Source organism: Triticum urartu, chromosome 4 (assembly GCF_003073215.2).
Source record: "Triticum urartu cultivar G1812 chromosome 4, Tu2.1, whole genome shotgun sequence".
NCBI classification, from domain to species: Eukaryota; Viridiplantae; Streptophyta; class Magnoliopsida; order Poales; family Poaceae; genus Triticum; species Triticum urartu.
In genome coordinates this window covers 117057973-117130061 of record NC_053025.1, presented here as the reverse complement: position 1 = coordinate 117130061, position 72089 = coordinate 117057973, and the positions used below count along the sequence as shown (strand labels likewise).

Sequence of the window (72089 nt, the reverse complement as noted above, 5' to 3'; positions counted from 1 at the left end):
CCGTAACTTTGCATCCGTAGCTCCGATTCATACATATAGCATATCAAAATGTTCATCTCAGAGAGTACATCATTTCATTACATTGCATCATTTTCATTTGAGCTCATCTTGATGCCCGAAATACTGTTAGAAGAGGGCTACTTGAGTTAATTGTCAGATCTGCTACTCCGTTTAGCACTTTTGTCATTTTTGCCATGATTATTGTGTGCATGATATGCCCGTGAGTTCTACATATGTTTTGTTAAGGGTTTTGTCATCTTTCCAGAGGTGCAACCCATGTAGTTTTAGGATGTGTGTGGTGTCTAGTGCAAGCTTGCAAAGTGGTGCACTTGCTAATTCTGTTTTCAGGGACTTAGCAATTTCACTAAGTCCTGGAGCTGTTTATCTCATCATGCCATATGTTCTTGTTGTTTCCTAGTGATCCGTGCCTCTTTTGAGGATGATCAGTAAGGGAGTTTAGTTAATCTTGTAGTGCTATATCCATACATGTCTTTGTTTGCAATTATGGAGAAACCTAGCTTGAGTCAATCGAGCTCTACTTTTGCTACTTTGTGAATCTGGGCAGATTGTCAACTTGTTTGCAATTTTGCCGGTGATGTTGTAGTTGATCCGTGCATGCTATGCTATTGTTCTTGCCATGTATAGCTTGAATTTTATGCCTTCTTGTTGGATGTATGCTTTTCTTGCCATGACTTGCACCGTAGTGAGTGCATCGAGCTCGTAAACATGCCTACTTGAGTTATATTTCAGCATGTGTCAGTTTTCACTAAGTCTGAAAACTGATTATGTTTTTGCTATGTTCACATGCTTGCAATTGTATTTTCTGATCCCTTTTGGCTCAAGGTCACTAAGGGACTTTTGTTAACCTCTTTGAGTAGCTCCATTCCATTCTTTACTTTGCATTTTTCAGGTCCTGTAGCATGTAGTTTTGTTGCTCCGAAGAGGGCTACCTGATCTGAAATTCCAGACAAGTGTTGATTTCACTAAGTCTGAGATATGTTTGTCATATGCATTTTTGCCATGCTTGTTTGAACCTGTTAATGGATGAATTGGCCGTATCTCAGTGCTAGACTTTTGTTAAGCATCTTGTGTGCATCCCTGCCATGTATTTTGTTGTCATGTTTGAGTGCTGTAGCATGTTCATTTCTTTGCATTTAGATGCCTACTTGTTGTAAATCGCAGACCGGTGTCATTTTTGAATCGCTTGACATTTCCAAACCGTAACTCCGATTCATGCGTTCTTTATATCGTTTTCAAGCAATTTCATCTCATCTTTCCAGTGGCACACTTGGATTTCCAAGTTGAGGCCAGGTTCATACATTTCCTGTCATATCTTGCATTTTGCATCCCGCATCGCATCCCGCATAGCATATCATCTTTGCATTGTGTTGTTTGAGTTTGCACGTGGTTGATTGTGTCCTTGTTGCTTGTTTTTCTTGTTTGGGTAGAGATGGAAGACGAGTTCGCTAACGAGGATCCCATTGAGTTTGCTTTCGAGGATCCAGTCAACTCTGACAACTGTGCAGGCAAGATGATCACACCCTCGAAATTACTACTATCTTTGCTATGCTAGTTTGCTCACTCTTTTGCTATGCCATTGCTACGATGCCTACCACTTGCTTTCGAGCCTCCCAAATTTCCATGTCAAACCTCTAACCCACCATGTCCTAGCAAACCGTTGATTGGCGATGTTACCGCTTTGCTCAGCCCCTCTTATAGCGTTGCTAGTTGCAGGTGAAGATTGGAGGCCGTTCCTTGTTGGAACATTTATTTACTTGTTTGGGATATCATTATATTGCTATGTTATATTAATGCTTCTATATACTTGGTAAAGGGTGGAAGGCTCGGCCTCTCGCCTAGTGTTTTGTTCCACTCTTGCCGCCTTAGTTTCCGTCATATCGGTGTTATGTTCCCGGATTTTGCGTTCCTTACACGGTTGGGTTATAATGGGAACCCCTTGATAGTTCTCCTTGATTAAAGCTTTTCCAGCAATGCCCAACATTGGTCTTACCATTCGCCACCTAGCCTTTTCTTTTCCTTGGGTTCTGCAGACTCAAGGGTCATCTTATTTTAACCCCCCCGGGCCAGTGCTCCTCTGAGTGTTGGTCCCACCGAGCGATGTCCGGGGCTACCAGGGGCAACTCTGGGCTGGCCTACCCGACGTCTGGCTCATCTGAGTGTGCCCTGAGAAAGAGATATGTGCAGCTCCTATCGGGATTTGTCGGCACATTCGGGCGGTGTTGCTGGTCTTGTTTTAACCTATCGAAGTGTCTTGAAGTACTGAGATACCGAGTCTGATCGGAACGTCTTGGGAGGAGGTCTATTCCTTCGTTGACCGTGAGAGCTTGTCATGGGCTAAGTTGGGACTCCCCTGCAGGGATTGAACTTTCGAAAGCCGTGCCCGCGGTTATGGGCAGATGGGAATTTGTTAATGTCCGGTTGTAGATAACTTGAACCTTAACTTAATTAAAATGAATCAACTGAGTGTGTTACCGTGATGGCCTCTTCTGGGCGGAGTCCGGGAAGTGGACACGGTGTTGGAGTAATGTTTGCGCAGGTTGCTCTCTAGTTTCTCGCTCGCGCTTTGCCTCCTCTTCTCGTTCTCTTTTGCGGATAAGTTAGCCACCATACTTGCTAGTCGCTTGCTGCAGCTCCACCTATATTTTACCTTGCCTTACCTACAAGCTTAAATAGTCTTGATCGCGAGGGTGCGAGATTGCTGAGTCCCTGTGGCTCACAGATTACTATTACACCAGATGCAGGGCCTGATGATTCCACTCCAGGAGACACGTATGAGCTCAAGTGGGAGTTCGACGAAGACTCTCAACGTTACCATGTTTCCTTTCCCGATGATCAGTAGTGGTGCCGAGTTGGGGGTGAACGGGACCGTTGTCGCATGTTGGGTTCTCTTTTATTTTGGCGCCGTAGTCGGGCCATGAGTCTTTGGATGATGTAATGTTGTTTATGTACTTGATTGACGTGGCGAGTGTAAGCCAACTATGTTATCTCCCCTTTATTATTTATATTACATGGGATGTTGTGAAGATTGTCTAACTTGCGACATATGCCTTCAATGCGATTATGTCTCTAAGTCGTGCCTCGACACGTGGGAGCTATAGTCGCATCGAGGGTGTTACAAGTTGGTAATCAGAGCCTTCCCCGATCTTAGGAGCCCCATTGCTTGATCGTTTTTAGCGGCCGAGTTGTGTCTAGAAAAATGTTTTGAGTCTTTTAGGAATTATATATCGGAGAGATTAGGAATTCTTTTTACTTCCCAGTCTCCTCATCGCTCTGGTAAGGCATCCTGACATAGAGTTTTGACTTTTCTCTTCTCAAATTTCACTAAAAAAAATTTAGGATCACGCGGGTATCTTAGAATCGTTCCGATGGTTTTATGATGAGAACATTGTCTTGGTGCCTCCTGTCAGGGGTTTAGTGGAAGTGTCCCGGGGAGTTGAGCTCTGAGGTGTTGTCATCATAATTTTATCGTTGCAGTTCTGGAATACCTGAGTCTAGTACGCTGACATCGAAAATCTCTTTTATGCAGTTCGTTGGTGAGATAACCTCGACGCCACCCAGTACTGGGGCGGGAGTTCGGGAGTATCGCCATAAGTTTTATAACGGATGCTTTTCGAAGGTTGAGGTAGATGGTTTCCGAAGGTTTCTTGGTTATGTGTTGAAGGATGGATACAACTGGATGTAGGATTTGCTAGTTTGGGTGAGATATTATGCTTCCCCTGTATCCCCAACACCTGATTGCATAACCGGAAAGGTTCGAGAGTTTCATAGGTGGGAATTCTGTAGCTCTAGTTTTTCTTCCACGGATATTGGTTTGAGATTGGGATTTCTTACCGATTATTCGTTCTTGATCCGTACCTTGTTGATTTATTTCTCTACCTTAATTCTACGTGGCTTCTCAATTTATGGATATGTGACCATTTCAAGAGGAATGCATTCGTTCATTTTGTTCGGATGTGAAGACTTTATGTTGCAATTTTCATTCCGTTGGATTCAGCTTCAATATTTGTTTATCAATGTGCTAATGGTGGTCAACCTCTTCAGGATGGCTCCTCCAACGCGCACGACTCCGAATCCTGATCCGCCATCACCTCCACCTCCTCCGGAGGCATGGCAAGCTGTGATGGCCGCAACCAATGCAAACACACAGTTGATCATGCAAATTCTCCAAGAGCGCAATCAAGGCAACCAAGGGAATCAAGGCAGCAATCAAAGTCACTTTGCTACACTCAACCAGTTCCTTGCTAACGGCCAAAGACTTTCAGCAATTGTGTTGAGGCAACCGATGCTGACGATTGGCTTGTGGATCTGTGCAAGCATTTCGAGTGTAGTAACGTCAGGCCTGAGGACTTTGTTAAGTTCGCTTCCTTCCAACTCAAAGATCAAGCTGCAGAATGGTTCCAGCAGTACAAGGACTCCAGAGGTGGACGTGTTATCACTTGGGATGATTTCCGTCGAGATTTCCGAGCTCATCATATTCCTCAGAGCGTGGTTGAAATCAAGCGTGAGGAATTCCGCAATCTGAAGCAAGGCTCTTTGTCTGTCTATGACTACAACAAGTTGTTCTAGAAGCTCGCTCGCTTTGCTAAGCAGGACGTCCCTGATGAGAAGAGCATGATATATCAGTTCAGGGGTGGTCTCAGAGAAGAAATTCAGCTAACTCTTGTCCTCTTTGAGCCCTTGAGATACGATGAGTTCTACAACATGGCACTGAAGCAAGAGGCTGCTCAGTTGAGGTGTGATGCTTCCAAGAAGCGAGTCAGAGATGTTACTCCTTCTTCCTCTACTCAAGTGGCCAAGCAGCAGAAGTATTGGCTTCCTCCTCCTCCATTCCATCAGCCGTATCAGCAGAAGAGCAAAGGTGGCAGTGGTTCTTCCCACCCACACAACCCTGGCTTTCAGAACAAGACTTCGTCTCAAGCTCCAAGATTGAGTGCTCCGTATCACCGTCCACTTTCAGAGATCACGTGCAACAAGTGCCAACAGAAGGGTCACTATGCCAACAAGTGTTTCAACCAGAGGCGTCTTCCTCCTCCTCCTCCTGTCAGATCGGCAAGTACAGCTGTGGTCAAGCATAACCCTAAGTCCACCAAGGTCAACTTGCTGAATGCAGCTCAGGCAGAGGAATCACCAGATGTGATCATGGGTAACCTTCCTGTTAATGATATTCCTGCAAAAGTTCTTTTTGACACGGGTGCATCGCATTGTTTCATCTCGAGGCCATTTGTTTCTAAGCATGAGTTGCCTTTACAATATTTGCCTAGACAGTTATCTATTGTTTCTCCGGGTAAATTCATGAATGCAAGCGCTATTGCCCCAGATGTTTCTATCACTTTGGGCGATTACAAGTTTCTCTCTTCTCCGGTGGTTCTTGGTAACTCGGATATTGATCTCATTCTCGGAATGGATTGGCTTTCTAAGCACAAGGCACATCTTGATTGTGCTGCCAGGCAGATTCAATTGACTCATTCGTCTGAGGATGTAATTGTCTTTGCTGCTCGTGACGATACCATCCGTCTGTTTTCTCTCAATGAGAAGGGTGAATTGGATGTTATCTCGCAAATTCCAGTCGTTTGCGAATATCAAGACGTCTTTCCAGAAGAGCTTCTAGGAATGCCTCCGCACCGGCCAGTCAAATTCGTTATTGATCTTGAGCCTGGCACGGAACCTGTGTGCAAACGTCCTTACAAGATCGGACTTGAAGAGTTGAAGGAGCTGAAGAAGCAACTCGATATTCAAGAGAAAATGGGTCTCATCCGGCCTAGTTCTTCTCCGTGGGGTTGTGGTGTTCTTTTTGTGAAGAAGAAGGATGGAACGGACCGACTTTGTGTTGATTACCGTCCAGTGAACAAGAAGACCATCAAGAACAAATATCCACTTCCCAACATCAATGAGCTCTTCGAACAACTCAAAGGTGCCCAAGTATTCTCCAAGCTTGATCTCCGCATGGGTTATCACCAGATTCACATTCGTGAGCAAGATATTCCCAAGATGGCTTTCAGGACAAGCTTTGGTTCATATGAATACACTGTCATGTCTTTTGGTCTCGCCAACGCTCCTCCGACGTTCTCTCGCATGATGAACTTCATCTTCAATGCCTACACCAATGACTTCGTTTTGGTCTATCTCGACGACATTCTGGTTTTCTCGAAGAACAAGGAAGATCATGCCAAGCACTTGCGTTTGGTTCTTGATAAGCTCAGGGAACATCAGTTCTACGCCAAGTTCTCCAAGTGTGAGTTTTGGCTCGATGAGGTTCTTTATCTTGGTCATATCATCTTTGCCAAGGGCATTGTCGTGAATCCTAAGAAGGTGTCTGCAATTGTGAATTGGGAACCTCCTCAGAACGTGAAGCAACTCCGTAGCTTCCTCGGTCTCGCAAGCTATTGCCGAAGATTCGTTGAAAACTTTTCTAAGATCACGAAGCCTCTCTCAAATCTTCTTCAGAAGCACGTCAAGTACGTTTGGTCTCCGGAGTGTGACATTGCTTTCAACACTTCGAAAGAGAAATTGATCACTGCTCCAGTTCTGACTCCACCTGATGAATCCAAGCCGTACGAGGTCTTTTGTGATGCCTCTCTCCAAGGTCTTGGCGCGGTATTGATGCAAGAGAAGAAAGTTGTTGCTTATACATCTCGCCAGTTGAAGCCTAATGAGAAGAACTACCCCACTCATGATCTCGAGTTGGCGGCAGTTGTGCATGCTCTTTTGACTTGGAGACATCTTCTATTGGGAAGAAAAGTGGACATTTTCACTGATCACAAGAGTCTCAAGTACATCTTCACTCAGCCTAATCTCAACCTCAGGCAAACTCAATGGGTCGAAATGATTCAAGAGTATAATCCGAGTATTGAGTATACTCCAGGCAAGGCCAATGTGATTGCTGACGCTTTGAGCAGGAAAGCTTACTGCAACAGTCTGATTCTCAAGCCTTATCAACCCGAGCTTTGTGAAGCTTTCCGGAAACTTAACCTGCAAGTTGTTCCTCAAGGTTTCCTCGCCAACCTTCAAGTCTCTCCTACCTTGGAAGACCAGATTCGCCAAGCCCAGCTTCTTGATGCTATGGTGAAAAAGGTGAAGATTGGGATTGCCAAGAGCCACTCCAAGTACAAGTGCTACCGCCTTGATGACAAGGACACTCTCTTCTTCGAGGATCGTATTGTTGTGCCCAAAGGTGACCTCCGTAAAGTGATCATGAACAAGGCTCACAATTCTCTCCTCTCCATCCACCCTGGGAGCACGAAGATGTATCAGGACCTCAAGCAAGCTTATTGGTGGACTCGAATGAAGCGCGAGATTGCTCAATTCGTGAATGAATGTGATGTCTGCAGAAGAGTGAAGGCAGAACACCAAAGGCCAGCTGGTCTCCTCCAACCTCTTGCCATTCCAGAATGGAAGTTTGACCACATTGAAATGGACTTCGTGACTGGGTTTCCAAAGTCCAAGAGTGGCAATGATGCTATATTCGTTGTCATAGACAAACTCACCAAAGTGGCTCACTTTCTGCCTATCAAAGAGTCGATCACTGCAGCTCAATTAGCGGAACTCTATACCTCTCGTATTGTCTCTCTGCACGGTATTCCATAAGTGATCTCTTCAGACCATGGCAGCATCTTTACCTCGAAGTTTTGGGATTCTTTTCAGAAGGCCATGGGCACGAACATCCGCTTCAGCACAGCTTTCCATCCTCAAACTAGCGGTCAAGTCGAGCGTGTCAACCAGATTCTTGAAGATATGCTCAGGGCTTGTGTGATCTCCTTTGGCATGAAGTGGGAGGATTGTCTTCCTTATGCTGAATTCTCCTACAACAACAGTTTTCAAGCAAGTTCGGGCAAGGCCCCATTTGAAATTCTGTATGGCAGGAAGTGTCGTACCCCTCTCAACTGGTCTGAAACCGGTGAACGTCAGCTTTTGGGTAATGACTTAATCACAGAAGCAGAAGAAATGTGCAAAGTCATTCGTGATAACCTCAAAGCAGCCCAATCCCGCCAGAAAAGCTACTATGATAGTAAGCACCGCGATTTGGCTTTCGAGATCAGAGATCATGTTTACCTCCGTGTCTCTTCTATGAAAGGTACTCGTCGCTTCGGTATCAAAGGGAAGCTTGCCCCTAGATACGTGGGACCTTTCAAGATTGTCAGCAAGAGAGGCGACCTCGCCTATCAACTCGAGCTTCCTTCAAATTTTGCAAATGTTCATGACGTGTTCCATGTCTCTCAGCTTCGAAAGTGCTTCAAGACTCCTGACCGCACCGTCAACTTCGAGAACATTGAGCTCCAAGAAGATATCTCTTATCGTGAGCACCCAGTTGCTATTCTTGAAGAGATTGAACGCAAGACTCGCAACAAGTCGATCAAATTTCTCAAAGTCAAGTGGTCACACCATTCCGACCGTGAAGCTACCTGGGAACGCGAGGATCACCTCTGTTCTGAGTACCCGGCGTTCTTTCAGTCCTAGATCTCGGGACAAGATCCTTTCGTAGTGGTGGAGTGTTGTAACACCCCGGATGTAACTTTCCCTATTTGTACTCCAACTCTTGCCGTTTCCGGCGTTAAGTTATATTTATTTCCTTGGGTTCGGGTTTTTGTCTCCGTGTGTTGTTGTCGTTGTCATGCATCTCATATCATGTCATCATGTGCATTGCATTTGCATACGTGTTCATCTCATGCATTCGAGCTTTTCCCCATTGTCCGTTTTGCATTCCGGCACTTCGTTCTCCTCCGGTGGCCATTTCTAGCTTTCTTTCGTTTGTGGGGATTAAACATTTCCGGATTGGACCGAGACTTGCCAAGCGGCCTTGGTTTACTACCGGTAGACCGCCTGTCAAGTTTCGTATCATTTGGACTTCGTTTGATACTCCAACGGTTAACCGAGGGACCGAAAAGGCCTCGTGTGTGTTGCAGCCCAACACCCCTCCAATTTGGCCCAAAACCCACCTAACTCTGCTCCATCATCTAGAGCGTTCGATCATGATCGCGTGGCCGAAAACCGCACCTCATTTGGACTCCCCTAGCTCCCTCTATGCCTATAAATAGGTCCCCCTCGAAATATCCCGGATCCCCTCTCCCCGAAACCCTAAATCCACACATCGCGCGCGTCGGACGTTGTCCGCCAGCGCCGGACACGCCGCGCCGTCGCCCGCAGCCACTGGAAGGGCGACACGTGGCGCCGCCAGCGCCCCAGCCGCCGCCGCCGCCCGGCCCGCGGGAGGCCCTCCCGGGCCCGCGCCGCCTCCCCGCTCCCTCGCCCCGCCTCCGCGCGCCCGCGGCCACCCGCCGCCGCCCAGCCGAAGCTCGCCGCCGCCTCCACGCCGCTCGCCGCCCGCCCGGCCGCTCCCCGCCGCCGCCCGCGGTCGCCGGCCGCCGCGCCGCCCCGGTCGCGCCTCGGCCTCGCCTCCTCTCCGCCGTCTGATGAGGACATCTCTTCTATTGTTACACCCGCCACAACTCCTACATCAGTTATTCCACTTGGTCCTATTACTAGAGCGCGGGCGAGACAAATTAATGGCCAGGTACTATCGCTTCTTCGTACATATGATTTAACTAATAAGAATATAATATTACACTCATGTTTGGATTTTCTTGTACTTGAGAATAAAGGAAAGATTAAAGATGAAGACAATATGGGTTCAGATCAAATGGAGCAACGCTCTTGCATGCATGTCACACGTCCTATCCACCAGGCATGTCACGTACGCATGCATGAAGTGCACCAGGACAAGAGACTTGGATTAATGGCCCAACATTACCACGTGGGTGGGCCCTAGAGCTTTCGGCCAGGCCGCCAGGTGCTTGCCGCAAAGTCTACGAAGACCAGCCACGTACGGCCTCGAGCAGTCCGATTTGTGGACAACAGATACCGCCTTCGACCGGAAGCAGCAGTTAATAAATAGCTATTATAGTTTAGGGTTTAGACTCGGGTTTTATTGTATTGTTTAGCCATCGCTACAATTTCGCATCTACGAGACGTGTAGGACTACCGCCTTGTCAGATCCATAGTGGAACCCCAACTTTTCATCTAGTTCGTGTGCTCAGTTTATTATCCGCAATTTCAGTTGCAATTCACCTTTGTTCTTGCCGGTTCTTCGGTTGCTTGCAGGAACTTGAACCTCGTTGTTCAGGTTGATCGTGCCTACGGCAAGGTCAATAACCATCGGAGATTGGTTTAGCGATTGTCGAGGCGTATCGTCGGGTATGGTATAGCCGGATCGTCAAGGTCAAAATCCACCAAATCGATAATTATCCCCACTCTCATCGAAAGATCGGGCCGCCGTCACATCAAGTGGTATCAGTTTTCAGGTTCATCGGTGAGAGATTTACAGTTTTATTAGATTAGTTATTTTCTCTCCCATAGACCCACAAAAAAGCCAAAAAAAATTAGATTAGTTCATCCATCACACCTACCTTTTTAGCCTTTAGCAGTATTTGCATCGTTGAATTTTTGGTTACATTCATCCTAGAATTAGTGCTGGTTAGATTGGTTAGGGTGTAAAATTATCTACTAGATCAATCTGTTTTTGTCCACCCACATAATCCCTTCCGCTCGTTCACGATCAAAAATAAATAAATATTGCGATCGATTGTTTCTGATTCTTATTACCTCCGGACGCCTGTGTTTTTCTTTGCTATATTTTTATCAGTCAATGATTTGATCGCACAAAATCACCGTCGCACAGCAGCAGCTTACGGCCAGACAGACAATCATCCGTGTCTGACACCGTACGTCCGCCCATCCATCCATGCGCTTGCTTTGCTAGAGCCCGCCAGCGCCGCTTCACCACACGCACCACGCCAGACATCCAAATCTCCTTTTCTGCATCCACACGCGCCACAACCAACACTTTCCACCAGCAGCCTACTGTTTCTGTGCATTGGTACTACTAGTTTTAGGTAATCTCAACACCAGTGCACGTATAGCTAGCTCTCGTAGCACCTTTGTCCAGTAGCCTTGCTTTGTGTCCCTGACGTCTGCTAGCAACCGGCCTCAAAAAAAGGAGAAAAAAAAAGAAAAAAAAGAAAAAAAGAGTGAAAAAAATCAAAAGAAAAGTTAAAAGAAAAAGTTGCAAAAAAAAAATTCAGGCCGGCTAGCATCTGTTTTGGGCTGATATTTTCTTTTCTGGACATTATTTTACTGCTACAGTGTTCATCGCCGCGTCATTTATCATCTGCTTTCGAGCTTTATTATACACGGCATTTATACCTCACTTATATCTAGCTACTTAGAGCTATCATATTTTTCATCGGTTTCCACTCACTTGTTTCAGTATCTAGGCTTAGATTGTTTTATCTCTTACTAGTCGACTGCCAGCACTAGTTAGGAGTTTGAGCAATTATTCAGCTTGCATTACTTTTTGCTTAATTGTGCCACATATTGTGAGTTGAGGAAATCTTCACCAAGCTCCACTTCCTATATCGTATCTTGTTCAGTCCCTTGGTAATCGCTATATCAATCTTTTGATCACTTTTGACATCGCTAATGGCCGACAACCACTGCAGCACGGTAAGAACTGGTAAGAGCTTGGTAATTGCTCGAGAGTTGAGAGACATTTTCCACCGCCTCACTATAGTTACTGTAGGAGCAATATACTTGTGATTTTGTTCTTGTTCCGTCCTAACCATGGCAGGTGACGAAGACAACATGAAAGCCACGGTGGCACGCCTTGAGGAGGATGTGCATGCATACATCGAGCGGTTCACATCGTTCGAGGGCGCACTTGATAAGCGTCTCAAGTCGATCGAGGATAGCAATGAGACGTTCACCCAAAACTTGCATCTATTATGAAACGTCTTGATGCCCAGGATGCCCGTCTAGGTGCCGCCTCCACTTCCGCTCCGCATCTTCCAGCCACCAACACAGGTCTGCAACAAGCTCGTCGGGTCCTCCCAGGAGACCCGGGGCACCCTCTTTCATACACCGATGCCGTCGACCAGCCCCGTCCTCGCAATGCCAACTCGATAGCCGACGACATCCAAGATGACAACTATGATGGTGATTCTGAGGATCCTGATGCGGTTAATGATAACAATGATCGTGATCATCATCGACTACGCAATAATCAACAAGGTATGGGACGACACCAGCGTCCTCAGGTACGTGGCCATGACGATTCTTTGGGTAGAATTAAATTTGTCATGCCTCCTTTTGATGGGAAATATGATCCAGATGTTTATCTTGACTGGGAATTACTAGTTGATCAAAAATTTGCTTGCCATGATTTTCCTGATGATAAAAGAGTTAGGGCTGCAACTAGTGAGTTTAGTGATTTTGCTTCTGTTTGGTGGAGAGCACATTGTCGTAAACATCCTAATAATATTCCTGCCACTTGGGAAGCTTTGAAATTAGTAATGCGTCACCGTTTTGTTCCTGGATATTATGAACGTGACTTGCTAAATAAACTACAACGCTTGAACCAAGGATCTAAATCTGTGGAAGACTATTATCAAGAATTGCAAATGGGCATGTTACGTTGTGGTTTAGTTGAGACTGAGGAAGCCGCTATGGCTAGGTTCTTGGGTGGATTGAATAGAGAAATTTATGACATACTTGCTTATAAAGATTATCATTCAATGACCTGTTTATTCCATCTTGCTATACATGCTGAACATGAAGTGCAGGGTCGTTCCAGACTGCGTCCTAATTTTTCTGCAGGACGTACTTCCACATGGGCGTCGCGCACTCTTGCTGCCCCGTCCACTCGCACCTCTACAACAGCACCTGCAACCTCTCGACTAGGGCCTTCTTCATCAACTTCAGCATCACACACTTCGGCACCACTGAAAAGTACTACACAAATTCCAACAAAAAGTTCATCGTCATCGTCCGCTTCCTCCAAAAGAACAAAGGATATCCAATGCCACACTTGCAAGGGATTTTGCCATGTCATGAAGGAGTGTCCTAATAAGCGTGTATTGATCATTCGTGAAGACGGCGAGTACGACTCTGCTAGTGATTTTGATGAAGACACATATGCCTTGCTTGCTACACATGAAGACGATGACACAAGACCGGAGCAAGAGGAAGAACATGTGACCGCTGACGACGCCGATAAGTACATGAGTCTTATATCACATCGTGTACTTAGTGCTCAGATTGTCAAAGCAAAGAAGGATCAACGTCACAACCTCTTCCACATCAAAGGAGTCGTCAAGGAGCGTTCCGTTCGCATAATCATTGATGGAGGGAGTTGTAACAATTTAGCAAGCATTGACATGGTGGAGAAGCTCTCCCTACCTTCGCGACAACATCCACAACCATACTACATTCAATGGTTTAATGATGGTGGAAAGGTAAAGGTAACACGCATGGTGAGAGTTCCTTTTTCTTTATGTTCATACCATGACACTATTGATTGCGATATTGTGCCTATGCAAGCTTGTTCTATGTTACTAGGAAGGCCATGGAAATATGATAAACAATGTTTACATGATGGTAGAACTAATCAGTACACTCTCACACATAAAGGAAAGAAAATCATTCTACACCCTATGTCTCCTGAGAAAATTTTAAAAGATGATCTTGCTAGGGCTAGTAGAAACACAAATATTAAGCGTACTCAGTCTGAAAATCAGAAAGTTGTTGATGAGTTAGAACAATTTAATAAGCTGCACAAATCTGATCCTAGCACATCTAAAGAAATTAAATTGAAAGGTGTATCTTTCTTAGCTACACGTGCTGAAATTTTTGAGTTAGATGCTCATACTGATGAATGTTATGCTCTTATTTGCAAAGAAGTTTTGTTTTCATTTGAGGATATGCCTTCTTCTTTGCCTCCTGTTGTCGCTAACCTTTTGCAGGAGTATCATGATGTTTTTCCAAAGGAAGTACCACCGGGGCTGCCACCTATGAGAGGAATTGAACATCAAATTGACTTGATCCCTGGCGCCTCATTACCTAACCGTGCGCCGTACCGGACTAATCCAGAGGAGACTAAGGAGATTCAGCGACAAGTTCACGAACTACTTGAAAAAGGTTACATTCGTGAATCCCTTAGTCCATGTGCTGTACCAATTTTACTTGTTCCTAAAAAAGACGGTACTTCGCGTATGTGTGTTGATTGTAGAGCCATCAATAATATTACAATTCGATATCGTCATCCTATTCCTAGATTAGATGACATGCTTGATGAACTCAGTGGCTCAGTTGTGTTTTCTAAAGTGGACTTGCGTAGTGGCTACCATCAAATTCGTATGAAACTAGGTGATGAATGGAAAACCGCTTTCAAAACTAAATTTGGTTTATATGAGTGGTTAGTTATGCCTTTTGGATTGACTAATGCACCTAGTACTTTCATGAGACTAATGAATGAAGTTTTGCGAGCTTTTATTGGACGATTTATGGTAGTATATTTCGATGATATTTTGATTTATAGCAAGTCACTAGAGGAACACTTAGACCATTTGCGTGCTGTTTTTTCTGCTCTGCGTGCTGCACGTTTATTTGGTAATATCGAGAAGTGCACTTTTTGCATGGATCGAGTCGCTTTTCTTGGCTATGTTGTGACAGCGCAGGGAATTGAAGTTGATAAAGCCAAGGTTGAAGCGATCCAGAGTTGGCCGACCCCTAACTCGGTCACATAGGTACGAAGCTTTCTCGGACTTGCTGGGTTCTACCGGCGGTTCGTGAAGGATTTTAGCACCATCGCAGCACCGCTCAATGAACTCACAAAGAAAAATGTGCCATTTGTTTGGAGCGACGCACAAGAGGAAGCCTTCACTATTCTTAAAGATAAGCTTACACACACCCCTTTGCTGCAATTACCTGATTTCAATAAGATGTTTGAATTAGAATGTGATGCTAGCGGCATTGGTTTAGGTGGTGTTCTATTGCAAGAAGGAAAACCAGTAGCATACTTTAGTGAAAAACTCAGTGGGCCTAGTCTGAATTATTCAACATATGATAAAGAACTTTATGCACTAGTTCGGACTTTGGAGACATGGCAACATTATTTATGGCCTAAGGAGTTTGTTATACATTCTGATCATGAATCACTCAAGCATATTAGAAGTCAAAGCAAACTGAACCGTAGACATGCAAAATGGGTTGAATTTATTGAATCTTTTCCTTATGTTATTAAGCACAAGAAAGGGAAGGAGAATGTTATTGCCGATGCATTGTCTAGACGCTATACCATGTTATCACAACTTGACTTCAAAATTTTTGGACTTGAAACTATAAAAGAGCAATACGCTAATGATGTCGATTTTAAAGATATATTGCTCAATTGCAGGGAGGGTAGAACTTGGAACAAGTTCGTCATTAATGACGGATTTGTTTTTCGCGCTAACAAGCTATGCATCCCAGATAGCTCTATTCGTCTTTTGTTGTTACAGGAGGCGCATGGAGGAGGACTTATGGGACTTTTTGGCGTTAAGAAGACAGAAGACATCCTTGCTAGTCATTTCTTCTGGCTAAAAATGAGAAGGGATGTGGAGAGATATGTTGCACGCTGCACGACATGCCAAAAAGCTAAGTCACGATTGAACCCACATGGTTTATATATGCCTCTTCCTGTTCCTAGCACTCCTTGGGAAGATATATCTATGGACTTTGTATTAGGACTGCCTAGAACACGACGGGGGAGAGATAGTATATTTGTTGTTGTCGATAGATTCTCTAAGATGGCACATTTTATACCTTGTCATAAAAGTGACGATGCTACTCACATTGCTGATTTGTTCTTTCGCGAAGTAGTTCGTTTACATGGTGTGCCAAATACAATTGTTTCTGATCGTGACACAAAATTCCTTAGCCACTTTTGGAGGGTGTTGTGGACAAAATTGGGGACTAAGCTTTTATTTAGTACTACATGTCATCCTCAAACTGATGGTCAAACTGAAGTGGTTAATCGTACATTGTCTACTATGCTTAGGGCTGTTTTGAAGAAGAACTTAAAAATGTGGGAAGAATGTCTACCACATGTAGAGTTTGCTTATAATCGTTCCGTTCATTCCACCACAAAATTATGCCCTTTTGAGATTGTTTATGGATTTATACCTCGTGCACCAATTGATTTATTACCTATTCCATCTTCGGAGAAGGTAAACCTTGATGCTAAAGAACGTGCTGAATTAGTATTAAAAATGCATGAGATGACTAAGAAAAATATTGAACGCATGAATGCCAAATATAAACTTGCTGGTAGTCAGGGAAGGAAAAGTGTTGTTTTTGAACCAGGTGATTTAGTATGGTTGCATTTGCGAAAAGACCGTTTCCCTGATTTACGAAAGTCAAAATTAATGCCTCGTGCGGATGGAACTTTTAAAGTGCTTGAAAAAATTAACGAGAATGCATATAAGCTTGATTTACCTGCAGAATTTCGGGTTAGTCCCACATTTAATGTTGCAGATTTAAAGCCTTATTTGGGTGATGACGACGAGGTACCGTCGAGGACGACTTCGATTCAAGAAGGGGGGGATGATGAGGACATCTCTTCTATTGTTACACCCGCCGCAACTCCTACATCAGTTATTCCACTTGGTCCTATTACTAGAGCGCGGGCGAGACAAATTAATGGCCAGGTACTATCGCTTCTTCGTACATATGATTTAACTAATAAGAATATAATATTACACTCATGTTTGGATTTGCTTGTACTTGAGAATAAAGGAAAGATTAAAGATGAAGACAATATGGGTTCAGATCAAATGGAGCAACGCTCTTGCATGCATGTCACACGTCCTATCCACCAAGCATGTCACGTACGCATGCATGAAGTGCACCAGGACAAGAGACTTGGATTAATGGCCCAACATTACCACGTGGGTGGGCCCTAGAGCTTTCGGCCAGGCCGCCGGGTGCTTGCCGCAAAGTCTACAAAGACCAGCCACGTACGGCCTCGAGCAGTCCGATTTGTGGACAACAGATACCGCCTTCGACCGGAAGCAGCAGTTAATAAATAGCTATTATAGTTTAGGGTTTAGACTCGGGTTTTATTGTATTGTTTAGCCATCGCTACAATTTCGCATCTACGAGACGTGTAGGACTACCGCCTTGTCAGATCCACAGTGGAACCCCAACTTTTCATCTAGTTCGTGTGCTCAGTTTATTATCCGCAATTTCAGTTGCAATTCACCTTTGTTCTTGCCGGTTCTTCGGTTGCTTGCAGGAACTTGAACCTCGTTGTTCAGGTTGATCGTGCCTACGGCAAGGTCAATAACCATCGGAGATTGGTTTAGCGATTGTCGAGGCGTATCGTCGGGTACGGTATAGCCGGATCATCAAGGTCAAAATCCACCAAATCAATAATTATCCCCACTCTCATCGAAAGATCGGGCCGCCGTCACATCACCGTCCCGGCCTCCTCCTCCCGCTCCGGTCACCTCCGGCGACGAACTCCGGCGGAGATCCGTCCGCCTCGGGTTGCGTGCCGTGAAACCCTAGATCCAGATCTAGGAGGTTTTTTTTCCTAAGTCCTTGAAATTTCAGTCCATGTGCACATGTTCGCGGCTCCGTAACTTTGCATCCGTAGCTCCGATTCATGCATATAGCATATCAAAATGTTCAACTCAGAGAGTACATCATTTCATTCCATTGCATCATTTTCATTTGAGCTCATCTTGATGCCCGAAATGCTGTTAGAAGAGGGCTACTTGAGTTAATTGTCAGATCTGCTACTCCGTTTAGCACTTTTGTCATTTTTGCCATGATTATTGTGTGCATGATATGCCCGTGAGTTCTACATACATTTTGTTAAGGGTTTTGTCATCTTTCCAGAGGTGCAACCCATGTAGTTTTAGGATGTGTGTGGTGTCTAGTGCAAGCTTGCAAAGTGGTGCACTTGCTAATTCTGTTTTCAGGGACTTAGCAATTTCACTAAGTCCTGGAGTTGTTTATCTCATCATGCCATATGTTCTTGTTGTTTCCTAGTGATCCGTGCCTCTTTTGAGGATGATCAGTAAGGGAGTTTTGTTAATCTTGTAGTGCTGTATCCATCCATGTCTTTGTTTGCAATTATGGAGCACCCTAGCTTGAGTCAATCGAGCTCTACTTTTGCTACTTTGTGAATCTGGGCAGATTGTCAACTTGTTTGCAATTTTGCTGGTGATGTTGTAGTTGATCCATGCATGCTATGCTTTTGTTATTGCCATGTCTAGCTTGCATTTTGTGCCTTCTTGATGGATGTATGCTTGTCTTGCCATGACTTGCACCGTAGTGAGTGCATCGAGATCGTAAACATGCCTACTTGAGTTATATTTCAGCATGTGTCAGTTTTCACCAAGTCTGAAAACTGATTATGTTTTTGCTATGTTCACATGCTCGCAATTGTATTTTCTGATCCATTTTGGCTCAAGGTCACTAAGGGACTTTTGTTAAGATCTTTGAGTAGCTCCATGCCATTCTTTGCTTTGCCATGTTCAGGTCCTGTAGCATGTAGTTTTGTTGCTCCGAAGAGGGCTACCTGATCTGAAATTCCAGACAAGTGTTGATTTCACTAAGTCTGAGATATGTTTGTCATATGCATTTTTGCCATGCTTATTTGAACCTGTTAATGGATGAATTGGCCGTAGATCAGTGCTAGACTTTTGTTAAGCATCTTGTGTGCATCCCTGCCATGTATTTTGTTGTCATGTTTGAGTGCTGTAGCATGTTCATTTCTTTGCATTTAGATGCCTACTTGCTGTAAATCGCAGACCGGTGTCATTTTTGAATCGCTTGCCATTTCCAAATCGTAACTCCGATTCCGGCGTTCTTTATATCGTTTTCAAGCGATTTCATCTCATCTTTCCAGTGGAACACTTGGATTTCCAAGTTGATTCCAGGTCCATGCATTTCCTGTCATATCTTGCATTTTGCATCCCGCATCGCATCCCGCATAGCATATCATCTTTGCATTGTGTTGTTTGAGTTTGCACGTGGTTGATTGTGTCCTTGTTGCTTGTTTGTCTTGTTTGGGTAGAGCCGGGAGACGAGCTCGCTAACGAGGAGCCCGTTGAGTTTGCTTTCGAGGATCCAGTCAACTCTGACAACTGTGCAGGCAAGATGATCATACCCTCGAAATCACTACTATCTTTGCTATGCTAGTTTGCTCGCTCTTTTGCTATGCCATTGCTACGATGCCTACCACTTGCTTTGAAGCCTCCCAAATTTCCATGTCAAACCTCTAACCCACCATGTCCTAGCAAACCGTTGATTGGCTATGTTACCGCTTTGCTCAGCCCCTCTTATAGCGTTGCTAGTTGCAGGTGAAGATTGGAGGCCGTTCCTTGTTGGAACATTTATTTACTTGTTTGGGATATCATTATATTGCTATGTTATCTTAATGCTTCTATATACTTGGTAAAGGGTGGAAGGCTCGGCCTCTCACCTAGTGTTTTGTTCCACTCTTGCCGCCCTAGTTTCCGTCATATCGGTGTTATGTTCCCGGATTTTGCGTTCCTTATGCGGTTGGGTTATAATGGGAACCCCTTGATAGTTCGCCTTGATTAAAGCTTTTCCAGCAATGCCCAACATTGGTCTTACCATTCACCACCTAGCCTTTTCTTTTCCTTGGGTTCTGCAGACTCAAGGGTCATCTTATTTTAACCCCCCCGGGCCAGTGCTCCTCTGAGTGTTGGTCCCACCGAGCGATGTCCGGGGCTACCAGGGGCAACTCTGGGCTGGCCTACCCGACGTCTGGCTCATCTGAGTGTGCCCTGAGAAAGAGATATGTGCAGCTCCTATCGGGATTTGTCGGCACATTCGGGCGGTGTTGCTGGTCTTGTTTTAACCTGTTGAAGTGTCTTGAATTACCGAGATACCGAGTCTGATCGGAACGTCTTGGGAGGAGGTCTATTCCTTCGTTGACCGTGAGAGCTTGTCATGGGCTATGTTGGGACTCCCCTGCAGGGATTGAACTTTCGAAAGCCGTGCCCGCGGTTATGGGCAGATGGGAATTTGTTAATGTCCGGTTGTAGATAACTTGAACCTTAACTTAATTAAAATGAATCAACTGAGTGTGTTACCGTGATGGCCTCTTCTGGGCGGAGTCCGGGAAGTGGACACGGTGTTGGAGTAATGTTTGCGCAGGTTGCTCTCTAGTTTCTCGCTCGCGCTTTGCCTCCTCTTCTCGCTCTCTTTTGCGGATAAGTTAGCCACCATACTTGCTAGTCGCTTGCTGCAGCTCCACCTATATTTTACCTTGCCTTACCTACAAGCTTAAATAGTCTTGATCGCGAGGGTGCGAGATTGCTGAGTCCCTATGGCTCACAGATTACTATTACACCAGATGCAGGGCCTGATGATTCCACTCCAGGAGACGCGTATGAGCTCAAGTGGGAGTTCGACGAAGACTATCAACGTTACTATGTTTCCTTTCCCGATGATCAGTAGTGGTGCCTAGTTGGGGGTGAACGGGACCGTTGTCGCATGTTGGGTTCTCTTTTATTTTGGCGCCGTAGTCAGCCCATGAGTGTTTGGATGATGTAATGTTATTTATGTACTTGATTGACGTGGCGAGTGTAAGCCAACTATGTTATCTCCCCTTTATTATTTATATTACATTGGATGTTGTGAAGATTGCCTAACTTGCGACATATGCCTTCAATGCGATTATGTCTCTAAGTCGTGCCTCGACACGTGGGAGCTATAGTCGCATCGAGGGTGTTACAGCCAGCCCTCATGAGAGAGCGGCATACAGAGAGGTCGAGGACGATAATTGTATGCCTCCCTTCGAAGACGAGGAAAGCTAGAGGATCCCGTCGAGCAAGAGCGTTTTCAACGCAGGCTTATGGCCATGGCAAGAAGCCTCAAGAAAAAACAGCAACAGCTTAGAGCTGATCAAGATTTGCTAGTCGACAGATGGACTGAAGTCCTTGCGGCTGAAGAGCATAAACTCGAACGCCCCTCCAAGAGCTACCCAAAGCGCAGGGTGCTACCCCGATTAGAGGAGGAAGCACTTAAACCTACATCACCAGCACTTGATACGGCTGACCGGCCACCTCGTGGCCGTGACAGAGAGGCCTCTCGGCCCTCCACTCAAGCCACACCCCGTACCAAGGCACGGGAAAATGCGCCAGACCTGCGAGATATGTTGGAGGACAAGGCAAGGCAAACAAGATCGATCTATGGATCGCATGGGCGCCCCACGACTCGAGACAGTAACCGTCATGCCGGACACAAATCCGGTAGGGCCGAACACAGTAGACAAAGCTCATTGGAGCTACGTTGTGATATAGCCCAGTACAGAGGCGCCGCACACCCACTATGCTTCACAGACGAAGTAATGGATCATCAAATCCCCGAGGGTTTCAAACCCGTAAACATCGAATCATATGATGGCACAACAGATCCTACGGTATGGATCGAGGATTATCTCCTGCATATCCACATGGCCCGCGGCAATGATCTCCATGCCATCAAATACCTCCCACTCAAGCTTAAAGGACCAGCTCGGCATTGGCTTAACAGCTTGCCAGCAGGATCAATCGGTTGTTGGGAGGACCTGGAAGCCGCATTCCTCGACAATTTCCAGGGCACCTATGTGCGACCACCAGACGCCGATGACCTAAGCCACGTAATTCAGCAGCCAGAGGAATCGGCCAGGCAATTCTAGACACGGTTCCTAACAAAGAAAAATCAAATAGTCGACTGTCCGGACGCAGAGGCCCTAGCAGCCTTCAAGCACAATATCCATGACGAGTGGCTTGCCCGTCACCTTGGACAGGAAAAGCCGAAATCTATGGCAGCACTCACGACACTCATGACCCGCTTTTGCGCGGGAGAAGACAGCTGGCTTGCTCGTAGCAACAATATGACCAAGAACCCTGGTAATTCGGATACCAGGGACAGTAGTGGCAGGTCGCGTCGCAACAAGCAGAAGCGCCGCATTAACGGCTACAATGCTGAGGATACGGCAGTTAATGCCAGATTCAGAGGCTATAAATCCAATCAGCGGAAAAAGCCATTCAAAAGAAATCCTAGGGGCCCGTCCAGTTTGGACCGAATACTCGACCGCTTGTGCCAGATACATGGCACCCCCGAAAAGCCGGCCAATCACACCAACAGGGATTGTTGGGTGTTCAAGCAGGCAGGCAAGTTAAATGCCGAAAATAAAGACACGGGGCTGCATAGCGATGACGACGAAGAGCCCCGGCCGCCGAACAACAGTGGACAGAAGGGTTTTCCCCCACAAGTGTGGACGGTGAACATGATATACGCAACCCACATCCCCAAGAGGGAGCGGAAGCGCGCGTTAAGGGACGTATACACGGTAGAGCCAGTCGCCCCAAAGTTCAACCCATGGTCCTCCTGCCCAATCACCTTTGATCAAAGGGACCATCCCACTAGCACCCGTCATGGTGGATTCGCCGCATTGGTTCTAGAGCCAATCATTGACGGATTTCATCTCACTAGAGTCTTTATGGACGGCAGCAGCAACCTGAACCTGCTTTACCAGGATACAGTGCGGAAAATGGGCATAGATCCCTCGAGGATTAAGCCCACCAAAACGACCTTTAAAGGCGTAATACTAGGTGTAGAGGCCAACTGTACATGCTCAGTCACACTTGAAGTGGTCTTCGGATCTCCGGATAATTTCCGAAGCGAGGAGTTAATCTTCGACATAGTCCCATTCCGCAGTGGCTATCACGCACTGCTCGGGCGAACCGCATTCACCAAGTTCAATGCGGTACTGCACTACGCATACCTTAAGCTCAAGATGCCAGGCCCTCGAGGAGTAATTACGGTCAATGAAAACACCAAACGCTCTCTCCGAACGGAGGAGCACACGGCGGCCCTTGCTGCGGAAGTACAAAGCAGCCTCTCCAGGCAGTTCTCCAGTTCGGCCATTAAACGTCCGGACACCGTCAAGCGCGCCCGGAGTAACCTACAACAAGACCGCCTGACACGTTCCGAGCAGGCGTAGTAATGCGGCCCCAACCCCAGCCCTCGCAAAAATGTGACACCAGTACTTCGCGTACATAACTACGCTCTAGAAATACCATGGGTACAGGGGGAGGGGCACCATCACGGCACGCCCGAAACACGGCTTAAACTGCACCAGGGGCTGCCGATTTTTTAATTTTCTCTCACTTTCAGGACTCCACTCTTCGGAAGGCCTGTTCGGCAGTTCAATTGCCGCACAAACGATGCAAGAACCAGGGAAGCAGACAAGCCATGCCGCACTACGGAACTCCCAGGTGGTCTCTATCACGAGCAGTATACCTGTTTCGCATGCCATTCCGCAGCCTGCCCCTGGAACGGACATGTTAAATAGTCCAACCTTTTGCTTATCGCATTATTTGTATCATTCTGCTTTGATCGCAGCCCTTTTTAATAAACAATGCATAGCTTTTGTCTCTCTTTGCATTACCTTTTTTTACAAATATATGTTCCTTAACGACATGTTGCACCCGTACACTTTGGTACGGCCAAAATACGCCAGGGGCTTTAGTACCCCTCAATATGGTGTGAGAAGTCTGAACACTTTAACAAGTGCGGCACCCCGAACTTATAGCATTATATGCATCGGCTCCGAATCATGTCTTGGGTCAATAGTTGGGTTTGCCCGGCTCCTACGTTTTGGTGCCTTACGTTTCGCTATATCGGCTAAGGTAGCAGTAGGAGAACTACTGCGATTGTGCCCCAGTTGAGCTGGGTCGAGCACCTCAGTAGAGAAAGCTAAAACTGACTGTCATGATGAAGCGAGAGCCGGTCACTGTTCGAGAGGTTTTTCAAGTCCCTAAAGACTTATGCCGCTTAGAGCGATGAGTCGGCTCTGTCCGGCCAAGGCGTGGATAGCGCCCCGAACTCGGTCTTCCGAATACCAGGGGCTTCGCCGAAATTTAAAATTATAGAATTCTATGGCTAAGTGAGAGTGTTCACGCATTATAGTCTGATTGCCTTGTTCGTTGTGCTGAGCGCCTCCCTCGAAGGACCCAAACATGGGAAAAAGAGCGCTCAGGTTTATCCCCGAACACCCCAGCACTAGCGGCACGGGGGCAGAAGCCGACGACTCGCCATCTCTCAGAATTGATAAACAGCCACACAGAAGGTAATATTTTAAATTCCAACAGCATTTCTTAGCGCATATGAACAAGTTTTCAGCGCACAGGACAAAACGAGCGAGTTTTACTCAAAAATTACATCCCTGGAACATTCATCCGCCACAAGGCGGGCACCCTTCAGAACATCCGTATAATAATTCTCGGGCTTGTGATGCTCTTTCCCCGGCGGTGGCCTGTCCTTCACAAGCTTCTCAGCATCCAGCTTGCCCCAGTGCACCTTAGCACGAGCAAGGGCCCTATGGGCACCTTCAATGCAGACGGAGCACTTGATAACTTCGAGCCTTGGACAGGCCCCCACCAGCCGCCGCACCAGCCTGAAATAGCTCCCAGGCAGAGCCTCTCCAGGCCACAGCCAAACTATGAGGCCCTTCATGGCCTGTTCGGCCGCCTTGTGGAGCTCGACCAGTTGCTTCAGCTGGCCGCTCAGGGGCACGGGGTCTCCGGCCTCAGCATACTGAGACCAGAACACCTTCTCTGTCGAGATGCCCTCCTCGGCTCGATAGAATGCGGCGGCATCGGACACGCTACGGGGAAGATCTGCGAATGCTCCTGGAGAGCTCCGGATTTGGGTAAGTAACAAGTAACTCACGCTTATGTGTTTGCTTTGCATAAAGAATGCCTTACCCGCCGCTATCTTTTTCACCGCATCCAACTCCTGGAGGGTCTTCTGGGATTTGGCCTTGGCAGACTTGGCATTTTCAATAGCCATCGTGAGCTCGGACGCTCGCGTCTTTGAGTCAAGCTCCAAACTCTCATGTTTTTTCATGAGAGCTTGGAGATCTTGATGCACCTTGCCAACCTAGGCCTCATACTTCTCCCGCTCGGTGCGCTCCGTGGCCGCCCTCTTCTCGGCCTCGACCAGCGCTTGCTTAAGGGTCGCCACCTCCGACGTGGCCCCTACAATAGCCACGATAATCCTGTCATTTTTTGCAATTGCACCTTTATATATATATATATATATATTTAAACAAGGTATTTCTTACCTTCCTTGTCCTCAAGCTGCTTCTTGGCACGCCCGAGCTCTTGCTCGGACTGCTCGAGGTTCTGCTTTAGCGTGTCCACTTCCGCAGTCAGTGCGGCGGACACCAGCAGAGAAACCTGCATACGCATATTGACTCCTTTTTGTTAGACTCCTGCGAATTTTATTTGATCCTCTCTTCGGCTTTTCTTCCCGAACGCCAAACAGAGCATCATGGGCTACTGTCTATGCGGTAATATTATTTACACATTCTTTACTTACCTCAAAGCCTGTTAAAAGGCTAGTACAAGCTTCAGTCAGTCCGCTCTTGGCGGACTGAACCTTCTGGACCACCGCACTCATAATGGTGCGGTGCTCCTCGTCGATGGTGGCGCCTTTGAGCACCTCCAACAGATTGTCCGGCGCCTCCGGTTGGACGGGGGTCACCGGCACGGTGGGCTTGCTCCTCTTGGAAGGAGGTCACCCGCCGGACTCTGGAACCTTTGAAGGTTCCAGAACGGTGTCCGGCCTAGAGCCGGACTTGGAGCCCTGGGGGGTTTTATCCCCTTTACTCCTGGAGTCCGGGAGGTCGCCTTGCGGCGCCTCCAGGACCACCTCCTCCTGGCTTGGAACCTGTTGGGACAACACTTCGGCGTCGTCCGTAGGGCGGGGGGAGGAAGCCGTCGGAAGCGAATTCACATCCGACGAGTCCAATGAACCGCTCGACGACGTGTCGAGCCGATCTTTGGGTGGGCTGCATAAACATATTCGACATAAGGAAAAGCTATGCAATAAAGGAATACTATGAATTACTCTGGTATCCGGATACTTACGATTTCGCCAGGGGCTTGGCCCTGAGCGGCCACTCCTCTCCGCCTTCGTCGGCGTCGGTGGAGTAGTCCGGAGGAAGGGTTTTCCCCTTCTTGGACCCTTCGGCCTCCCCAGTGAGGGTGGCCTTCCTCTTTTTCTCTCCCCCCGCTGCAGGGGGAGAGGTCTCTTCTTCCTCCTCCTCATCTTCACGGGAGGAATGCGCCTTGGAGCCGTCGGATGATGAACCCGACACCTCCCGGTGCCGGGCACTTTTTTGAGTCCCCGTGGCCTTCTTCGTGGCCTTCTTCTCCGGCACCACATAGGGTGCCGGAACTAGCAACTTCGCCAAGCGGGCATCGGCTGGGTCTTCGGGCAAAGGAGCCGGACAGTCGATCTCTCCGGACTTCGCCTGCCAAACCTGTCAAAGGTAAGGGAGCTTAGATCCCGGATAGAGTTAAACTATGAAAAACTAATACCCTGTAAAAGGCACAAACAACTTACCGCGCTGGCGTGACGCTGCGCGCTGAATCCGTGATCCTCGGTAGCGGATGCGGGAGCCTCGGCGCCCTTGAAAAGCACCTTCCAGACATCTTCGTACGTCATGTCGAAGAGCCTGCTCAGAGTTCGGTGCTGCGCCGGGTTGAACTCCCACATATTGAAGGCCCGTTGTTGACACGGGAGGATCCGGCGGATGAGCATGACCTGGACTACGTTGACAAGCTTGAGCTGCTTATCCAGCAGGGTTTGGATGCATGTTTGCAGTCCAGTCACCTCTCCTTTGCTGCCCCACGACAGGCCCGTCTCTTTCCAGGACGTGAGTCGCGTTGGGGGTCCGGACCGGAACTCGGGGGCTGCGACCCACTCAGGGTCGCGCGGCTCGGTGATGTAAAACCACCCCGATTGCCACCCCTTCAGGGTCTCCACAAAGGAGCCCTCGAGCCATAAGACGTTGGGAATCTTGCCCACCATGGCGCCTCCGCACTCCGCCTGGTTGCCGCGCACCACCTTCGGCTTGACATTGAAAGTCTTGAGCCATAGGCCGAAATGGGGGCGGATGCAGAGGAAAGCCTCGCACACGACGATAAACGCCGAGATGTTGAGGATGAAATTCGGGGCCAGATCATGGAAATCCAGGCCGTAGTAGAACATGAGTCCCCGGACGAATGGGTGGATAGGAAAGCCCAGTCCGTGGAGGAAGTGGGGAAGGAACACTACCCTCTCATGGGGCATTGGGGTGAGGAGGAGCTGCCCCTCTTCGGGAAGCCGGTACGCGATGTCGTTAGACAAGTATCCGGCCTTCCTCAGTTTTTTTATGTGTCCCTCTGTGACGGAGGAGACCATCCACTTGCCTCCCGCTCTGGACATGGCTGGAGAAGGTTGAGGTGGGGAGTGCGGACTTGGGCGCTGGAGCTCGAGTGCACGAAAATGGATAGGCAAAGGAGGAAGAAGGCGTAGGTGAAAAGGTGGGTCCTTATCCCCTTATATGGGTGGACGCAACTACGTGTCCCACCAGCCTGGTAAAACTCGCTTATCTCCAAGCTCCGTAATCAATGGCGCGGTTGGGTTACCCATGCCCGTATTGATGAGAATCCCGGAATAAGGGGACACGATCTCTACTTTAACAAGACGTGCCAAGGAAACCGCCACGCATGACGCGCTGAGGTGGGATAATAAAGCGATTCGAATAAAGGCTTGGCCGTGGTGCGTCACACTACGGAATACGTCAGCAGATTAGATTTGTGTAAATATTATTCTCTCTATGGCAATATGTGGAAACTTATTTTGCAGAGCCGGACACTGTCTTTGTGTTCAAAATCTTCTATGAAGTACTTGGAGGAGGAACCCGTCTTGCAATGCCGAAAACAATCTGCGCGCCAGACTCGTCGTCATTGAAGCCTAGTTCAGGGGCTACTGAGGGAGTCCTGGATTAGGGGGTGTCCGGATGGCCGGACTATGCCTTCAGCTGGACTCCTGGACTATGAAGATACAAGATTGAAGACTTCGTCCCGTGTCCGGAAGCGACTTTCCTTGGCGTGGAAGGCAAGCTTGGCGATACGGATATGTAGATCTCCTACCATTGTAACCGACTTTGTGTAACCCTAACCCTCTCCGGTGTCTATATAAACCGGATGGTTTTAGTCCGTAGGACAACATACAGAACAACAATCATACCATAGGCTAGCTTCTAGGGTTTAGCCTCTCTGATTTCGTGGTAGATCTACTCTTGTACTACCCATATCATCAATATTAATCAAGCAGGACGTAGGGTTTTACCTCCATCAAGAGGGCCCGAACCTGGGTAAAACTTTGTGTCCCTTGCCTCCTGTTACCATCCGGCCTAGACGCACAATTCGGGACCCCCTACCCAAGATCCGCCGGTTTTGACACCGACACCCACCCAATCATTCCACCTCTATGACATCCCCCAAGAAATGACACTTGATAGATTTTGCCACGTATGCAAAATTCCTAATGAGGGCGACCCTCTAGAGCCACGTCCTATGGATGTTGTGGATTTTATATCTATAGAGACGAGAGGAGTTTCTGATGCTAGAATAGCTAGTTTATATTTCCCCGTTTTGTGTTACTACTCATTATTTGCGGGGAGGTGTTTAACTGGTAGGTGGGAGAGTGAAACACTTAGTTCACCTGATCATGCTATATTACGCCATGTCCTTTATCGTGATAGAACTTTCAGTTTGAGGGCTATTGTTACTCTATGGTTACACACTAACCGTTCGAAGGGCGTTATTTTATGGTGATATTTATGCTCCCGCCTCTCTAGACATTTTCAGATTCCTACTAGACATGACGAGGAGGAGGAGAAGCTTTTACTTATTAAATATCTTGATTATAGTAGCATGGTTGAGCATAATTTATTAACTCTGGTGTGAGACGATTTCAGTATAACTCTATTATCACAAAAAAAAACGACATATAGAATAGGCACAAAGTGAATCTCATCAATCCCATACATCTCCCATGCCTACGAGGAATTGCTCACATATGAGAGGGAGATAACCAGGTTCAGACCCTCCTTACAAGGAAAAACCATACTCCTGGTCATGTTGTATTGATTTATAAAGGCGTACCAAGTACATGTGACAATCGAGGGATTCTAACTAAATGTCAGGTGTATCGACTAGCTCGGCCTCGGTTTATAAAGGATACCAGGGCCCTAGTGTTTACAGAATCTCAGTCGACTTCACAGATGGAGGAGCCCTCTAAAGATCCGTTTTCCTTGTCTTTAACAACAAGACTTCTCAAATCTTCTTTCTATGGAGCCCATGGACCGGCATGATGGACCAGGCAAAATCAGCCTAGGGGACCTGGGGCCGGCCTACTTAGGCTGATAATCAAAGAGGTGAAATACCCCATAACACCATCACACACTCCGTTTCTAAATATAAGTCTTTCTAGAGATTTTAATATGACCTACATACGGATGTATATAGACATACTTTAGAGTGTAGATTCACTGATTTTGCTTCGTATATAGTTCATATTAAAATCTCTACAAAGATTTATATTTAGGACCTGTTCAAAATCTCTCCACTCCATGAAGTTGGTGAAGCTCGATTTTGACAGCTCTATCAAGGTGAGCTGAAGTCTGGTCTGCTCCGAGAGCGGAGTTAGAGGAGTGAAGAGGAACCGAATGCTCCTTTAGGAATGGAGGTATCAAAAACGGAAGTTTCAAGCGTCGCCATTTGAAGCTCCTGAACTGTCTTCACGTTCCAAGTCTGCAAACAAACAAAGGCTGGTACTCATTGTCATCGGGTTCCAGAGAAAAAAAGTGCCCTCGAGAGCAGCCTGCTGCAAAATGATAATATTCAAATCACGAGGTTCCATTTTGGAATGCTACCGTAGCGGCTAGCCAACGATGAAATCCAGCACGGGATAAGGAGCGCGCGCCGTGGACTGGACCCGGTCCACACCGCCACGGCTCTCGGCGCTCCCGAACGACCGGCGCCCGCTAACCACACTCCCTGGACCCACCCCGTGCACCGAACCCATCCCCGCCGTCCGCGTGGACCAGGTCAACACGCGCCCGAATCTCGGAGCGGAGGCAGACGTTCGAACCATTCTTCTCCTCCTCCCCGCGGCGACACAACCACGTCGTCGCCGACGACCCCACCCACCGAATCGCGCCTCTCCACCGTTCCCGCCAACCGCAAAGCCTCCGCGGCCCTTCTAGAGGCTTCCAGAAGGATCTCTCCCGGCGACGGCGCGCGCTCGGGGGACCCCCTTCTCGAAGCGCACGCATTTGCCGTCTCCCGCTCGAGATCTCCCAGGCCGGCCGGCCTCGGAGCGCGGACGGACGCGCCGCGTGATCCGCGAGGAGGAGGAGGCTTCGGGGAGGGAAGATGGCGGTGTCGGCGCTTCCTCGGACGATGGACGCGCTGACGCGGCGGGCGACCATGCTGCGCGACTCGCTGCACAAGAGCCAGGGGAACACGGACGGCATGGTCGCCATCCTCGGCTCCTTCGACCACCGCCTCTCCGCGCTCGAGGCCGCCATGCGCCCCACCCAGGTCCCCCTGCGCGTCCCCTCCTCATTCACATTCCAGTCATCCCCGTTTGATTCGATTTCGCCTCCGCTCGACTGACGTGGTTCGCTTTTCTCCCCGGTGAAATGCAGGTGAGGACGCATGCGATCCGGATGGCGCACGAGAACATCGACAAGACGCTCAAGGCCGGCGAAGCCATCCTCTCCCAATTCGACCTCACCCGTCGGGTACATGAACATCGACCCACCGCAAAAAATTTCAAACATTTTACCTGGATGTCTGGTGGTCAATTTGTTACAATCTTTTTTGTTGGAAGACGTCTTATGGATCTTTCGGGAATTGAAATGTGCGTTAGGCTGGTGGTTGCAATGATTAAAATTTGTTGCGGTATTTAATATGCGTTGTGTGGGGTATACTACCATGTTAAATTCAATCATCACTGCCGTCATTGAAACAAACATGGTTTTTCTTTTATTCCTAATTAAGATAATACCATTCGTATTACATTTTTGTTCTTTGGATTTGGAAGATCCAGTGAGTGATATAGTTTGGCACTTTTAGGTCATTAATTTGGGTCACTGCAGATGATTGTTTCATCTCTTATCAAGAGTTGTCATTTCTAGATCATCTTGTTATGTCAAAATGACAGCGATTTCTCGCAGAAAGAGAGGGAATAGAAATGATAGCTATCTGAGCTCATTGCGAATATGATTGTTTGCAAAAGGCTTTGATTTTTGGGAACTTACTAACTTTGTGTAAACATTGCTTTCAAACTTTAGGCCGAGGCAACGATATTAAGAGGTCCCCATGAGGATTTGGAGAGCTACTTGGAGGCAGTGGATACGCTGAAAGGAATCTCCCGCTTCTTTTCCTCGAATAAGAACTTCAGAAGCAGTGAAGGAATTCTGAATCACGTCAACGGTCTGTTAGCGAAGTCTTCTCTGAAGATCGAAGAAGAATTTAAGCAGCTGATGACTACGTACAGGTAAGATAGTCATTCTTATTGCAGACTCATGCCAGAACTACATTCATGTTCATTTCTTATGTCAGTAAAAAAATACTGTCTACGATGGTTTATCTGTTCTTTCAGCAAACCAATTGAGCCCGATCGTCTCTTTGATTGTCTACCCAAGTCTCTGCGGCCATCAAAAGATGATGAGGATGAGAATGCTAACCAGTCTGACCATCCATCCAAAGGCTTGGAAACTGCTGTATACAAGACCCCGACACTAGTTCCTCCAAGAATACTGCCACTCATGAATGACATAGCTCAGCAGTTGGTTCAGGCTGGAAATCAACAGTCATGCTACAAAATTTACAGGTAGGTTTGGATTATGGTATCCAAATCTATTTCCTTTTTCTACTTCCTTTCTTGATTTCCGTCCAGTGTCTCCTGACTCCTGAGTTACTAACACCTTGTGCAAAGTCAAGTTAAATTTATCCTCTTTCTTCAGAGAATCCCGTGGTGCAGCACTAGAGTCGAGCCTTCGGAAGCTGGGAGTAGAAAAACTTACTAAAGATGACGTGCAAAAGATGCAATGGGAGGCTTTGGAGGCTAAGATTGGAAACTGGATACAGTTTATGCGTATTGCGGTGAGGGCCCTTCTGTGAACAGGCCAATATTGTGTGTGCTAGTTTGGACTTAAACAAGAAATCATCCTAATATATTATGCTTTTTGAACAGGTTAAACTACTACTAGCTGGAGAAAGAAAAATCTGCGATCAGATTTTTGAGGGTGCCAACTTTAACAGGGACCAATGTTTTGCAGAAATGGCAACAAATAGTGTCGTGACTCTTCTCAGCTTTGGAGATGCTGTTGCGAAAAGCAAAAGGTCTCCTGAAAAGCTGTTTGTATTGCTAGACATGTACGAAGTAATGCGTGAACTTCAATCGGAGGTATTCGGGGAGTAATTTACTGTACCTTCCTTCCCAAATGCTTAATTTCTTCTGCTTGCAGATTTATTTATGGGGTTCCATGTCATTGTTGTTTTCTTTTCAACTTATTCTATGATGCTTTTGGTGAGCACTACCAAATTTCAGCGCCGTCTTTGTTTGAACTTGTTATCAGATTGAGGTGGTTTTCGAGGGAAAGGCTTGCTCTGAGATGAGAGAGGCTGCATTGGGCTTGACTAAGCGCTTGGCACAAACTGCTCAAGAAACCTTCGCTGATTTTGAGGAGGCAGTTGAAAAGGATGCTTCAAAGACTATCGTTCAAGATGGAACTGTGCATCCTCTGACAAGCTATGTGATTAATTATGTTAAATTCCTGTTTGAGTAAGTATTCCCCTCTTCATCTAGTAGTCAATTTATGCATCTGTAGACCAGTAATTTGGCGAAATCTGAGTAAGATATGCTGACCATGATGAGTTAACTCTGGGGCAATATGTTTATATCCTTCAAGAATTATTCTGAACTTCATCTCCACTGAGGAGAAAGTATGCATAAAGCCTGTCGCTAGTGGTCTTAGAAACGATTTTCATTGCCAATATCGTAGCAGGCAGTCTGTCAATAACTATACAGAGTTGTGAAGAAGAAAATAGTTTGCATATTCACTTTCTACTGTCTTTGGCTTCCATTTAGTTGTTTTGTATTAGTTTATTCATTTGACAACTAAGAAAAAACTAATTTATTGGTAGCCTTCCTGCTACTGTTATTCAAATAGCACGCTAACAAATGTTACTTTCATATGAGCAGTTATCAGTCGACACTGAAGCTTCTGTTTCAGGAATTTGAAACTGGTAGTGAGACAGAATCTCAGCTTGCTGTTGTTACTACGAGGATAATGCAAGCACTACAGAATAACCTAGATGGAAAATCTAAACAATATAAGGATCCTGCGCTAACTCACTTATTTCTTATGAACAATGTTCACTATATGGTTAGATCTGTTCGCAGGTATGCTTTTTTTTTTACTATAGATAATGCATCCTAGAATAATCTGGCAATCTGCTCACATAGTGATCTCTTGTGTGGCCACAGATCAGAAGCAAAGGATATACTTGGCGATGACTGGATTCAGAGGCACCGTAGAATTGTGCAGCAAAATGCCAATCAGTACAAACGTGTTGCTTGGGCAAAGGTTAGTGGATCATCGAACCCTCATCATATCCCCTTTCTTTTTGGCTGCATGATGTTACATGTATGGATATCTTTTCCTTACCACGATAGTCTTTTTAACTCTTTGCTGTTAGTAATTCCTTTGCGATTAGCATGGTAGTTTATGTGAAAGCAATATGGAGAGTTACCTGTTTAAGATATCATAGTTTGTTGGCACTTACTCCCTCCGTCCGAAAATAGTTGTCATCAAAATGAACAAAAATGAATGTATCTAGAACTAAGATACATCTAGATACATCCCCTTTTATTCATTTTGATGACAAGTATTTCCGGACGGAGGGAGTATGAGAGTATAACTGTTGTGGACACCATAACAACTATGTCAACGTCGGCATTGACTTCCAAAATCTGGCATCCAAGATAATACCGTCGAGGAGGAATTCAGCTAGGAAAAGAGTCTGGCCAGAACTAGGATTACAATTGAGGGAGAATTAGGAGTTATGGCACATTAGGAAGTGTTGTCATATTAGGAAAGGATAAGGGACCTTATATCTTCTACTACTCCGTCCCATAATGTAAGACGTTTTTTGACACTAGTGTAGTGTCAAAAAATGTCTTACATTATGGGATGGCGGGAGTATTAAATTGAGTATGTATGACTCTCTCCAGTTTTCTGTTCTATATCCTCTCTATTCTCCCAACCCTGCCCCCATAACTTTCTCACCAGTCACCACAGCCCGGTGCGCTGGAATCGGCCTGAAAATCTAGACACATCAACGTTGTGCTCCACCTGCCTGCATTTTGGTGTCAAGTTCAGTTGCTTACATCCCAATAGGAATTTTTGTGAAGCCAAACCATAGTAAGAGTCAATGTCTGTGGATTCCTTTTGTAACTCTAGTACACACGTCGTCATACAACAACAACAACAACAAAGCCTTTAGTCATAACTCATGGTTCTGGCACATGGATAGCTAGCTTCCACACACCCCTGTCCATGGCTTTACTATGGTTGCTAGTATCTATCTTTGTTTGGCAATGTTCTCTTCCATGTCCTGTGCTTCAGTAACTAACATCATTGTCGTGCTGTATTTACATGATTGGGCATATCAATTAACAGTTGAATACTGCCTCTATTTTATTTCTTTCAGGTTCTTCAGGCACTTTCCGTACAAGGTGCGCCAGGCAGCACTGGTTCGTCGACACCAGCAGACCTTAACAGCAGCGGAGTTTCAAGAGCTGTGATCAAAGAACGGTCAGTGCCTTGGCAGTTTGGTTTGTTGCTTGGGATAATCATGATAGAAGAATCATTAGCCCTAAGACAGCTTTTGCCATGGCAGGTTTAAAGCTTTCAATACGCAATTTGAAGAACTTCATGCGAAGCAATCTCTATGGATTGTACCTGATCAAGAATTGCGTGAATCCTTGAGGCTTGCTATAGCTGAGGTTCTGTTACCAGCCTATCGGTCTTTCATAAAACGTTTTGGGTACGTCACTGCACCAATCACTTTGCATGATCTCCTATTGATTTTTGGTTGTTGCGCTGAACTCCACCCATTAGCTTCCATTGAATTGATTAGTCAGCTATATCACATGATTGCAGTTCCAGAATTACAAAATTAGCTCTATTTTGTCTGTCCTCTAAAGCACCCATCATTTATGGTTGACTGACGGGGTGGGCCCCAAAACTTTATACTTTTGAGAACAACACTTCCTTATCTTCTCCAGGACTCCATTCAACTTAGAATGATCTCAGCTGTTCTGATATACTTCCTCTGTCCCAAATTATAAGATGTTTTGGTAGGCTAAAATAGCCTAAAAAAACGTCTTATAATTTGGGACGATAATTTGGGACAGAGGTAGTACTTAATAATAACTACTGTGCTACCAATTTTGCCATGCAGCAATCTTGTTGGGAGCGGCAAGAATCCGCTGAAGTACATCAGGTACAGCCCTGAACTGGTGGACAAACTCTTGAACGAGTTCTTTGAAGGGCAGCAATATGGTGAGCCGAAGCACCAGCATCGCCTGTAAGGTCTCTGCGGCATCAAGACCCAACCCCGCAAAGATCCCCGTCGAAGCACACAACTAACGATCCCTTTGCACAGTAGCAGCAATGCTGATCATCATATATACTACCAATATAGTGACCACCACAGAAAAGAAGAAGGGTTTGCTGTTTCGTAGTCCCAGTGGCTCACATGGCAGGCTAACACGGCGTAAAGGCATCGTTCTTCGTAATATCAGCCTTGTTCTCCATAATATATCAGATGTTGTTCTATCGTGTTAACCCTCAGATTTCTTACTTTTATGATTTCTACTTCATCGGTGTAGTAGATCCATCTTGCTCTCAATTGCAGCAAGATTTGTTCTAATGAGCTTATTTTTCACTTGTTACCTAGTACTCAAATCCAATAACCATTGCATATCTCGGGGTTGGCGACACCCATCAAGTTTAGACTTACTTGGGTACACTGATATGTTGGCTTGGTCCTTCAGATGTTACCATAGATGGCAATTCTAATACAAATCGTTTCCGATCCACGACTCAGATCTGAATCCCTAGTTATGTGAACAGAGCATGTATGATGCAAATGATACCTAGTGCACATAACACATAACAGCATAGACAAATACTACTCCCTCCGTAAAGAAATATAAGAGTGAGTACTACATAAGACAGCCGAGTTCCAATGGTAATTTAACATTCCAGGCGGGTACAATCAACCAGGGTACATCAGACGGAACACACATTCGATGGAATATGCCGAAGGAAATTAGTAAAGCATGAAATAGCTCACGAATATATCTCTGTCTGCTAGCATTCAGCGACACAACCAGCAGAAATAGTGAGTTCTAACATGACCAACGTCAGGCCAAAGCAAAATAAACAGACCATACAAAGACTGCATTTGAGCAACACTTGTCTTATGCATCAACATCTCAAGGTCGCCAGGCAAATAAAAACCAGCAACTCTGACCAAAAAAACACACAAGCAAATTAAAACAGTGCCTTGCACGTAGACTGCAAAATAGTACTAACCATCTGTTTCCCTTGAATCATGCTCACCTGGTAGAGAACTCAAAACCTCTTTTCAATCTTCCGCAAACACCCGGCTTCTCCTTAGAAGTTGCAGCCACGAAGAGCAGCGGTGCGCGTGAATGGGTCCCCTGTAGAGAAATCAGACCCTGCTTTGAAGCTGAGCAGCCACTTGTCTTCCCCTGCTTGAAACACACTCTCCAAGAGCACCAGTGAGCAGTCTTTATTAGCCCATTTTGCAGCAAACAGAGGTTTCACCTTGGAGCTGGCCTCTGCCATTGAGCTGAAGTTCCCCTTGGTGAACACGATCACCAGCTTCGTCAGGATCCGTGTGCTCTCCAGGACGAACTTGAGGAAGGAAAGCTCGCCCCGCTCCCCTCGGAAGCCGTAGAAGACCATCAGCTTCATGTGCGACTGCATGCATTCGATAGCGCCGACCTCCTGCCAGAACTTGTTGCTGAGCTTGCCGGTGGGCTCCTCAGTTTCGTTGGACTGTAGAATGGTCAAGTAAATCAGTGAGAACTTCAGCTCATCTCAAAGAAAGGACGCCGATACGTCCCGAATGTTCGGATTTGCCCATGGCAGATCGAACGTTTTTTGTGGCAATTTATATATGCAAGGGGTGGCAAGTTTAGTTGGTAAGCATGACAATTCCGCCCTCAGTTTGTTTTTTGCCAGAAATTTTTTATGCTTGTCAACTAAACTTGCCATCCTCGTGTCAACTAAAGTTGCCATAAAAAACGTTTGATTTGCCATGGGAAAATCCCTGATTTGGGATTTATCATTTCTGCAAAGAAAAGCTACAGTACAACTTTGGCTCTGGATGGAAGCATTATTGTCAGCAATATAAATTGATGATTGCAAGTGCACAAAGATTGAAATTGATGCCAAAGTAAGTGATAGTAGTGTCACCTCAAGATGCAGCCTCTCGACGTTGGGAAAGCATCTGAGGAAGCTGGGCAGCATCTTAGCAACGTTGCGGACTCCGAAGCACACTCTTATGCCGAGGATCTTGACGCTTGGGACGATTGTGCTCGGACTCGCCGTTGTCCCAGCCTGCAATGCATAATACTTCCATTTTTCAGAGACAACTTCACACATTTACATTGGCGAATCGAACAAACACACAAAGTTGAAGGTGTTGTATTCACCTTGATAACGGTGTTGCCGATCTCTAGGCTGTGCCGTTCCGGGTCCAGATAGCCAAGCAAGCTTAGTGCAGGGGCATGGTCAATCTTGACCCTCCTGGGCACGCCATCGCGGACCGTTGCTGCCCAGATGATGAGCCTCTCGAGGTGCGGGGCGTCTTTCACTGCGATGCTCAGATCAATGCTTTCGATGACCTGCACGCAACGGAGGCTGCGGCTGACGAGGAGTAGGTGTTTCATCAGCATGTTCACTTGGATGCATAGGATTTCCAGCACAGGGCTCCTGGCGAGGATGAAGTCCATGTCCTCCCTCCTCAGGATCTGCACGCAGCAGAGGCCGAGTTCGCGGAGGTGTGGGAATGACGCGGCGCGCGGGAGGATCCTCGTGTCAGGGAACTCGAAGACGCCAAGGTACAGGCGGGTGAGGGTTGCCATGGCGAAGAAGGTGGGAGGGATGCGCATGTTGAGCGGCCACGGGCGATTGACGAGGACGAGTTCCTGGACGCCCTTGACGGCGAGGAGCTGGAGCCAGCGCGCGAGCAGGTCCGGGCACTTGTCCAGGAAGGTGCAGATGAGGTGAACGCAGCGGAAGGGGCCCGGGTGAGCGTCGAGGATGCGGGTGACGGCGGAGGCGACGCGCTGCGCGTCCGCGTGCGCGACCTGCAGGCTCGAGCCGGTTCGGACGGGGAGGAGGTCGGAGTCGACGAGGACGAGAGGCACGGAGCGCCAGACGCCGCGCCAGCGGCAGGAGAGCGCGGCGGTGCGCGTGCCGTCCTTGACGGGGAGGCGGGAGACGATGTCGCGGAGGAGCTTGTCGGGGAGGTCGCTGATGCGGTCGTCGCCGCCGTCCTGGGGCGGGGCGAGGAGGGCGGAGAGGTCGGCGTGGTTGGAGACGAGGGGCGGAGGAGGGAGGACGGAGTGGACGCAGGAGAGGAGGGTCACCGTGTGCGCGTCGAGGTTGGGCGTGTACGCGCCGATCTGCCGCAGCATGGACTCCGCCTCGGTGCCCATGGTGAGGGGCCGCACACGGGTGTCCAGGGCCGCCGCCGCGAGGCCTTCCTGGGGCGGCGCACCGGCACACCGCGGTCCATGGGAACACTTACAGCGGTGTCCAGGGTCCCCGTGATTCATCGTGACGGGTGGCTGCCGCTGCCGGAGTGGGTGGAGCGGCGGACGAGGGTTTTGGGATTCGGGTTTCGAAATGTGGAGGCGGGGAGGGAGGAGGGAGCGCGCTCTAACGGTGAAAGTGCCACCCTGCTCGCAAGCCCCACCTGCCAGGTCGATTCACCTCACCGTTTCCTTCCGTTGGGGACCCGGTGGGCCGTGGCTTTGCTTTCTTCTCCCTCCATCCCTCCTCCTCCCTTCTACTATTTGCTTTATTGTGTGCGTGGCAACATAAGGGCATGTACAATGGTGGCATATGGATACATATGGCCCATGAAAAAAAGTAATTTGAGGCATCTATATTTATTTTTTCTCCTCAATGCAAGCTATCACTAGTGGGCCTCATTAAGAAATAGAAAATAAAGACTTTAGTATATATGCCTCTCTACTTGTCATTCCAACCTTTTCAGCTTTTGTCACCGGACCACACTTTTTCTCTTCAAGCACCCGCCTCCTGGAGAGGATCCCGCTTCCCTATCCGAACCTACTTTACGTCATATCCGATCCTACATGGCATGCGAGGCATCACCTTGAGGCTATGCATTGTACATACCCTAAGAGCAACTCCAATGGGGCAACCCAAACGGACACGCGCTTTATCCTCTTTTTGTCCGTTTGGATCGGCCAAGCGGACGTGCGCGTCCGCATTTTAAAATGGGTCGGATTGACCGCCCAACGGGAAGGCCGACCCAAATGTACCGTCGTGAAAAAAAAATTGCACGAAATAAACATAATTAAACATAAAGCGGCCGGTCAAACGCCGGCCAAAGTCCACCTAAATCTAATAAACATTAAATAAAGTCTGCGCCCGCCTATTGCCACCCGACACGCTGCCCTAGACGTCGTCGGCCTTTGCTCTTGCCCTTGCCGTCGACGCCGCCGTCGTCGGTGAGGTCGATGAAGACCGGAGCATGGCCAGCCCACCCGAACGCCGTCTGGTACGCTGCCAAGGCAGCCTCCTCCGGCGTCTGCTGGGGCGGCGGCATTGCGGCAAGCCGCGCACGCTCCTCCTCCTCCTCGAGCCGGAGCGCCTCCGCGTCGCGTTGGAGCATGGCGTCGTAGCGCATCTGCTCCTCGCTGTCGGCCTGCTCCTGGCGGAGCCAGTGCTCCTTCCATCGCTCGAGGTGGGCCGCCTCCTCCTCCGGCGTCGCGGCGAAGTGGACGGGAGGCGCGCTCACCCACTCGCGGTACGGACCCGTCCACGAGTAGGCCTCCTCGGCCAAGTGGGTGGAGGCGGGGAGCGCTTACGCGTCGGCTCCGGCTCCGGCTTGGGATGGACGGGCGGTGGCGGCACGAAGAGCGGGGTGTGGACAGAATCCCCCGCTGCCGACAGGGCAAGGGCTTGGTCCAGCCCATCCCAGTGCGCGTCCTCCTCGAGGCGGCTAGCCTCCAACACGTGCTACAGGGCCTCCTCGAGGGCGGCTTGGTACTCCGCCTCCGCCTCCATGTCCTCCGGCTCTACCTGCAGGGGCGGCGGTGGGAACGGCGGCGGGACGGCGTCGACACCCGAGCGCCGTTGCTCCTCGTGTTCGAGGGCGAACCATGCCTCCCAGTTGGGGGAGTCGGGGGCGTACTCTGGCAGCCGACACTGCTCCGGCGTGAGCTGCGCGCGGTGCCTGCGCACCTCGTCGTCGTGCGCCCATTGGGTACGAGGAACCGCCGACACCGGGATCCACTGCGAATCCAGATGCCAACGGTGCGGCAGCGTCACATCGGGGTACGGCAATGGCTGCCTGTACTCCCAGTGCCGCCGCGCTTGGTGCGCCGGGATGTGCAGGCGCCGGCGACCAGGGCGGAAATGTGTCACCGCCGGAGGTGGAGGAGGGGGAAGGGGAGCACGGGAGGACGAGGCGCCGGGGGTGCCCTTGCCCTTGCCATTGCTACCGCCGAAGAGGCCCATGGCTAGGCTTTGCGGTTGCCAGCGAGGAAGCAAAGGGAGTGGTGGGAGGGCAGATGTGGACGGGAGAAGTGGATGAGGCCGACCCCGCCTCACGCGTGGTTAAAAAAGGACACTTCCACTGGCTGACGCATGGGCCTGATGTCGGTGGTCGTCATAAATAAGACGACCGGTGGCGGTTGGGTGGCCGCCAGGTGGGGACGCGGCGGACGGCGAGGAGACGCGTGGCGCATCCGCACCGACGCATTCCAGGCGCAATTTTGGACCGGAAATGGGTCGGCACGGACGCCAGGCGGACACGATTTGAGTTTGGGTCGGCGCATTGGGCCGCCACTTTTGTCCGCGCCGACCCAAACGGACGCGAGCGGACGAAATGGGTCGCCCCATTGGAGTTGCTCTAAGAGCATATTCGGCCGTTCAGACCCCTAGGGGCTTGAAATAGCGATGCCCGGGGGCGCTGGCGGACGGAAAAATCGGCGTGGCGGCGGTCACCCCAAGCTCGCCCCAAACGTCGTTTTTGAAAAACCAAACTCGGCCAAAATTCGCCAAACATGACACAAATTTGAAGGAAATTTAGGCGTTTCATTGATATTTGTACAAATTGAAAAGATAAATTTAAAAGCAAACTACTACTACTAGTCGCCGCCCGCCCGCCTTCTACATGCCGAGCAGCATGTAGAAGCTGGTGTAGTCGCCGCCACCGTCGTCGCCACCATCCTTGGTGGACCCCTGGCCAGCGTCGCCGATTCGTGGGGGGGTGGACGGCTACGGCGCCTCTTCGTCGCTGTCGTCGAGGATGACGATGCCGCCCTCCTCGCGGCCGCGGCGCCGGGAGGCTATCTCCTCGAGGGTGCGACGCTGGCGCTCCATCTCTTGCCGGACTAGTCGTCCAGCGCACAATTCAGGCCGGTCTCCTCATCGGCGGCCATGGCCTCGTGCTCCTTCTTCATGACGAGGAGCCCCAGCTCGGTCTTCGGCCTGACGAGGCAGGAAGAGGTAGGAGAGGGCCATGGCCGCCCTCGTTGATGACAAGGGCCCCGCCGCGGGTGCGCCGCCCGAGCGGCGTCTCCTGTGGCTCCTACTTGACGGGGTGGAGCGTTGGCGATCCGGAGGAAAGGGAGCCCGACGAGGAGGAGGACGTTGTCTCCATTCGCCGCGGCGGCGAGAGAAGGAGAGGGGCGCCGGGTACTCCAAGCGCGGCGTGTTGCCGGCATTGATGTGCTCGAGGACGGCTTTGAGGGTGCGCCCGAGGACGCCCCACCATTGGCGCCGCCCCTCTGAGTTGAGGCGACCGCAGGGCTCGATGTTGTTGGTGGAGGCGAGCTGCTCCTCGTGGCGGCGGTCGACATACGCCGTCCACAGCATGTTGCTGTCGGGTGTACCTTGGTTGGTTCCGCGCCTGCTTCGGCAGTGACGACCGAATGGGCGCGATCTCGGTGCGCCGATCAGTGCCGGTGGGCGCTGGAGGCACCGGGACGCTGCTGACGCTGAGCCTCCAGTAGCCCGGCACCTGCATATCCGGCGGGGCCGAGTAGTCTGCCTCGTAGAGGAGGCGGGTCTCGTCCTCGCGCAGGTGGCGGCGGCCGAAGCCATTGGCCGCTGCTCCGTCGCCGGGTAGCGCTCGGCCATGTTCGTCGGAGGAGTGGCATCGGCTAGGAGAGAGGGGGCATCAACGGCGAGAGGGCGAGAGGGTCGTCTTCGGCGAGGGGGAGAGGACTGTGTGCGGCCACCAGCGAGGGAGGGGGCGGCTTTTATAGCAGCGGGTGGGCGGCGAGCGGGCGGCATGCCTGTGTACGCATGCCTTTTCCTCCCAAACCATCCAAGAAAAAGGACGATGAGGATGAGCGCTTTGCTGAAATGATTAGACCTATCTTTTTGCGTATGCGTTTAACTGATATGCTTAAAATGAATCCTTATGCTAAGTACATGAAAGATAATGTTACAAATAAAAGAAAGATATTGTAAGCTGAAATTTCCATCATGCTTGCTAATTATACTTTTAAGAGTGAAATACCAAAGAAACTTGGAGATCCAGGAGTACCAACTATACCATGCTCCATTGAAAGAAACTATGTTAAAATTGCTTTATGTGATCTCGGAGCCGGTGTTAGTGTTATGCCTCTCTCTTTATATCGTAGACTTGATTTGAATAAGTTGACACCTACTGAAATATATTTGCAAATGACTGATAAATCAGCTGCTACACCTGTCGGTATTTGTGAGGATGTGCCTGTTGTGGTTGCAAATGTTACTATTTTAACGGACTTTGTTATTTTTTATATTCTCGAGGACGATAGTATGTCTATTATTCTTGGTAGACCCTTTTAGAATACTGCAGGGGCTATTATTGATTGTAACAAAGGCAATATCACTTTTCATGTTAACGGTAATGAGCATACGGTACACTTTCCAAGGAAACAACCTCAAGTCCACAGTATCAATTCTATTGGAAAAATTCTAACGATTACTATTGGAGGTTTTGAATTTCCTCTTCCTACTGTCAAGAAGAAATATGATATTTTTATTGTTGGGGATGTGCATATCCCAGTCGAGGTAACTTAGTGTTATTCGAAAATTCTCCGGTTTCATGTTATTCGAAAAGAGTTTATTAACAAGACTTGATCAACCTTGTTAGTGGACTCCTTTTGATGAGCATGAGATGGATGAAGTTAGAAAGCACAACTGTGTGTACCCTCTTTTTACTTCCTGTTATTTAGATTAAATAAAGTAAACATAGTATTTTCCGTCTATTTTCTGAATTATCCTTGCAATAAAAAAATACCCCAAAAATAAAAGTTCTCTATATGCCCTGAAACTTTTATATGATTTTTTAGAATATTTAAGAATTATTGGCACTAAGAACACACCTGGGGGCCACACCACCTGGCCACGAAGGTCCAGGGCGCGCCCACCCCCCTAGGGCACGGCCCCTGCATCATGGACCCCACGTGGGCCCCCTCCACTTATTCCTGCACCCACACACTTTGTCTTCCTCTAGAAAAAATCATCCACCAGCTCAAACCCGAGTCCTAACTCATCTTGCTGCCATTTTCGATCTCCTTGCTCAAAACTCCATTCACGAAACTGCTTTGGGGGATTGTTCTTCAGTATGTGACTCCTCCAATGGTCCAATTAGTTTTTGTTCTAATGTTTTATTTATTGCAAATTTTTGCTGCTTAGGTGACCCTGTTCTTGAGCTTGCATGTCAAATTTATGTGGTCAAAAGTAGTTTTAATGCATGATATGGCCTCTAGGCGCTTGTAGGAGTAGTTGCTTTCAATCTTGTTGAGTTTGATTCACTTTTATTTTGATTCACTAAAAATTTCAGAAATTTTTCAGAGGAAGAAATATGTTTTGGAAAATGTACCAAGGTGGTTCCTCAAGGAGGCAAGGCCCAAGGCTCGCGATATGTGAGCCGGACAATGAATTCCCAAGGGAAGCTCAAGTGCGGCCTTGTGAATGGCCGTCAGAGGAGTTCATGGTCCAGGCAGGCATCAAGGATGAATTTGACGCGTATGTGCGTAACGCTGATCTTGAGAGCTTCGTGTCAGATAAGTACCGGCAATACCTCTAGCTGATTGATTCATTTGTGAGAAGGTTTAAATTTACATCCTCGCGTAATTCTCACACTGTTTTATTTGATCTTTATGATAAATCATATACTATGGACATAGAAAATTTTAATACTGCTTGTAAACTCCCGCACTAGGGCAATGTTAGTAAACCTCGCAAATCTGAATATAAAGACTTTCTTGCTAGTATTACTGTAGAGAAATCTAGGGAAATCACACAAGCTACCACAGGGAGCATTCATTTCCCTTCCATACATTATTTTGCTCTCATTATTGGTAGATGCATTAACGGGAAAGATGAGGCTTGTCACATGTGCGTTCCATATTTTAGTGTCCTCAAGAGTGCGGTATTAGGTGATAAACGATATAACTTGGGGGCTATTGTTGCTCGTAGGTTGCATCACAACAGTATAAGTGGTGATTTGTTTGGTGGAACTTGTGCACCTCGTGTAGCTAACTATCTTGATATACCCATACATGGAAATGATATTGAGTTGCCTCCTGCTTATCTAGATTATGAGGCTATGGTTCGCCACCAGTTTCTTGAGAGGAACGATCAGTTCCTCCAGTACCGACTAATCTTTGACAGACGGCGCACCGTCCATGCTGCTCTCCCTGCTCCTACTTTCTTTGACTTTCAGGAAAAAAGGAGATATGTTATAACCAGGAGGAGGCGAACGAGTACGAGAGGAGGACGGAGGAAACTCGCCTCCAAGCAGCTGCTCGTTAGGCAGTAGCTGCTGCATCTCAGTACGACCCCAATTACAACTTTGGCTATCCACCAGGCCAGCCGTGGCCCTAGACCAACTTAGGCCAACATCCTAAGTTTGGGGGAGTATGTATTTCTCACCGACATTACATTCATGTTCACACACTCATTCCAGTTGTCGGTGCTCATACTTTTTCATTGTACTATCCATGCTAGTTTATTTTCTTTTTAAGCCTTCTTCTTGTGTGTTTGAAAAACCTTAATAAAAACCAAAAAATTAGTTGTAGCTTTTAGCTAGTTTACTTTCCATGCTTATAGTAGTAATTAAAAAGAAAACCCAAAAAGATTTCTCGTTCTTCTTTTGCTTGTTGGGAGCTTTCCTGTGTAAATAGTTTTGTTTCTTTTCTTTTCTTTGGGGGTCGAGAGGAGAAGACCATGATGAAAATGTTGAGTGGCTCTCATATGCATTATTGTTGATCTAACCAAGAGACCATATTACCTTGTCTTCTCCCTTGTATTGAATGCTTGCAGACTCCGGCTTAGTCCAATGCACGTGCACTATTATTATTATCCACAACATTCGGTTGTGCAAGTGAAAGGCAATAATGCCGATATATGATGAACTGATTGAGATGAGAAAAGTTGGTATGAACTCGACCTATCTTGTTTTTGTAAATGTGATTAGTTCATCATTCCTGATTCAGCCTATTATGAATGAAACGTGTTTGCAATGACAATTAGATATTATAGTTGCTCATGCCATGCTTAATTAGCTAGGAGTTTATAATGGTTTACCTTGCATGCCAACATGTTATTAAAATGGTTGTGATGTGGTATGATAGGGTGGTATCCTCCTTTGAACGATTCAAGTGGCTTGACTTGGCACATGTTCACGCATGTAGTTGAAACAAAATCAACATAGCCTCCACGATATTTATGTTCATGGTGAATTATATCCTACTCATGCTTGCACTCAGTGTTGATTAATATTATTGCATGTTCATGACTGTTGTTGCTATCTAGCTGGTCGCTTCCCAGTCTCTTTCTAGCCTTCACTTGTACTAAGCGGGAATACTGCTTGTGCATCCACTTCCATAAACCCCAAAAGTTATTCCATATGAGTCCACCATACCTTCCTATATGCGATATCTGTCTACCGTTCTAAGTAAATTTGTATGTGCCAAACTCTAAACCTTCAAATGAAATTCTTCTTTGTATGCTCGAATAGCTCATGTATCAACTAGGGTTGTCTATATCTTCCATGCTAGGTGGGTTATTCTCACGAGGAGTGGACTCCGCTCCTCATTCATGAGAAAATGACCGGTAACCGAGATGCCCAGTCCCATGCTTAAATTAAAATAATTGCAAACAAAACTCCCCCAGGATTGTTGTTAGTTGGAGGAACCCATTGTTTCAGACAAGCCATGGATTGATGTTTGTTGGTGGTGGGGGTATAAACTTTACCATTATGTTTGGGAACCGCCTATAATGTGTGTAGCATGGAAGATATCGAGATCTCTCGGTTGTTATGTTGACAATGAAAGTAAACCACTCAAAAAATTATTCATCTCTATTTCAAAAATCGAGCTCTAGCACCTCTACAAATCCATGCTTCCCTCTGCGAAGGGCCTATCTATTTACTTTTATGTTGAGTCATCACCCTCTTATTAAAGAGCACCAGTTGGAGAGTAGCGCTGTCATTTGCATGTATTACTATTAGTTTACATTGAGTATGACTATTACAGGATCTATTTTACCATGAATTACAATGTTTAGTCAGTCCTTGATCTTCAGAGGTGCTCTACATTTATGTTTTGCCGTCTCAGAAAGGGCTAGCGAGATACCATCTTATTATATCTTATTGTGATTGTTTTGAGAAAGTGTTGTCATCTGAGATTTACTATTATCGCTCGCTAGTTGATTATGCCATTGATATGAGTAAACATGAGACCTAAATGTTATTGTGAATATGGTTAGTCCATAATATTTGCTGAAAACTTGAATGCTGGCTTTACATATTTACAACAACAAGATCAAACAAAGTTTGTAGAAGTTTTTTCTTTATCACTTTCAGTTTGTCAACTGAATTTCTTGAGGAAAGCAAAGGTTTAAGCTTGGGGGAGTTGATATGTCTCTATCGTATCTACTTTTCCAAACACTTTTGACCTTGTTTTGGACTCTAACTTGCATGATTTGAATGGAACTAACCCGGACTGACGCTGTTTTCAGCAGAATTGCCATGGTGTTATTTTTGCGCAGAAATAAAAGTTCTCGGAATGGCCTGAAGCTTCACGGAGAATATTTTTGGAATTTATAAAATATACTGGTGAAAGAATCAACACCAGGGGGCCCACATCTGCAGGACCCACCCCAATGTCATCTCAGGCAGCCCCATAAATTGTACTAAACAATCACCTCATGATCTTCATCGTTCTAATATTAAGCCATAGAGTCACAGCAATATCACTACGGGTATCTTCAGAAATTATAATAGATATGCATCACATAATCTCAGTGATTCCCAAATGTTTGAATCAAACATAAAGAAACTCATAGCACGAACAAGATTCAATTCACCACAAACAAAGTAGGAGGGGATATATCACATAGTTCAACTCCATTAACAAAGCCCATTATACAATCAAGATCAGAAACTCACATGATCAAGTGAGAGAAACATAGAACACTTATTTACTAGTACAAACCATCAGCCCCCAAAGAGGGCTACGCTTGCATCATCATGCGAACAACAAGGGATGATGAAGAGTCCGAAGAATATAAATTCCCCTCTAGAATAGGTGCCAGAACAAGGCTAAAACAAAGATCAACTCAGATCAGGAAGTGGCGGCGGCAAAAAAATCTAGTAAAAATCCTTCTAGTGGGTTAAGGTATAAATAGAGCCAGGACGATGGAGAGGAGGTATAGGGGCCTGACTCACCCTCTCATCGCTTTTCATACTTAGTCCGTGTGAAGGGATCACATGAGAGATGTGGGCCCACATCAAGTGGACTTCTGGCCCGGTGTCTCTTCTAGCTTGAAACTTCGCAAAAGATTTTTTTCTCCTGGTTTTTTTGGTCCTAGGAAATATTATTTCTGCAAATTCTAAAATCACGCATTAAACAACAACTAGCATTGCGCACTGGATTAATAGGTTAGTCCAATAAATCAATAAAATTTGGTACCAAAGTGATGCAATAATAATGATATAAAAGTAGCATGAACATAACAGAAATTATAAACACGTTTGAGACATATTAGGAGGCCCTAATGAGAATCGATTTGTGTTTTTTTCATCATCTGTAAAGATTTCAAAACCACCTTAGGGTCTACCACAAGTGGTTGGGAATCACCTTGGTGGTGATAACTCAAGGAGAATAGGAGTGAGATTTTGTGGTGTTCATGGCAACGGTGACTAGCTTTTCCTCCAAGAAAGTGAATATGAGGATACATCCTTGTCTTCGGTGTATTCTCCTATCCCTTACCCTAGCTCCTTACTTGTGGTTTATTTTGGTCACTTTACCTCGCAAGCATCATATGGGTTGTTTATCTTACCATAACAAAAATTTCATCACACAATTATATTTCACATAGCCTAGACTTTCTAATAATCAAATTTAAATTTGCTGTTGTCCCTATTCACCACCTAGGTCCATCTTGATACTTTTAGTAGGCGCATCTAGTTGCAGCCTTCTGTAAACCTCGGAGTTAGAGGTACCCCAGAAGCTCTGGGTCACCATGGAGCTTCCGACTTGCCTGTGTGTGAAATGGGATATGAGCTCGTCTAACGTTGCTCACCTATCCACCCATTCGTGGCCAATCCATATAAATTGCACCCCTCTTAGATGTAGGATTAGCAGAGCATTAGAGACTTTGGTCAATCTATATGTTGATTTTCTACAAATGCACATGGCTGGTTGAAGCACTCTCGTGGCAATATAATCTTAGTTTAATATCATACCCAATGAGGAGGAGGACGTGAGTGTTATTGCGAGTTTTTCTTTTGCACAAGGACTTTCACAAATCTTCTCTCAATAGACTATTTTAGTTCCACAAGGATCATGGTGAAGGCGAAAGACAATTAATTTACTGGTGAAAATAATTGGTCTAAAGTTAAGGTTGCAAATAAAGCACATAAAAGTAAATAAAAAATCAAATGTTAGTTTTCATGTAGTGGAGAAGTTAGGTGCAAAGAGGTTTGATTCATGATGAATAGTGAATGCGCCAGTGAAATGGTAACATGAAGTTGCCTATTGATGTGACTTTATCTCTTTTATTCTATGTACGATAGACGTGTCACCCTTAAACAGCCAAACTCATGTTGTCGGGATTGTCAACTCTATTCCCTACTCCCGCTACCATCAACAATGGTCGGATCAATGATACGTCTCCATCGTATCTACTTTTCCAAACACTTTTGACCTTGTTTCGGACTCTAACTTGCATGATTTGAATGGAACTAACCCGGACTGACGTTGTTTTCAGCGGAATTGCCATGGTGTTATATTTGTGCATAAATAAAAGTTCTCAGAATGACCTGAAACTTCACGAAGAATATTTTTGGAATTTATAAAAAATACTGGCGAAAGAATCAACACCAGGGGCCCCACACCCTGTCCACGAGGGTGGGGGCGCGCCCTCTATCTTGTGGGCCCCCTGAGGCTCCACCGACCTCAACTCCAACTCTATATATCCACGTTCGGGGAGAAAAAAATCAAGGAGAAGGATTCATCGTGTTTTATGATACGGAGCCGCCGCCAAGCCCTAATCTCTCTCGAGAGGGCTGATCCGGAGTCCGTTCGGGGCTCCGGAGGGGGGAATCCGTTGCCATCATCATCATCAACCTTCCACCATCACCAATTTCATGATGCTCACCGCCATGCGTGAGTAATTCCATCATAGGCTTGCTGGATGGTGATGTGTTGGATGAGATTTATCATGTAATCGAGTTAGTTTTGTTAGGGTTTGATCCCTAGTATCCATTATGTTCTGAGATTGATGTTTCTATCACTTTGCTATGCTTAATGCTTGTCAATAGGGCCCGAGTGCCATGATTTCATATCTAAACCTATTATGTTTCCATGAATATATGTGAGTTCTTGATCCTATTTTGCAAGTCAATAGTCACCTACTATGTGTTATGATCCGGTAACCCCGAAGTGACAATAATCGGGACCACTCCCGGTGATGACCATAGTTTGAGGAGTTCATGTATTCACTAAGTGTTAATGCGTTGGTCCGGTACTCTATTAAAAGGAGGCCTTAATATCCCTTAGTTTCCAATAGGACCCCGCTGCCACGGGAGGGTAGGACAAAAGATGTCATGCAAGTTCTTTTCCATAAGCACGTATGACTATATTCGGAATACATGCCTACATTACATTGATGAACTGAAGCTAGTTCTGTGTCACCCTATGTTATAACTGTTGCATGAGGAATCGCATCCGACATAATTATCGATCACTGATCCATTGCCTACGAGCTTTTCACATATTGATCTTTGCTTAGTTACTTTTCCGTTGCCACTTTTACAATCACTACAAAACCAATACTGTTACTTTTGCCACCGTTACTATTACTTCCATATTACTTTGCTACTAAATACTTTGCTGTAGATATTAAGTCTTTCAGGTGCGGTTGAATTGACAACTCAACTGTTAATACTTGACAATATCCTTTGGCTCCCCTTGTGTCGAATCAATAAATTTGGGTTGAATACTCTACCCTCGAAAACTGTTACGATCCCCTATACTTGTGGGTTATCAAGACTATTTTCTGGCACCATTGTCGGTGAGCATAGCTCTATTCTTTGAGTCACTTGGGATTTATATCTGTTGATCACTATGAAGAACTTGAAAGATGAAAGAACCAAGATTTATCCCTCAACTACGAGGGGAGGTAAGGAACTGCCATCTAGCTCTGCACTTGATTCACCTTCTGTTGTGAGTAAACTTGTGACACCTACTCCTGCTATTCATTCTGATATGTCGCATGTTATTGATGATGCCACTTCTGCTTTGCATGATGCTTATGATGAAACTACTTCTATGCTTGACAATACTGTGCCACTAGGTGAGTTTCTTGATGAACAACTTGCTAGGGTTAGAGAGAATGAAATTATTGAAATTGATAATATTCATGAAAGTGATGATGAAGATTCTCCCCCTAGATATGAATTGCCTGATGTGCCTGAGGGTTATGTTATGAATGAAGAAACTGCTAGAGACTTTTTAGCTTGCAATGATAGATATGATCTTAAGAAACTGTTAGCTAAGCTGAAAGAAAAGTCTTTGAATGCTAGAATGAAATAGGACCCTGCTTTTTCTACTTCACCTATCTGTATCAATGATAAGGACTATGAATTCTCTGTCAACCCAGAGTTAATTACTTTGGTTGAATCTGATCCTTTCCATGGTTATGAAACTGAAACTGTTGTGGCACATCTTACTAAATTAAATGATATAGCCACCCTATTCACTAATGAGGAAAAAATTCGCTACTACTATATCCTTAAGTTATTTCCGTTCTTATTAAAGGGTGATGCTAAAACATGGTTTAATTCTCTTGATCCTGGTTGTGTGAGTAGTCCCCAGGATATGATTTATTACTTCTCTGCTAAATATTTCCCCGCTCATAAGAAACAAGCTGCCTTAAGGGAAACATATAACTTTGTGCAAATTGAAGAAGAGAGTCTCCCACAAGCTTGGGAGAGGCTTCTCCGATTACCTAATGCTTTTCCTGATCATCCTCTCAATAAAAATGAAATACTTGATATCTTTTATAATGGACTAACCGATGCTTCCAGAGACCACCTAGATAGTTGTGTTGGTTGTGTTTTCAGGGAAAGAACTGTTGATCAAGCTGAATTGCTATTGAATAATATGTTGAGTAATGAAAATGATTGGACACTTCTTAAACCAATTCCTAACCCAACTCCGAAGAAAAGGGGTATTCTATTTCTCAGTCCTGAAGATATGCAAGAGGCAAAGAAATCTATGAAAGAAAAGGGTATTAAAGCTGAAGATGTTAGAATTTACCACCTATTGAAGAAATACATGGTCTTGATAACCCTACATGGGTACTAAAGGTAAATTCTCTCTATAGATTTCATGAAGGTGATATTCCTCATAATAAGTCTGCTAGCCAATGCTTAGATGAATTTGATAATTTTATCGTTAAACAAGAAAACTTCAATGCTTATGTTGGTAGACAATTAAAACGTAATGCTTATATGATTGAACACTTGAGTGATTATATGTCTAGAGTTAAAGGTGAACTTAAACGTATTAGTAAACATGCTTATATGGTTACCACTCAAGTAGAACAAGTACTTAAAGCTCAGAATGATTTGCTCAATGAATTAGATAATAAGAAAAATGAAAATGTTGTTAGAGTTGTGACTAGAGGGGGTAAAATGACTCAGGAACCTTTGTATCCTGAGGGCCACCCCAAGAGAGTTGAGCAAGATTCTCAAAGAACTAATGTTCATGCACCTAGTTCTTCTAAGAAGAGGAAAAAGAAAAATGATAGGACTTTGCATGCTTCTAGTGAACCTGTTGTTGACACACCTGAGAATCCCAATGATATTTTTATTTCTGATGCTGAAACACAATCTGGTACTGAACATGAACCTAGTGATAATGTTAATGATGATGTTCATGTTGATGCTCAACCTAGCAATAACAAGGATGTAGAAATTGAACCTGTTATTGATCTTGATAACCAACAATCAAAGAATCAACATTATGATAAGAGAGACTTTGTTGCTAGGAAGCACGGTAAAGAAAGAGAAACAAGGGTTTAGAAACCCATGCCTTTTCCTCCTAAACCATCCAAGAAAAAGGATGATGAGGATTTTGAGCGCTTTGCTGAAATGATTAGACCTATCTTTTTGCGCATGCGTTTGACTGGTATGCTTAAAATGAATCCTTATGCTAAGTACATGAAAGATATTGTTACAAATAAAATAAAGATACCGGAAGCTAAAATTTCCACAATGCTTGCTAATTATACTTTTAAGGGTGGAATACCAAAGAAACTTGGAGATCCAGGAGTACCAACTATACCATGCTCCATTGAAAGAAACTATGTTAAAACTGCTTAATGTGATCTCGGAGCCGGTGTTAGTGTTATGCCTCTCTCTTTATATCGTAGACTTGATTTGAATAAGTTGACACCTACTGAAATATCTTTGAAAATGGCTGATAAATCAACTGCTATACCTGTCGGTATTTGTGAGGATGTGCATGTTGTGGTTGCAAACGTTATTATTTTAACGGACTTTGTTATTCTTGATATTCCCGAGGATGATAGTATGTCTATTATTCTTGGTAGACCCTTTTTGAATACTGCAGGGGCTGTTATTGATTGCAACAAAGGCAATGTCACTTTTCATGTTAATGGTAATGAGCATACGGTACACTTTCCGAGGAAACAACCTCAAGTCCATGGTATCAATTCTATTGGAAAATTTCCAACGATTACTATTGGAGGTTTTGAATTTCCACTTCGTATTGTCAAGAAGAAATATGATATTCTTATTGTTGGGGATGTGCATATCCCCATTGAGGTAACTTAGTATTATTCAAAAATTCTCCGGTTTTATGTTATTCGGAAAGAGTTTGTTAACAAGACTTGATCAACCTTGTTAGTGGATTCCTTTTGATGAGCATGAGATGGATGAAGTTAGAAAGCACAACTCTCTGTACCCTCCTTTTACTTTCTGTTCTTTAGATTAAATAAAGTAAACATAGTATTTTCCGTCTATTTTCTGAATTATCCTTGCAATAAAAAATACCCCGAAAATAAAAGTTCTCCATATGCCTTGAAAATTTCATCTGAATTTTTCTAGAATATTTAAGAATTATTGGCACTGAGAACACACCTAGGGGCCACACCACATGGTCACGGGGGTCCAGGGCGCGCCCACCCCTCTGGGGCACGCCCCTACCTCGTGGACCCCATGTGGGCCCCCTCCACTTCTTCCTGCACCCACACACTTCGTCTTCCTCCAGAAAAAATCATCCACTAGCTCAAAACCGAGTTCTAGCTCATCTTGCTGCCATTTTCGATCTCCTTGCTCAAAACTCCATTCACGAAACTGCTTTGGGGGATTGTTCTTCGGTAGGTGACTCCTCCAATGGTCCAATTAGTTTTTGTTCTAGTGCTTTATTTATTGCAATTTTTTGCTGCTTAGGTGACCCTGTTCTTGAGCTTACATGTCAAATTTATGTGGTCAAAGGTAGTTTTAATGCATGATATGGCCTCTAGGCGCTTGTAGGAGTAGTTGCTATCAATCTTGTTGAGTTTGATTCACTTTTATTTTGAGTCACTAAAAATTTCAGAAATTTTTCAGAGGAAGAAATATGTTTTGGAAAATGTACCAAGGTGGTTCCTCAAGGAAGCAAGGCCCAAGGCTCGCGATACATGAGCCGGACAATGAACTCCCAAGGGAAGCTCAAGTGCGGCCTTTGTGAATGGCCGTCAAAGGAGTTCATGGTCCAGGCAGGCATCAAGGATGAATTTGACGCATATGTGCGTAACGCTAATCTTGAGAGCTTCGGGTCAGATAAGTACCGGCAATACCTATATCTAACTGATTCATTTGTGAGAAGGTTTAAATTTACATCCTCGCGTAATTCTCACACTGTTTTATTTGATCTTTATGATAAATCATATACCATGGACTTAGAAGATTTTAATACTGCTTGTAAACTCCCGCACTAGGGCAATGTTAGTGAACCTCGCAAATCTGAATATAAAGACTTTCTTGCTAGTATTACTGTGGGGAAATCTAGGGAAATCACACAAGCTGCCATAGGGAGCATTCATTTCCCTTCCATACATTATTTTGTTCTCTTCATCGGTAGATGCATTTACGGGAAAGATGAGGCTTGTCACATGTGCGTTCCAGATATTAGTGTCCTCAAGAGTGCGGTATTAGGTGATAAAGAATGTAACTTGGGGGCTATTGTTGCACGTAGGTTGCATCACAACAGTATAAGTGGAGATTTGTTTGGTGGAATTTATGCAACTCGTGTAGCTAACTATCTTGATATACCCATACATGGAAATGATATTGAGTTGCCTGCTGCTTATCTAGATTACGAGGCTATGGTTCGCCACCAGTTTCTTGAGAGGAATGATCAGTTCCTCCAGTATCGACTAATCTTTGATAGACGGTTCACCGTCCATGTTGCTCTCCCCGCTCCTACTTTCTTTGACTTTCAGGCAAAAAGGAGATATGTTATAACCAGGGAGGAGGCGAACGAGTACGAGAGGAGGACGGAGGCAGCTTGCCTCCAAGCTGCAGCTTGTCAGGCAGTAACTGTTGCATCTCAGTACGACCCCAGTTACAACTTTGGGTATCCACCAGGCCAGCTGTGGCCCTAGACCAACTTAGGCCAACAGCCTAAGCTTGGGGGAGTATGTATTTCTCACCGACATTACATTCATGTTCACACGCTCATTCCAGTTGTCGGTGCTCATACTTTTTCATTGTACTATCCATGCTAGTTTATTTTCTTTTTAAGCCTTCTTCTTGTGTGTTTGAAAAACCTTAATAAAAACCAAAAAATTAGTTGTAGCTTTTAGATAGTTTACTTTCCATGCTTGTAGTAGTTGTAATTAAAAAGAAAACCCCCAAAAAATTCTTGTTCTTCTTTTGCTTGTTGGGAGCTTTCCTGTGTAAATAGTTTTGTTTCTTTTCTTTTCTTTGGGGGTCGAGAGGAGAAGACCATGATGAAAATGTTGAGTGGCTCTCATATGCATTATTGTTGATCTAACCAAGAGCCCATATTACCTTGTCTTCTCCCTTGTATTGAATGCTTGCAGATTCCGGCTTAGTCCAATGCACGTGCACTATTATTATTATCCACACCATTCAGTTGTGCAAGTGAAAGGCAATAATGACGATATATGATGAACTGATTGAGATGAGAAAAGCTGGTATGAACTCGACCTATCTTGTTTTTGTAAATATGATTAGTTCATCATTCCTGATTCAGCCTATTATGAATGAGAAACGTGTTTGCAATGACAATTAGAGATTATGGTTGCTCATGACATGCTTAATTAGCTAGGAGTTTATAATGGTTTACCTTGTGTGCCAACATGCTATTAAAATGGTTGTGATGTGGTATGATAGGGTGGTATCCTCCTTTGAATGATTCGAGTGGCTTGACTTGGCACATGTTCATGCATGTAGTTGAAACAAAATCGACATAGCCTCCATGATATTTATGTCCATGGTGAATTATATCCTACTCATGCTTGCATTCAGTGTTGATTAATTTTAATGCATGTTCATGGCTGTTATCGCTCTCTAGCTGGTCGCTTCCCAGTCTCTTTCTATCCTTCACTTGTACTAAGCGGGAATACTGCTTGTTCATCCACTTCCATAAACCCCAAAAGTTATTCCATATGAGTCCACCATACCTTCCTATATGCGATATCTGTCTACCGTTCTAAGTAAATTTGTATGTGCCAAACTCTAAACCTTCAAATGAAATTCTGCTTTGTATGCTCGAATAGCTCATGTATCAACTAGGGCTGTCTATATCTTCCTTGCTAGGTGGGTTATTCTCATGAGGAGTGGACTCCGATCCTCATTCATGAGAAAATGGCTGGTAACCGGGATGCCCAGTCCCATGCTTAAATTAAAATAATTGCAAACAAAACTCCCCCAGGATTGTTGTTAGTTGGAGGCACCTGTTGTTTCGGACAAGCCATGGATTGATGTTTGTTGGTGGTGGGGGAGTATAAACTTTACCATTCTGTTTGGGAACCGCCTATAATGTGTGTAGCATGGAAGATATCGAGATCTCTCGGTTGTTATGTTGACAATGAAAGTATACCACTCAAAATATTATTCATCTCTGTTTTCAAAATCGAGCTCTGGCATCTCTACAAATCCCTACTTCCCTCTACGAAGGGCCTATCTATTTACTTTGATGTTGAGTCATAGAAATCCTTCTTGCTACCTCTTGAGCATGCGTTGGTTTTCCCTTGAAGAGGAAAGGGTAATGCAGCAAAGTATCGTAAGTATTTCCCTCAGTTTTTGAGAACCAAAGTATCAATCCAATAGGAGACTACACGCAAGCTGCCTAGTACCTGCAGAAACAATCAAGAACCTTGCAACCAACACGATAAAGGGGTTGTCAATCCCTTCACGACCACTTGCAAAAGTGAGATCTGATAAAGATAATAAGATAAATATTTTTGGTATTTTTGTGGTATAGATTGGAAAATAAAGATTGCAAAATAAATAGTAAACTAGAATTGTAGATTGGAAACTTATATGATGTAAAGTAGACCCGGGGGCCATAGGTTTCACTAGTGGCTTCTCTCAAGATAGCATGTATTACGGTGGGTGAACAAATTACTGCCGAGCAATTGATAGAAAAGTGCATAGTTATGATGATATCTAAGGCAATGATCATGAATATAGGCATCACGTCCGTGGCAAGTAGACTGAAACAAGTCTGCATCTACTACTATTACTCCACACATCAACCGCTATCCAGCATGCATCTAGAGTATTAAGTTCATAAGAACGGAGTAACACATTAGGCAAGATGACATGATGTAGAGGGATAAACTCAAGCAATATGATATAAACCCCATCTTTTTATCCTCGATGGCAACAATACAATACGTGTCGTTTCCCTTTCTGTCACTGGGATCGTGCACTGCAAGATTGAACCCAAAGCTAAGCACTTCTTCCATTGCAAGAAATATCAATATAGTAGTCCAAACTAAACCGATAATTCGAAGAGACTTGCAAAGATATCAAATCATGCATATAATAATTCGGAGAAGAATCAAATAACATTCATAGATAATCAAGTTCATAAACACACAATTCATCGGATCTCGGCAAACACACCGCAAAAGAGTTACATCGAATAGATCTCCAAGAGAACTGAGAAGAACTTTGTATTGAGATCCAAAGAGAGAGAAGAAGCCATCTAGCTAATAACTATGGACCCGAAGGTTTGTGGTAAACTACCCACACATCATCGGAGAGGCTATGATGTTGATGTAGAAGCCCTCCGTGATCGAATCCCCTTCCGGCGGAGCGTCGGAAAAGGCCCCAAGATGGGATCTCACGGGTACAGAAGGTTGCGGCGGTGGAAATTGTGTTTCGTGGCTCTCCTCGATGGTTTCAGGGTATAAGAGTGTATATATATATATAGGCGAAAGAAGTAGATTGGTGGAGCTGCGAGGGGCCCATGAGGGTGGGGGGATCGCCCTCCTGCCTCGTGGCTTCCTCACTACTTCCTTGACGTCCACTCCAAGTCTCCTGGATATCGTTTGTTACAAAAACGATCCTCGCGAAGGTTTTATTCCGTTTGGATTCCGTTTGATATTCCTTTTCTGTGAAACACTAAAATAGGCAAAAAACAGCAATTTGCGCTGGGCCTTCGGTTAATAGGTTAGTGCCAAAAATAATATAAAAGTGCATAGTAAAGCCCATTAAACATACAAAACGGATAATATAATAGCATGGAACAATAAAAAATTATAGATATGTTTGCGACGTATCAAGTCATCACCCTCTTATTAAAGAGCACCAGTTGGAGAGCAGCGCTGTCATTTGCATGTATTACTATTAGTTTACATTGAGTATGACTCTAACTGGATCTCTTTTACCATGAATTACAATATTTAGTCAGTCCTTGATCTTCAGAGGTGCTCTGCATTTATGTTTTGCGGTCTCAGAAAGGGCTAGCGAGATACCATCTTGTTATATCATATTATGATTGTTTTGAGGAAGTGTTGTCATCGAAGATTTACTATTATCGCTCGCTAGTTGATTATGCCATTGATATGAGTAAACATGAGACCTAAATGTTATTGTGAATATGGTTAGTTCATAATCTTTGCTGAAAACTTGAATGCTGGGTTTACATATTTACAACAACAAGATCATACAGAGTTTGTAAAAGTTTTTTCTTTATCACTTTCAGTTTGTCAACTGAATTGGTTGAGGACAAGCAAAAGTTTAAGTTTGGGGGAGTTGATACGTCTCCATTGTATCTACTTTTCAAAACACTTTTGACCTTATTTTGGACTCTAACTTGCATGATTTGAATGGAACTAACCCGGACTGGCGTTGTTTTCAGCAGAATTGCCATGGTGTTATTTTTGTGCAGGAATAAAAGTTCTAGGAATGACCTGAAACTTCACGAAGATTATTTTTGGAATTTATTACAAATACTGGCGAAAGAATCAACACCAGGGGGCCACATCTGTAGTACCCACCCCAATGTCATCTCAGGAAGCCCCAAAAATTATACTAAACAATCACCTCATGATCTTCATCATTATAATCTTAAGCCATAGAGTCACCCCAATATCACTACAAGTATCTTCAGAAATTATAATAGATATGCATCACATAATCTCAGTGATTCCCAATGTTTGAATCAAACATAAAGAAATCATAGCATGAACAAGATTCAATTCACCACAAACAAAGTAGGAGGGGATATATCACATAGTTCAACTCCATTAACAAAGCCCATTATACAATCAAGATCAGAAACTCACATGATCAAGTGAGAGAAACATAGAACACATAGCTACTAGTACAAACCCTCAGCCCCCAGAGAGGACTACGCTTGCATCATCATACGAACAACAAGGGGTGATGAAGAGTCCAAAGAATATAAATTCCCCTCTCGAATAGGTGCCACAACAAGGCTAAAACAAAGATCAACTCAGATCAGGAAGTGGCGGCGGCAAAAAAAATCTAGTAAAAATCCTTCTAGTGGGTTTAGGTATAAATAGAGCCAGGACAATGGAGAGGAGGTCAAGGGGCCTGACTCACCCTCTCGTCGCTTTTCATACTTAGTCCATGTGAAGGGATCACATGAGAGATGTGGGCCCACATCTAGTGGACTTCTGGCCCAGTGTCTCTTCTAGCTTGAAACTTCGCTAAAGATTTTTTTCTCCTGGTTTTTTTGGTCCTAGGAAACATTATTTCTGCAAATTCTAAAATCACGCATAAAACAACAACTGGTATTGTGCACTGGATTAACAGGTTAGTCCAATAAATCAATAAAATTTGGTACCAAAGTGATGCAATAATAATGATATAAAAGTAGCATGAACATAACAAAAATTATAAACACGTTTGAGACATATTAGGAGGCCCTAATGAGAATCGATTTGTGTTTTTTTCATCATCTGTGAAGATTTCAAAACCACCTTAGGGTCTACCACAAGTGGTTGGGAATCACCTTGGTGGTGATAACTCAAGGAGAATAGGAGTGAGATTTTGTGGTGTTCATGGCAATGGTGACTAGCTTTTCCTCCAAGAAAGTGAATATGAGGATACATCCTTGTCTTCGGTGTATTCTCCTATCCCTTACCCTAGCTCTTTACTTGTGGTTTATTTTGGTCACTTTACCTCGCAAGCATCATATGGGTTGTTTATCTTACCATAACAAAAATTTCATCACACAATTATATTTCACATAGCCTAGACTTTCTAATAATCAAATTTAAATTTGTTGTTGTCCCTATTCACCACCTAGGTCCATCTTGATACTTTTAGTAGGCACATCTAGTTGCAGCCTTCTGTAAACCTCGGAGTCAGAGGTACCCCAGAAGCTCTGGGTCACCACGGAGCTTCCGACTTGCCTGTGTGTGAAATGGGATATGAGCTCGTCTAACATTCCTCACCTATCCACCCTTTCGTGGCCAATCCATATAAATTGCACCCCTCTTAGATGTAGGCTTAGCAGATCATTAGAGACTTTGGTCAATCTATATGTTGATTTTCTACAAATGAACATGGCTGGTTGAAGCACTCTCGTGGCAATATAATCTCAATTTAATATCATACCCAATGAGGAGGAGGAGGTGAGTGTTATTGCGAGTGTTTCTTTTGCACATGGGATTTCACAAATCTTCTCTCAATTGACTATTTTAGTTCCACAAGGATCATGGTGAAGGCGAAAGACAATTAATTTACTGGTGAAAATAATTGGTCTACAGTTAAGGTTTCAAATAAAGCACATAAAAGTAAATAACAAAAATCAAATGTTAGTTTTCGTGTAGTGGAGAAGTTAGGTGCATAGAGATTTGATTCATGATGAATAGTGAATGCGCCAGTGCAACGGTAACGTGAAGTTGCCTATTGATCTGACTTTATCTCTTTTATTCTATGTACGATAGACGTGTCACCCTTAAACAGCCAAACTCATGTTGTCGGGATTGTCAACTCTATTCCCTACTCCCGCTACCATCAACAATGGTCGGCTCAATCATACGTCTCCATCATATCTACTTTTCCAAACACTTTTGACCTTGTTTTGGACTCTAACTTGCATGATTTGAATGAAACTAACCTGGACTGACATGGTTTTCAGCGGAATTGCCATGGTGTTATTTTTGTGCAAAAATAAAAGTTCTCGGAATGACCTGAAACTTCACAGAGAATATTTTTGGAATTTATAAAAAATACTGGCAAAAGAATCAACACCAGGGGGCCCACACCCTGTCCACGAGGGTGGGGGCACGCCCCCTGTCTCGTGGGCCCCTTGAGGCTCCACCGACCTCAACTCCAACTCTATATATTCACGTTCGGGGAGAAAAAATCAAGGAGAAGGATTCATCGCGTTTTATGATACGGAGCCGCCGCCAAGCCCTAATATCTCTCGGGAGGGCTGATCCGGAGTGCGTTCGGGCCTCCAGAGAGGGGAATTCGTCGCCATTGTCATCATCAACCTTCCTCCATCACCAATTTCATGATGCTCACCGCCGTGCGTGAGTAATTCCATCATAGGCTTGCTGGACGGTGATGGGTTGGATGAGATTTATCATGTAATCGAGTTAGTTTTGTTAGGGTTTGATCCCTAGTATCCATTATGTTCTGAGATTGATGTTGCTATGACTTTGCTATGCTTAATGCTTGTCACTAGGGCCCGAGTGCCATGATTTCAGATCTGAACCTATTATGTTTCCATGAATATATGTGAATTCTTGATCCTATTTTGCAAGTCAATAGTCACCTACTATGTGTTATAATCCGGTAACCCCAAAGTGACAATAATCAGGACCACTCCCGGTGATGACCGTAGTTTGAGGAGTTCATGTATTCACTAAGTGTTAATGCTTTGGTCTGGTACTCTATTAAAAGGAGGCCTTAATATCCCTTAGTTTCCAATAGGACCCCGCTGCCACGGGAGGGTAGGATAAAAGATGTCATGTAAGTTCTTTTCCATAAGCACGTATGACTATATTCGGAATACATGCCTACATTACATTGATGAACTAGGGCTAGTTCTGTGTCACCCTATGTTATAACTGTTGCATGAGGAATCTCATCCGACATAATTATCCATCACTTATCCATTGCCTACGAGTTTTTCACATATTGATCTTTGCTTAGTTACTTTTCTGTTGCCAGTGTTATAATCACTACAAAACCAATACTATTACTTTTGACACCATTACCGTTACTTCCATATTACTTTGCTACTAAATACTTTGCTGCAGATATTAAGTCTTTCAGATGTGGTTGAATTGACAACTCAACTGTTAATACTTGAGAATATTCTTTGGATCCCCTTGTGTCGAATCAATAAATTTGGGTTGAATACTCTACCCTCGAAAACTGTTGTGATCCCCTATACTTGTGGTTATCACTCAACAATTAAGGTCGTTAGAACAAACCATCACTCATCGTGGCTTCCCATACTCCTTGTAGTGTCTTTGCTCCTTGTTTTTACCAACACCTGTCACTTGGAGGTCACATATCCGCTAAGCAATAAGCGGTGTGTCAGGCTCTCCAAACATCCACCTCTCATGGCACTTCACAGTATCAGGATTGGATTATGGGGATGTTTCCCCAAATTGGGGGCTATGAGTGCTTCTACGTCCATGTCAACAAATTTACCAAGCAGGCTAAAGCAGAGGCCGTCACCCAGGTTACTACGACTACGACAATCTAATTCATTTGGGAATTGTGTGTCATTTTGGAGCTCCTAGCTACATCATCACCGACAATGACACCCAATTAATATGTCTCCACCGTATCCACTTTTCCAAACACTTTTGCCCTTGTTTTGGACTCTAACTTGCATGATTTGAATGGAACTAACCCGGACTGATGTTGTTTTCAGCAGAATTGCCATGGTGCTATTTTTGTGCAGAAATAAAAGTTCTCGGAATGACCTAAAAATCAACGGAGAATATTTTTGAAATATATAAAAAATACTGGCGAAAGAATCAAGGCCAGGGGGCCCACACCCCGTCCATGAGGGTGGGGGGTGCGCCTACCTCCCTGGGCGCACCCCCTGCCTCATGGGCCCCCTGAGGCTCCACCGACCTCAACCCCAACTCTATATATTCATGTTCGGGGAGAAAAAAATCGGAGAGAAGAATTCATCGCGTTCTACAATATGGAGCCACCGCCAAGCCCTAATCTCTCTCGGGAGGGCTGATCCGAAGTCCGTTCGAGGCTCCGGAGAGGGGAATCTGTCACCATCGTCATCATCAACCTTCCTCCATCACCAATTTCATGATGCTCACCGCCGTGCGTGAGTAATTCCATCGTAGGCTTGCTGGACGGTGATGGGTTGGATGAGATTTATCATGTAATCGAGTTAGTTTTGTTAGGATTTGATCCCTAGTATCCACTATGTTCTGAGATTGATGTTGCTATGACTTTGCTATGCTTAATGCTTGTCACTAGGGCCCGAGTACCATGATTTCAGATCTGAACCTATTATGTTTTCATGAATATATGTGAGTTCTTGATCCTATCTTGCAAGTCTATAGTCACCTATTATGTGTTATGATCCGTTAACCCCGAAGTGACAATAATCGGGATACTTACCGGTGATGATCGTAGTTTGAGGAGTTCATGTATTCACTAAGTGTTAATGCTTTGGTCCGATACTCTATTAAAAGGAGGCCTTAATATCCCTTAGTTTCCAATAGGACCCCGCTGCCACGGGAGGGTAGGGGTGGACTAACGAGCAGCTCGGCTCGTTAAGCTCGTACTCGTTAAGCTCGTGCTCGTTAAGGCTCGGCTCGTTAAGCTTGTTAAGATTAACGAGCAGAAAACCCTGCTCGGCTCGGCTCATTTGAAGCTCGTTAAGCTCGTGAGCGCTCGCGAGCGCTCGTTAACAGATTATAATATGTTATGATATACATGATGAATGTGTAGGTATGGTTTTCAAGATGAAATATGGTGACTACAAAAAGAAATGAAGTAGTTTGTTTAGATTAAATAGATGGGCTGAGATGCTACAAAAAGTTTGTCACATAAGATAAAAATATGTGTTGTGTTATTGCTAACGAGCTTAACGAGCTACTCGTGAAACTCGTTAGCTCACTCGTTAAGCTCGTTAAGCTTAACGAGCTATAATCAATGATTGGCTCTGTTCATTAAGAAGCGAGCTATGAGCTTAACGAGCCGAACTATCAAGCGCTCATTAAGCTCACGAGCTACGAGCTTTTGGTCCATCCCTACGGGAGGGTAGGACAAAAGATGTCATGCAAGTTCTTTTCCATAAGCACATATGACTATATTCGGAATACATGCCTACATTACATTGATGAACTGGAGCTAGTTCTGTGTCACCCTATGTTATAACTGTTGCATGAGGAATCCCATCTGACATAATTATCCATCACTGATCCATTGCCTACGAGATTTTCACATATTGATCTTCGCTTATTTACTTTTCCGTTGCTACTGTTACAATCGCTATAAAACCAAAACTATTACTTTTGCTACCGTTACCGCTACTATCATACTACTTTGCTACTAAATACTTTGCTGCACATATTAAGTTTCCAGGTGTGGTTGAATTGACAACCGAGCTGCTAATACTTGAGAATATTCTTTGGCTCCCCTTTTGTTGAATCAATAAATTTGGATTGAATAATCTACCCTCGAAAACTGTTGCGACCCCCCTATACTTGTGGGTTATCAAGACCATTTTCTGGCACCATTTCTGGGGAGCATAGCTCTATTCTTTGAGTCACTTGGGATTTATATCTGTTGATCACTATGAAGAACTTGAAAGATAAAAGAACCAAGATTTTTCCCTCAACTATGAGGGGAGGTGTCGGTGTCAAAACCGGCGGATCTCGGGTAGGGGGTCCCGAACTATGCGTATAACGTCGATGGTAACAGGAGACAGGGGACACAATGTTTTACCCAGGTTCGGGCCTTCTCTATGGAGGTAATACCCTACATCCTGCTTGATTGATCTTGATGAATATGAGTATTACAAGAGTTGATCTACCACGAGATCGTAATGGCTAAACCCTAGAGGTCTAGCTTATATGGCTATGATAGTGAGTCCCCCTCCGGACTAAGTCCTCCGATTTATATATACACCGGGAGGATCTAGGGTTACCCAAGGTCGGTTACAAGGAAAGGAATCTACATTTTTAGTCGCCAAGCTTGTCGTCCACGCCAAGGAGAGTCCCATCCGGACACGGGTGTAGTCTCCAGTCTTCGTATCTCCACAGCTCATCAATCCGGCCCATGGCTAACAGGCCGGACGCCCGAGGACCCCTTAGTCCAGGACTCCCTTAGTAGCCCTGAACCTGGCTTCAATGACAAGGTATCCGGCGGTAGGCTTGCCTTCGGCATTGCAAGGCGGGTTCCTCCTTCTGAACTCCAAAATAGTCTTCGGACGTATCGACGTGTCCGGACCTGTAACACGCACCACACACAATCCACAGAGAGAATATAATTTTACACGAGTCCAATCCGCCGACAACTTTCAGTAACATGACATCACATCTGTCCGATCATAATTTTGAACCGTTTTTCGTCCGCCGCTCCATGTTTTGAGACGCAGTTGCCATTGGCACGTCTTGTCAAAGCAGAGATCGTGTCCCCTTATTACAGGATTCTCATCAATACGGGCGTGGGTAACCCAACTGTGCCGTTTACACAACCCTTGGGAATAGGCGAGTTTTAAGGCGAGTAGGGAGGCGTTTGACATTCGCGACCTTTATAAGGGGACAAGGATTCGTCCTCACTCACCCCTGCCTTCTCCTTCCTCTGCCCATCCATTCTTGAGCTCCAGTGCCCAAGCTCTAGCTTCCCCCACCGGAGAAAGCACTCCAACCATGTCCGGATCCGGAGCTGGTGGCAAGTGGATGGCCTCCTCTGTTAAGAAGAAAGACATCAAGGAGCTCCGAGAGGCCGGATACCTGACCAAGGAGATCGTTCACCGTCTCCCGGCCGAGGGACAGATCGTCCCTACCCCAGAGCCCCATGAGAGGGTTGTGTTTCTCACACATTTCGTTCGCGGGCTGGGATTCCCTCTCCAGCCGTTTGTCCGCGGACTGATGTTTTACTATGGGTTGGACTTCCATGATCTAGCCCCCAACTTTATCCTCAACATCTCGGCATTTATAGTCGTTCGTGAGGCCTTTCTCCGTATCCCACCTCACTTCGGCCTATGGCTGAAGACCTTCAATGTAAAGCCGAAGGTGGTGAGAGGCCAACAAGCAGAGTGCAGAGGCGCCATGGTGGGCAAGATGCCCAACGTCACATGGCCCGAAGGCTCCTTTGTGGAGACGGTGAAGGGGTGGCAGTCGGGGTGGTTCTACATCACCGAGCCGCGCGACACCAACTGGGTGGCGGCCCCGAATTTCGATCCGGAGCTCCGTTGCGGCTCACCTCCTGGCAAGAGAAGGGCCTAACCTGGGGTTCTTCGAACGAGCTTACTGGGCTCCAAACATGCGTCCAGAACATGATAACCAAGAGAATCAAACTTGTCAACGTGATCCAGGTTATGCTCATTCGCCGGATCCTTCCGTGCCAATGTCAGACTTGCTATTTGTGGGAGTTCGACCCGGCCAAGCACCAGACGCTGCTAGAGCTCTTCGGCACGATGCACGAAGACATCTAGAAAGTGCTATTCAAGGCCGGCGAGACACCACCACCTACGACCGAGGATCGCGGGCTCAGCTTAAAACGCCAGGCTAATTCGGTAAGTTCTTTCATTTTTTTTCATGGTATAGGCTTTACTGACATATTTTGAGAAGGAGTCTAAGCCTTCCTATCAATTTTTTAGGCCTGGATCGACATAGCGGGGCAGATTAACTGTCCGGCTTCGCTTCCCGAAGACCAAGAAACCCCGTTTCTAACGAAGATGCTGTTTCCGGCGCCTTATGATGTGCTGGAGAAGAAGGCCAAGAAAACGGCCAAGGGGGTCCGGAGTGGCCTTCGCTGAAAAGGCGATTCGGACGTGACGTCCGAAGATGGGACTCACTCGTCGGCCGACAAAGACGACGAGGAGGAGGAGGAAGAGAGCAACCCCCCCCCTTTGGGGGGGAGGAAGAAAAGGGGCGCCTCCCCAAATTTGGAGGTGAAGGCGCCCAAGAGGGAGAAGGGCTCCCTTGCGGATAGCTTCGCGTGGGATGTCGATAGCAGTCCGGAGCGAATGCCCCGGACCAAGCCTCGGGCCACCTCGTAAGTGCAAAAAACCTTATGGACGTCCAAATGCCTGGCCTTTCCACTTTGTAATATTAATATGTTTAAATTATGTCATCATAGTCCAGCCCACGACGGCTCCCTACCATCCTCGACAGAGGGTTCACTAGATTCAAAGGAAATGGCCAGCATGTCACCGCTGCCTGCTCACTCCCCCAAGGCCAAGGACGACGCAAAGGTGTTGTCCCGAAGGACTTTCCCGGGCTAGGGAGAGGCTCAGGAGGCGCCAAAAGGTGATGCCTCCGTCACCGAACACCAGCGGGAGCCGATCCCCATGGAGACTGGTGGTGAGGAGGACCGTGTTCAGTCCGGCCCTCGGCCGGACTCGATTCCGGAGACTGATGCGGCTCTCGAATTCGGCATGCAACCTCCTTCGAAAGAAGGGTGTATGCGTATTCCGCCGGTGACCCCTGTCCAACCCGGGGCACCGGATAATCTGCTGGAAACGCTGTGAGGCGCTTCCATTGTGGATGAGCACCGTGTCCTTATGGGCACTGTAATCGAGAAGGTTCAGTTTGCCAAAAGAGGACTGACCGAAGCCTTCGCTAGCCTTTTAACAGGCTTTGAGGTAAGTAATGTAATTGTAGAAAGGATATCACAGTGTAGAAAGTAGCCCCTGATGCTCTGTTCGGTGTTCGGAAAGAAAAAGCCGAACAGAGGATCAAAATAATTTTTGCAAGAGTCTAACATAAGATGTCTTTGTGAATAAGCAGGCGTCGCTGCTGGCTGCTGATACGTCTCCAATGTATCTATAATTTTTGATTGCTCCATGCTATATTATCTACTGTTTTGGACTATATTGGGCTTTATTTTCCACTTTTATATTATTTTTGGGACTAACCTATTAACCGGAGGCCCAGCCTAGAATTGTTTTTTTTCCTATTTCAGTGTTTCGAAGAAACGGAATATCAAACGGAGTCCAAACAGAATTAAACCTTCAAGAACGTGATTTTCTCACCGAACGTGATCCAGGAGGCTTGGACCCTACGCCAAGGCATCAGAGAGGCGGTCACGAGGGTGGGGGGCGCCCCCTGCCTCGTGGGCCCCTCGGAGCTCCACCGACGTACTTCTTCCTCCTATATATACCTACGTACCCCAAACGATCGAAACAGGAGCCAAAAACCTAATTCCACCGCCGCAACTTTCTGTATCCACGAGATCCCATCTTGGGGCCTGTTCCGGAGCTCCGCCGGAGAGGGCCATCATCACGGAGGGCTTCTACATCATCATAGCCTCTCCGATGAAGTGTGAGTAGTTTACCTCAGACCTTCGGGTCCATAGTTAGTAGCTAGATGGCTTCTTCTCTCTTTTTGAATCTCAATACAAAGTTCTCCCCCTCTCTTGTGGAGATCTATTCAATGTAATCTTCTTTTTGCGGTGTGTTTGTTGAGACCGATGAATTGTGGGTTTATGATCAAGTCTATCTATGAATAATATTTGAATCTTCTCTGAATTCTTTTATGTATGATTGGTTATCTTTGCAAGTCTCTTTGAATTATCCATTTGGTTTAGCCAACTAGATTGGTAGTTCTTGCCATGGGAGAAGTGCTTAGCTTTGGGTTCGATCTTGCGGTGTCCTTTCCCAGTGACAGAAGGGGCAGCAAGGCACGTATTGCATCGTTGCAATCAAGGATAACAAGATGGGGTTTATTTCATATTGCATGAATTTATCTCTCTACATCATGTCATCTTGCTTAAGGCGTTACTCTGTTTTTAACTTAATACTCTAGATGCCTGCTGGATAGTGGTCGATGAGTGGAGTAATAGTAGTAGATGCAGAATCGTTTCGGTCTACTTGTCACGGACGTGATGCCTATATACATGATCATGCCTAGATATTCTCATAACTATGCTCAATTCTGTCAATTGCTCAACAGTAATTTGTTCACCCACCGTAGAATACTTATGCTCTTGAGAGAAGCCACTAGTGAAACCTATGGCCCCCGGGTCTATTCTCATCATATCAATCTCCATCACTTTAATCTTACTTTGCTTTTACTTTTCACTTTGCATCTCTATACCAAAAATACCAAAAATATTATATCTATCAGATCTCACTCTCGTAAGTGATCGTGAAGGGATTGACAACCCCTAATTGCGTTGGTTGCGAGTAGCTATCGTTTTGTGCAGGTAGGAGGGACTTGAGCGTGGCCTCCTACTGGATTGATACCTTGGTTCTCAAAAACTGAGGGAAATACTTACGCTACTCTGCTGCATCATCCCTTCCTCTTCGGGGAAAACCAACACAAGCTCAAGATGTAGCAAGAAGGATTTCTGGCGCCGTTGCCGGGGAGGTTCGCGCAAGTGAAGATTTGACTCCCGACAACGAGCCATTTCTGGCGCCGTTGCCGGGGATCTACACAAAAAGTCAACATACCAAGTACCCATCACAATCCCTATCTCTCGCATTACATTATTTGCCATTTGCCTCTCATTTTCCTCTCCCCACTTCACCCTTGCCGTTTTATTCGCCCTCTCTTTCCCAATCTCCTCCTCCTTCTCTATTTGCCTCTTTTGCCCGCTTGCCTTTTTGTTTGCTCGTGTGTTAGATTGCTTGTTTGTCGCGATGGCTCAAGATACTACCAAATTGTGTGACTTCACCTATACTAATAATAATGATTTCCTTAGCACTCTGATTGCTCCTCTTTCCAATACTGAATCTTGTGAAATCAATACAGTTTTGTTGAATCTTGTTATGAAATATCAATTCGCCGGCCTTCCTAGTGAAGATGCCGCTACTCATCTGAATAGCTTCGTTGATTTATGTGATATGCAAAAGAAAAAAGATGTCGATAATGATGTCGTTAAATTGAAGCTATTTCCTTTTTCGCTTAGAGATCGTGCTAAAGCTTGGTTTTCGTCTTTGCCTAAAAATAGTATTGATTCTTGGAACAAGTGCAAAGATGCTTTTATCTCTAAGTATTTCCCTCCCGCTAAGATCATCTCTCTTAGAAACGATATTATGAATTTTAAGCAACTTGATCATGAACATGTTGCAGAAGCTTGGGAGAGAATGAAATTAATGATACGTAATTGGCCTACTCATGGTTTGAATTTGTGGATGATTATACAAAAAATTTATGCGGGATTGAATTTTGCTTCTAGAAATCTTTTAGATTCGGCCGCGGGAGGCACTTTTATGGAAATCACTTTAGGAGATGCTACTAAACTCCTAGATAATATTATGGTTAATTATTCTCAATGGCATACTGAAAGATCATCTAATAACAAAGTGCATGCGATAGAAGAAATCAATGTTTTGAGTGGAAAGATGGATGAACTTATGAAATTAGTTGCTACTAAGAGTGTTTCTTCTGATCCTAATGATATGCCTTTGTCTACTTTGATTGAGAATAACAATGAATCTATGGATGTGAATTTTGTTGGTAGGAATAATTTTGGTAACAATGCTTATAGAGGGAATTTTAATCCTAGGCCATATCCTAGTAATCCTTCTAATAATTATGGGAATTCCTACAACAACTCTTATGGAAATTATAATAAGATGCCCTATGAATTTGAGAATAGTGTTAAAGAGTTTATGAATTCACAAAATAATTTTAATGCTTTGCTTGAAGAGAAATTGCTTAAAATTGATGATTTGGCTAGGAACGTTGATAGAATTTCTCTTGAGGTTGATTCTTTAAAGCTTAGATCTATCCCTCCTAAGCATGATATCAATGAGTCTCTCAAAGCCATGAGAATTTCCATTGATGAGTGCAAGGAAAGAACCGCTAGGATGCGTGCTTCCAAATATGCCTTTATTAAAGCATGTTCTTCCAATTCCTATGAAAATCGAGATGAAGATCTAAAAGTTATTGATGTGTCCCCTATTAAATCTTTGTTTTGCAATATGAATCTTGGTGAAACTGAATATGATCTTCCTTTACCTAGAAGGCGTTCTAAAAATACGGAGTATTTAGATCTTTATGATGAAATTGATGAAAGTGGGATTGAAAGAAATAAAAATCTAGATGTTGCTAAACCCACTATATTGGATTTCAAGGAATTTAATTATGAAAGTTTCTCTTTAATTGATTGTATTCTTGTTGCAATCCGTGCTAAATTCTCCACATGCTTATAGTCAACATAAAGCCTTCACCGAACATATTGTTGATGCCTTGATGCAATCTTATGAAGAAATACTTGAGTTGAAAGTTTCTATCCCTAGAAAACTCTATGATGAGTGGGAACCAATTATTAAAATTAAAATTAAAGATCATGAGTTTTATGTTTTGTGTGATTTGGGTGCTAGTGTCTCTACTATTCCCAAGACTTTGTGTGATTTGCTAGATTTCCGTAATTTTGATGATTGCTCTCTAAACTTGCATCTTGCGGATTCTACTATTAAGAAACCTATGGGAAGGATTAATGATGTTCTTATTGTTGCAAATAGGAATTATGTGCCCGTAGATTTCATTGTTCTTGATATAGATTGCAATCCTTCTTGCCCTATTATTCTTGGTAGACCTTTCCTTAGAACGGTTGGTGCGATTATTGATATGAAGGAAGGGAATATTAGATTTCAATTTCCATTAAAAAGGGGCATGGAACACTTTCCAAGAAAGAAAATAAAATTTCCATATGAAACTATCATGAGAGCCACTTATGGATTGCCTACCAAAGATGGCAGTACCTAGATCTATCCTCGCTTTTATGCCTAGCTAGGGGCGTTAAACGATAGCGCTTGTTGGGAGGCAACCCAATTTTATTTTTATTCCTTGCTTTTTGCTCCTGTTTAGTAATAAATAA

General features: G+C 45.4%; 2 protein-coding genes across 4 annotated transcripts; one reads left to right on the top strand and one right to left on the bottom strand.

Moving 5' to 3' along the window:
* The first annotated feature begins 29824 nt into the window (after positions 1–29824).
* LOC125550971 (exocyst complex component EXO70A1-like) lies at positions 29825–35903 on the top strand. Of its 2 annotated transcripts, XM_048714111.1 has the most exons (13): positions 29825–30299; positions 30407–30502; positions 31055–31260; positions 31366–31596; positions 31730–31868; positions 31960–32172; positions 32345–32550; positions 32971–33171; positions 33256–33355; positions 34482–34585; positions 34671–34817; positions 35235–35335; positions 35830–35903. In XM_048714111.1, exons 1-13 carry the CDS (start codon positions 30132–30134, stop codon positions 35886–35888), a joined length of 1971 nt encoding a protein of 656 aa, XP_048570068.1. In that variant the 5' UTR covers positions 29825–30131; the 3' UTR covers positions 35889–35903. The 2 variants fall into 2 exon arrangements, with proteins under 2 accessions (XP_048570068.1, XP_048570067.1); XM_048714110.1 differs by lacking the exon at positions 35830–35903 and having other exon boundaries at positions 29827–30299; positions 35235–35720.
* A 115-nt stretch (positions 35904–36018) lies between these two features.
* Positions 36019–38848, bottom strand: LOC125550972 (putative FBD-associated F-box protein At3g50710). Of its 2 annotated transcripts, XR_007302102.1 has the most exons (4): positions 37522–38848; positions 37283–37426; positions 36401–36862; positions 36019–36306 (listed from the first exon to the last, which is right to left on the bottom strand). XR_007302102.1 is itself a non-coding variant. In XM_048714112.1 (3 exons), exons 1-3 carry the CDS (start codon positions 38647–38649, stop codon positions 36455–36457), a joined length of 1680 nt encoding a protein of 559 aa, XP_048570069.1. In that variant the 5' UTR covers positions 38650–38848; the 3' UTR covers positions 36019–36454. The 2 variants fall into 2 exon arrangements, 1 of the variants encoding a protein (XP_048570069.1); XM_048714112.1 differs by having other exon boundaries at positions 36019–36862.
* Positions 38849–72089: the final 33241 nt, after the last annotated feature.

What these genes read in the sequence shown, in the direction of transcription:
- LOC125550972 (XM_048714112.1), bottom strand. Translation starts at nt 38,649, where the DNA reads ATGAATCACGGGGACCCTGGACACCGCTGTAAGTGTTCCCATGGACCG. An exon ending in TCGGCAACACCGTTATCAAG is followed by an intron (nt 37,427 to 37,521) that starts GTGAATACAACA and finishes TATGCATTGCAG; the next exon opens with GCTGGGACAACGGCGAGTCC. An exon ending in TCGAGAGGCTGCATCTTGAG is followed by an intron (nt 36,863 to 37,282) that starts GTGACACTACTA and finishes ACCATTCTACAG; the next exon opens with TCCAACGAAACTGAGGAGCC.
- LOC125550971 (XM_048714111.1), top strand. Translation starts at nt 30,132, where the DNA reads ATGGCGGTGTCGGCGCTTCCTCGGACGATGGACGCGCTGACGCGGCGG. An exon ending in CAGCTGATGACTACGTACAG is followed by an intron (nt 31,261 to 31,365) that starts GTAAGATAGTCA and finishes CTGTTCTTTCAG; the next exon opens with CAAACCAATTGAGCCCGATC. An exon ending in TCATGCTACAAAATTTACAG is followed by an intron (nt 31,597 to 31,729) that starts GTAGGTTTGGAT and finishes CTCTTTCTTCAG; the next exon opens with AGAATCCCGTGGTGCAGCAC.